At 46.0% G+C, this 72,089-nt stretch overlaps 1 long non-coding RNA gene across 1 annotated transcript; it reads left to right on the top strand.

Annotated features, from left to right (window-relative positions):
• The first annotated feature begins 20,085 nt into the window (after window positions 1-20,085).
• Window positions 20,086-61,350, top strand: LOC141213585 (uncharacterized). The gene is made up of 3 exons (XR_012283059.1): window positions 20,086-20,225; window positions 21,582-21,662; window positions 61,281-61,350. It is a non-coding gene; the product is annotated as an uncharacterized lncRNA (long non-coding RNA).
• The last annotated feature ends 10,739 nt before the right edge of the window (window positions 61,351-72,089 follow it).

Genomic DNA, 72,089 nt, shown 5'->3' with positions numbered 1-72,089 from the left:
AGTCACCTGGGCTCGGGTGTTAGAAGGAGGTATATAAGGTGGGCACCATCTTAGAAGTTCAGACAGTAAGAGTGAGAGGAGAAGACAGGAAGCAGAGCTTCTGCATGGGCTCTGCTCCGCAGGCAGGCCTTGTCAGGAGGCTGCAGCCTGAGAGAGAGAAGAAAGAACAGAAAGGAAAGTAAGAAAGGAACTGGAACAGAGGAGAAAGGAAGCAAGGAACACAGAGAAAGGCCCAGAGACACGAGGACAGAAGGAACCCCATATGCCCAGGAGATACAGGGTGAAGGGTTGGCAAAACAGGGTACCGGAACCCAAATTGGTGGAGGCAACAGATTCCTCAGCCAAAGACCGGAGGTTGTTACCACATCTTGGTGCACCCCTCACTACATCCACCAGGAAAGCATACCGTATAGGGTCAGGGAAACCGAAGACAGGTTCCGCCAAGAGAAGGCCCGAGGGAGCTGGACAAAGGTGGGTCACTGGTGGGGATGGCCAGAGAAAGGAAAGGAAGGGAGCCCTGTGCCACACTCTGGAATTGCCTGGGAGTTGGTCGAGTCCCTTGCCTGGTGAACGCAGCACGGCTCAGGCGGTCCCTCATGTGCACAAGTGACCAGAATAACAACTGTGAGTAAAGCATTGGAAACTGCAATTACAAATCTCTGTGTTTCATCGCCGCACCAGCACCATCAGTACTGGGACGCTCACACCATCACTCCCAACATTCACTCTAGCTGCCTTGAGGCAATACTTCTCCCGTGGGGAGTCATTCAATTCCTGGCTGCGCATATAACATCAGCCTCAGCGGTCTGCAGCGCAGCGGCGGTCCCCACTGACTGCAATCCACGGGTGGCGTAGTCGGACAATTACAATACCAATAGACTGCCACTGGTTTGACCACCCTGGGCACAGACCGGGTCGCCGCCACACGGAGACTACAACCCCCAGCATCTTACAGAAGGCCCGGCTCCGGGTAACCCCCTGCACAGCACAGGCCCAGGGGGCGCGTCAGACGCAGCTCCTGATTCATTAAGAGACATATTCATCAGAGGCGTCTGATGGCTGGGCAGCGCCTCCATGCTATGCCACTTACTGGAGTAGGATTTGTAGCGACCACCGCTGCTCATGATGAAGTTGCCAAACAGCAGTCATCACAACCCTGCCCACTTACCGATAAAAATGCCATTAGAAAGCAAAAAGTTGCAACGTTTTTCCATAGCCTTCAGTTGCATCCAAATTATACGATTGAGCATTTTATAACAGAATTCTGGAGTAAACACTATGATGAATAGGGTCCTATGGGTTTGTTCTGTTTAAGCTGAGTTGATGCAGGTCTGTGCTATGACGTCAATTCAAGTTAAGAAACCCTTTTATCTACAGATGCATCTCACTAAATTAGAATATCATCAAAAAGTTAATTTGTCAGTTCTTCAATACAAAAAGTGAACCTCATATATAGAGTCATTACACACAGAGTGATCTATTATATAGGGTCATTACACACAGAGTGATCTATTTCAAGTGTTTATTCTTGTTAATGTTGATTATGGCTTACAGCCAATGAAAACACAACAGTCATTATCTCAGTAAATTAGAATACTTTTATAACAGCTTGAAAAATTATTTTAAAATCCGAAATGTTATCCTACTGAAATGTATGGTCAGTAAATGCACTCAGTACTTGGTCGGGGCTCCTTTTGCATCAATTACTGCATCAATGCGGCAATGTGGCATGGAGGCGATCAGCCTGTGGCACTGCTGAGGTGTTATAGAAGCCCAGGTGGCTTTGATAGCAGCCTTCAGCTCGTCTGCATTGTTGGGTCTGGTGTCTCTCATCTTCCTCTTGACAATACCCCATAGATTCTCTATAATAGATTCTCTATGGGGTTAAGGTCAGGCGAGTTTGCTGCCAATCAAGCACAGTGATACTGTTGTGTAAACCAGGTATTGGTACTTTTGGCCGTGTGGACAGGGGCCAAGTCCTGCTGGAGAATGACATTTCCATCTCCAAAAAGCTTGTCAGCAGAGGGAAGCATGAAGTGCTGTAAAATGTCCTGGTAGACGGCTGCGCTGACTTTGGTCTTGATAAAACACAGTGGACCTACACCAGCAGATGACATGGCTCCCCAAACCATCACCGATTGTGGAAACTAAACACTAGACCTCAAGCAGCTTGGATTGTGGCCTCTCCACTCTTCCTCCAGACTCTGAGACCTTGTGGAGTGTGTCAATGACTGCCTTCTGGACATCTGTCATGTCGCAGTCTTCCCCATGATTGTGGAGCCTACTGAAACAGACTAAGGGACCTTGTTAAATGCTTAGGAAGCCTTTGCAGGTGTTTTTTGTTAATTATTCTAATTTACTGAGATAATGACTTTTGTGTTTTCATTGGCTGTAAGCCATAATCATCAACAGTAGCAGAAATAAACACTTGAAATAGATCACTCTGTCTGTAATGACTCTATATAATATATGAGTTTCACTTTTTGTATTGAAGAACTGAAATAAATTAACTTTTTGATGATATTCTAATTTAGTGAGATGCACCTGTATTATTAGAATTATCACACCAGTACACCTGTTTTCTCATTTGCAAGATTTAAGTAAACTTTGTATTATATCTTTTTCATTTGTGAATGTCCTTATACTTTCAAGCAGAACCTAGACACCCCACAATGCAATAACCCATCGATCACTACAAGCCCTCCGTTTTCCATGGATATCCATATTATGGACTGAGTATACCTTTCTTATGCCTGAACTGCGCACCCCTCGGTGAAGACAGTGAGTTTTTTGGGGGCAGCTTATGGTCGTCTCAGGATATGAACACCCCCTGATCTGCTTGAAAATAGAACTGAAATAAAATGTTGAGAAAAAATGTCAAATATCACGTTGACCCTTCAAGTCACTGTCTTGTAAATCTTTATCACTTCTCCACAGAATAGGTGATTGGTCTGAAATCACTCAGGGGGTAAAGAGACTCTGTCATCACAGAATAACTAATCAAACCAATCGCAGCCCCTCAGTGTATCATGGCACCCTGTATTTTGATTGGCAGCTGTAGCTTTATAGACTCGAGCGGGGGTCTCAAACATTTGGCCACAGGGGCTGCTTCATGCAGGCCGCAGGCACCATACACCTGGAGGATTGTGGCACGTCAGCACTTTTTCAGTGGAACATATTACAGGCGCCGTGCACAGACAAGCTCTTTGCTCAGCTCTACCAATGCCAACTGTGGGTCAATCACAGGCCAGCAGCGAATGTCCGCAGGGGACCAGGATGGGAACAGGACTAGAAGATGAGGATCAGGATCCTGACATTACTGCAAAGAGACATTACTACAAAAAGGGGACCAGGAAGGGACACGTTACTATGAGATAGGGAGCCGAATGGTGAGATTGCTACAAGAAGGGGACCAGGTTGGAGGATATTTCTACAAGATGGCCATGATGGGGGACAATAAAACAAGATGAGGACCATGATGGGGGACATAAGCGCAAGATAGGGACCATGATGGGGACATTACTACAAGATAATGGCCAAAATTACTATATGGCGCTAATAGTAAGATCGTATTACAAAAAGGGGCTAAAATGTAAAAGAAAACAAAAAAAATTCCAAATATTGGCTTCAATGTTTTAGTGCCAATAAAAATGTTTATTTTTTTTATAAATAAACTAAAATAAAGCCAAAAAAGTGCACACTTGTTATCGGTCATCTGTAATAACCCAACCTATAAAATTATTATACCCCATAACAGAAAATAAATAAATCTGCAAAAAATATTATAAACAAGTGATCAAAAGGTGTATACAACCCCTGGCAAAAATTATGGAATCACCGGGCTCGGAGGATGTTCATTCAGTTGTTTAATGTTGAAAAAAAGCAGATCACAGACATGGCACAAAACTAAAGTCATTTCAAATGGCAACTTTAGGGCTTTAAGAAACACTAAAAGAAATCAAGATTAAAAATGTGGTACTCAGTAAGAGTAATTATTTTCAGACCAATCAGAGGGAAAAAATTATGGAATCACTCAATTCTGAGGAAAAAAATATGGAATCATGAAAAACAAACACACAAAAGAACACTCCAATACATCACTAGTATTTTGTTGCACCACCTCTGGCTTTAATAACAGCTTGCAGTCTCTGAGGCATGGACTTAATGAGTGATAAACAGTACTCTTCATCAATCTGGCTCCAACTTTCTCTGATTGCTGTTGCCAGATCAGCTTTGCAGGTTGGAGCCTTGACATAGACCATTTTCTTCAACTTCCACCAAAGATTTTCAATTGGATTGAGATCCGGACTATTTGCAGGCCATGACATTGACCTTATGTGTCTTCTTTCAAGGAATGTTTTCACAGTTTTTGCTCTATGGAAGGATGCATTATCATCTTGAAAAATGATGTCATCATCCCCAAACAACCTTTCAATTGATGGGATAAGAAAACTGACCACAATATCAATGTAAACTTGGGCATTTATTGAAGATGTAATGACAGCCATCTCCCCAGTGCCTTTACCTGACATGCAGCCCCATATCATCAATGACTGTGGAAATTTGCATGTTCTCTTCATGCAGTCATCTTTATAAATCTCATTGGAACGGCACCAAACAAAAGTTCCAGCATCATCACCTTGCCCAATGCAGATTCTCGATTTGTCACTGAATATGACTTTCATCCAGTCATTCACAGTCCACGATTGCTTTTCCTTAGCTCATTGTAACCTTGTTTTTTTCTGTTTAGGTGTTAATGATGGCTAATGTTTAGCTTTTCTGTATGTAAATCCCATTTCCTATAGGCGGTTTCTTACAGTTCGGTCACAGACATTGACTCCAGTTTTCTCCCATTCGTTCCTCATTTGTTTTGTTGTGCATTTCCTGTTTTGGAGACATATTGCTTTAAGTTTCCGGTCTTGATTCTTTGATATCTTCCTTGGTCTACCAGTATGTTTGCCATTAACAACCTTCCCATGTTGTTTGTATTTGGTCCAGATTTTAGATACAGCTGACTGTGAACAACCAACAGCTTTTGCAACATTGCGTGACGATTTACCTTCTTTTAAGAGTTTTATAATCCTCTCCTTTGTTTCAATTGACATCTGTTGTGTTGGAGCCATGATTCATGTCAGTCCACTTGGTGCAACAGCTCTCCAAGGTGTGATCACTCCTTTTTAGATGCAGACTAACGAACACATCTAATTTGATGCAGGTGTTAGTTTTGGAAATGAAAATTTACAGGGTGATTCCATAATTTTTTCCTCAGAATTGAGTGATTCCATAATTTTTTCCCTCTGCTTGGTCTGAAAAAAATTACCCTTACTGAGTACCACATTTTTAATCTTGATTTCTTTTAGTGTTTCTTAAAGCCCTAAAGTTGCTATTTGAAATGACTTTAGTTTTGTGCCATGTCTGTGATCTGCTTTTTTTCAACAACATTAAACAACTGAATGAACATCCTCCGAGCCCGGTGATTCCATAATTTTTGCCAGGGGTTGTAGAATGGAGTTTCTGTACAGTGGACGTCCTTATACACAGTACATTGTGCCCACAAATCATGGACCTCAGTGCAGCTGCTCAATCTTGCCATCTCTGTACTGAGACATATAGATTGGAGTTGCTGCAGGTTGTTTTATTATTTCTTGGCAGACATTATACAACATTACTGCCACAATTCTTGAAGAAACAAATTTCGCATGTCAGTATTAATAAAAGGTGAGAGGTAGAAAGCTGGGCCACTTTTTTTTTTTTGTTAAATTAAAAAATTAGTTTTTTTTATATTATCAGTTTTCATAGTTTAAAAACTTACACAAAGCTCTGATTGTTCATGTTTGACAAAATGTTCCTTTTCTTGTCTGTCCACCAGTCCTGGCCAGCACCAGCATTTTGAAGAGCGGGTGAACATATGCAGGGAGGTCGTGAGCGTGACGGAGCGCAGCCGACAACATTATCATAATTTACATCACAAAAGTGGCAAAAATGATTACATAAATGTTCTCTAGCTCCGCCCACTCTTCAGAAATGTCGGTGCTGTGGCTGTGATTGGTGGAAATACAGTAAGAGTCAAATTCGGGCAAAACTGAACAATCAGTGCTGTGTGTAATTATGTATGTCACAAAAAGTAACAATACATCCATCCATTTATAATTCCTATGCCACTAGATTGGAATCTATGAGGAGCTCCTGGAATTAACTCAATTCTCGATGTTTCAGTCATGAGCCGTCTAGATTGGATTTGATCCTATGAGGACATCGCTCCAGCAACTCCATTCTAGTCAGGTCAGCAATGAACTGTACAGAATGGAGACTACAGGGAGATCATCTAAAAATCCACTCCAATCTAGACAGCTCACTGAATCAGCTAGAATGGAGTTGCTAAATGAGGTCCTCTAAAAAGCCACTCCGATCCAGTGTGGTAAATTATGAGGACTCTCTCGGCTGCGCTCTGTTACGTTTCTCCCCGCGAGGCTCCGCCCACTCTCCGAAAAACTCATTTCCAGTCACTTCAGCACGAAACTGTACAGAATGGAGTTGCTAAAAGAGGTCCACAAAAAATCCACTCCGATCTAGATGGCTCAATGGTGAATCAGCTAGAATGGAGTTACTAAAATGAGGTCCTCAAAAAATCCACTCCGATCTAGATGGCTCACTAGAGAATCAGCTAGAATGGAGTTACTAAAATGAGGTCCTCAAAAAATCCACTCCGATCCAATGTGGTAAATTATGAGGACTGTCGGCTGCGCTCTGTTATGTTTATCCCTGCGAGGCTCCGCCACTTTTTGAAAAACTGAATTCCAGTCAGCTCAACACCAAACTGTACAGAATGGAGGCTGCAGAGTGATCCTCTTCGGTGGGTCTCCTCTTCGGTGGGCCTCCTCTTGGGTCTCCTCTTCGGTGGGTCTCCTCTTGGGTCTCCTCTTGGGTGGGTCTCCTCTTGGGTCTCCTCTTCGGTGGGTCTCCTCTTGGGTCTCCTCTTCGGTCTCCTCTTCGCTGGGTCCCCTCTTCGTTCTCCTCTTCGCTGGGTCCCCTCTTTGGTCTACTCTTCGCTGGGTCCCCTCTTCGGTCTCCTCTTCGGTCTCCTCTTCGGTGGGTCTCCTCTTCGTTGGGTCTCCTCTTCAGTGGGTCTCCTCTTTGGTCTCCTCTTGGGTCTCCTCTTGGGTGGGTCTCCTCTTGGGTCTCCTCATCGCTGGGTCCCCTCTTCGTTCTCCTCTTCGCTGGGTCCCCTCTTCGGTCTCCTCTTCACTGGGTCCCCTCTTCGGTCTCCTCTTCGCTGGGTCCCCTCTTCGGTCTCCTCTTCGGTGGGTCTCCTCTTCGGTGGGTCTCCTCTTCGGTCTCCTCTTCGGTGGGTCTCCTCTTTGGTGGGTCTCCTCTTGGGTGGGTCTCCTCTTGGGTCTCCTCTTTGGTGGGTCTCCTCTTGGGTCTCCTCTTCGGTGGGTCTCCTCTTGGGTCTCCTCTTCGGTGGGTCTCCTATTGGGTCTCCTCTTCGGTGGGTCTCCTCTTCGGTGGGTCTTCTCTATGGTGGGTCTCCTCTATGGTGGGTCTCCTCTTCGGTGGGTCTCTTCTTCGGTGGGTCTACTCTATGGTGGGTCTCCTCTTCGGTGGGTCTCGTCTTCGGTGGGTCTCCTCTTCGGTCTCCTCTTCGGTGCGTCTCCTCTTGGGTCTCCTCTTTGGTGGGTCTCCTCTTGGGTCTCCTCTTCGGTGGGTCTCCTCCTGGGTCTCCTCTTCGGTGGGTCTCCTCTTGCGTCTCCTCTTCAGTGGGTCCCCTCTTCGGTCTCCTCTTCGCTGGGTCCCCTCTTCGGTCTCCTCTTCGGTCTCCTCTTCGGTGGGTCTCCTCTTCGGTGGGTCTTCTCTTCGGTCTCCTCTTCGGTGGGTCTCCTCTTTGGTGGGTCTCCTCTTTGGTGTGTCTCCTCTTTGGTCTCCTCTTGGGTCTCCTCTTGGGTGGGTCTCCTCTTGGGTCTCCTCTTTGGTGGGTCTCCTCTTGGGTCTCCTCTTTGGTGGGTCTCCTCTTGGGTCTCCTCTTCGGTGGGTCTCCTATTGGGTCTCCTCTTCGGTGGGTCTACTCTTGGGTCTCCTCTTCGGTGGGTCTTCTCTACGGTGGGTCTCCTCTACGGTGGGTCTCCTCTTCGGTGGGTCTCCTCTTCGGTGGGTCTACTCTACGGTGGGTCTCCTCTTCGGTGGGTCTCCTCTTCGGTGCGTCTCCTCTTGGGTCTCCTCTTTTATGGGTCTCCTCTTGGGTCTCCTCTTCGGTGGGTCTCCTCCTGGGTCTCCTCTTCGGTGGGTCTCCTCTTGCGTCTCCTCTTCGGTGGGTCCCCTCTTCGGTCTCCTCTTCTCTGGGTCCCCTCTTCGGTCTCCTCTTCGGTGGGTCTCCTCTTCAGTGGGTCTCCTCTTCTCAGGATACACAACCAGATAATAGGAGCAATCCTCAACTGACAGAGTGTCACTACTGACCACCGCGCTGCCCTCATCCCGCTAAGTAAAAGTGTTTTTCCTGTTTTACACAGAATGCAGACTACTGTGCAGCAACCTATACTCCCGAGGGGCCGCAGGAAACTGGAGTGAATAATGTCCTCCTCTTCCTTTAATTTACGCTTATGCCATGTTCTCACTGGTGCTATCGGCTTCCATTGGAGATTTAAGCTTTTTGGTAGTTTTGATGCTGTATTAGTCACAAAATTACCTGAGACGTAATAAATAGCATTAAAGCTGCAGTAATTTTTTTATATACACTGCTCAAAAAAATAAAGGGAACACTTAAACAACAGAATATAACTCCAAGTAAATCAAACTTCTGTGAAATCAAACTGTCCACTTAGGAAACAACACTGATTGACAATCAATTTCACATGCTGTTGTCCAAATGGAATAGACAATAGATGGAAATTATTGGCAATTATCAAGACACCCTCAATAAAGGAGTGGTTCTGCAGGTGGGGATCACAGACCACATCTCAGTACCAGTGCTTTCTGGCTGATGTTTTGGTCACTTTTCAATGTTGGTTGTGCTTTCACACTTGTGGTAGCATGAGACGGACTCTACAACCCACAGAAGATGCTCAGGTAGTGCAGGTCATCCAGGATGGCACATCAGTGAGAGCTGTGGCAAGGAGGTTTGCTGTGTCTGTCAGCGTAGTCTCCAGAGGCTGGAGGCACTACCAGGAGACAGGCCAGTACACCAGGAGACGTGGAGGGGGCCGTAGGAGGGCAACAACCCAGCAGCAGGACTGCTACCTCCGCCTTTGTGCAAGGAGCAACAGGAGGAGCACTGCCAGAGCCCTGCAAAATGACCTCCAGCAGGCCACAAATGTGCATGTGTCTGCACAAACGGTTAGAACTGACTCCATGAGGGTGGTATGAGGGCCCGACGTCCACAGATGGGGGTTGTACTCACAGCCCAACACTGTGCATTTGCCACAGAAAACCAGAATTGGCAAACTCGCCACTGGCTCCCTGTGCTCTTCACAGATGAAAGCAGGTTCACACTGAGCACATGTGACAGACGTGACAGAGTCTGGAGACACCCTGGAGAGCGATCTGCTGCCTGCAACATCCTTCAGCACGACCGGTTTGGCAGTGGGTCAGTAATGGTGTGGGGTGGCATTTCTTTGGAGGGCCGCACAGCCCTCCATGTGCTCGCCAGAGGTAGCCTGACTGCCATTAGGTACCGAGATGAGATCCTCAGGCCCCTTGTGAGACAATATGCTGGTGTGGTTGGCCCTGGGTTCCTCCTAATGCAGGACAATGCCAGACCTCATGTGGCTGGAGTGTGTCAGCAGTTCCTCCAAGATGAAGGCATTGAAGCTATGGACTGGCCCGCCCATTCCCCAGACCTGAATCCGATTGAGCACATCTGGGACATCATGTCTCGCTCCATCCATCAACGTCACGGATTGTCCAGGAGTTGGCGGATGCTTTAGTCCAGGTCTGGGAGGAGATCCCACAGGAGACCATCCGCAACCTCATCAGGAGCATGCCCAGGCGGTGTAGGGAGGTCATACAGGCACGTGGAGGCCACACACAACACTGAGCCTCGTTTTGACTTGTTTTAAGGACATTACATCAAAGTTGGATCAGCCTGTAGTGTGTTTTTCCACTTTAATTTTGGGGGTGACTCCAAATCCAGGCCTCCATTGGTTAATAAATTTGATTTCCATTGATGATTTTTGTGTGATTTTGTTGTCAGCACATTCAACTTTGTACAGAACAAAGTATTCAATGAGAATATTTCATTCATTCAGATCTAGGATGTGTTATTTGAGTGTTCCCTTTATTTTTTTGAGCAGTGTATTTTAACCCAGCTAAAAAGTGAACTGGCCCCCTCCTGAGGGGAAACTTGAAAAAATGTCTGAAGTCAGATCAAGTCCATTCTCTTCCTTCAGCTTGGCTCCGCTGGGCGCAGTTCTTCTTTAGCAAATGTTCATACAAAATCATCAATGGAATCAAATTTATTAACCAATGGAGGCCTGGATTTTGAGTCACCCCCAAAATTTAAGTGGAAAAACACACTACAGGCTTATCCAACTTTGATGTAATGTCCTTAAAACAAGTCAAAATGAGGCTGACACACTCCATATCTCACCCTGCCATCACTGTGTCATGGATTTCGCCCGGAATCGTGAGCACACGATCCAGATTACTCGACAGTTCAGCCGTTTTTGGGGATTGCGAATCTCAAGAATGCCACCTCCCGGAAGCTAAAATACAATAAATGAGGGGCCAGGTGAAGAAAGCCATAGCAAATTCGGTCATGTCCCTTGGAGGTGCAATGTACCTGTTGGGTACCCTGACATCGTGCTTCCCAGGGGTTCTGTGAGCACAATACCATTCCAGGGTTTTACAGTGTGATCTGCTACATAATGAAGTTTCTCTTAAGGGGCACTTGGAAGGGAAGATGTCCTTATCACCCCGGTCAGTAAAATCTTTATAGAGGTTAGGCTCATCCTGCCACCAATCTCGAGGGGTTCCCTGGGTACTTGGGGTCACTAGCACAATTACCACAGATGCGAGTCCCAGAGGGTGGGGAGCCCAGGGGACCTGGTCAGATATCGAAAAGGGTCTCTCCTCCAATGCAAAAGAACTTCTGGCGGTAGACAAGGCGGTGAATAATTTCTTACCTTTCCTTCAGGGCCAGAATGTAAAGATTCACTTGGATAATCTAGTTGAGGTAGCATATGTGAACCACCAGGGGACACATGGTCAAGATTGCTGATGAGTGACAGATCATCTCTTCCAGATTACAGAAAGTCACCTCCTTTCCCTGATGGCCCTCCATATAAGGGAAAAAGAAAACACCAGAGCAGATTTCCTAAGCTGCTATCTTCTGATGCAAGGGGAATGGGAACTAAATCAAGGAATTTTTACCCAAATAGCCGAAGATGGGGGGGTGGGGGGCCCTCCGGTCAGGTAGATCTGTTTGCCACAAAACTAAATCGGAAGACAAAGATCTTGTGTTCCCTAAATCCCCTAGCTGTGGATGTGTGTCACCCCAGGCCTGGATGCCACAAGTATTAAAGGCTGTGTCTGAGAGCAGGAGGGAGGTTCCCTAGTCAGGGACAATTAGCATGCCGCACCTCCTGTCCCAGGCCAGTAGGGAGAGCTGGCTGCCCCTATAAAAGCTGGAACTGAGGACAGGGTTAGAGAGACCAGGACCCACTTCTGAAGCATCCAGAAGGGTTCCCAGAGGAGAGGGACAGGTCAGCAGCAGCTGAGGAGTCAAGGAAGCTGAGGAGGAACAGCAACCCAGGGACAGAGGCGACGAGAGCCGGTCCTGGCTGAGAGAGAACTACACAACCGGACACTGGGGTCCGAGGCTGTCAGGGTTGCAAGCCCGGCAGCAGATAACCTACCTGTGAGGGATTTTAGGTCCCTTGGCCTGAGAAGCCTGGAGGCACCGCCACACAGAGGGACCGGTACAGCACGGAGAAGCAACAGGTACCTAAGGCCCGAGTCGCAAGCCATACAGGCGTAGTACACGGCCAGCTCAGGGACGTGGGCTATCACACCACTAAAAGGGGGATAGTCAGCAAGGGCAGAGAGAGAACGGTAGGCCTACCCACTCACCCTGACCAGTGGGGCTCGCCCGAATGTTCTCAGACACCCAGGCCCATTCCTACCCTGTACTCCTGTTGGGTCATAAGTACTACCTACAATAAAGACCCTGGACTGTTTGAAGTAGACTCTGGACCTTTATTATTGCGGCCTGCACCATCACCCCCAGCATCCTATTATCTGCCCTGAGGCTACACTCTTCCCGTGGGGAGCTATTCTATCCCAGTGCTGCATACCAACATCAGCCTCAGCGGTCTGCCTTGCAGCGGCGGTCATCCCCGACCGCAATCCACGGGTGGCGTAGTCGGACATTCAAAACCCTACAAATAGGCTGCCACAGCATATGGTCTGACCACCCTTAGCCACGGGATCGGGTTGCCACTACTACCCCCATCATCACACTGAAGCCCGGTTCCCGAGTGCCCCACGGCCCAGGGGGCGAGTCAGCTTTTGGCGTAGTCGGCAGGATTGTGACCAACCCGCCACAAACGGGTATTGCGTGCCTGAAAGGGCTGTTTGCGTACCTTGTTTCCCGCTATCCAGAGCCGTTTCCCGCCATCTTCAGTCGTTTCCCGCCATCTTCAGCCAGTTTCCCGCCATCTTCAGCCATTTTCCCGCCATCTTCAGACGTTTTCCCGCCATCGGACGCCATCTTCAGGACGCCGCGCGGGAAGAAGAGGGGCGTGGACGTCCAAACCGCGCGAGACCTGAAGCCCCGCCCTACTCACCGACGCTGCGTAAGGTCCTGGAAGGAGAGAGAGCGACGCTGACGTCACCAGGACGCGACGCAAGGTCCTCGTCCGGAGCAGCACCAGCGGAGCCGCGGCCTACGGAAGAGGATCAACAGAAGGTAGGCCACGGTTAACTATGGGGGAGGAAGATGACGGACGCGGAGGGACCCTCTACCACCAGCATGGCTGCAGCAGCGGTGATGCCATTCTCCATGCCCTACATCCCTGGAGCAGCCTGGCTGCCCCAATACTCAGGGGAATCCCATACATTGACTGACTTTAAGGAAAGACTGCACAGTTTATTTAAAGTTTACCCCCTGACAGAAGAACAGAAAGTGAGCATTCTGACGGGGCAGCTCACCGGTGCAGCCCAGCGGGAAGTGAAATCATGGTCAGGTGAGGAGAAAAGGACTGTAAAGGACATTCTGACCCGGTTGCGGAGTACCTTTGATACCCGTACCTCAGCAGAAATCAAAATGCGGTTCTATGGCTGTAAGCAGCGAGCCCAGGATAGTATCAGAGATTATGCCTTGAACCTGCAAGAAGCCCTGAGAGCTATCAAACAAGCTGACCCTGGTAGCGTGCAGGACACCGATAAGCTGTAAACTGACCAGTTCATAGAAGGTCTGCTGTCCAGCGCCCACAGAACCCAGCTGTGCCTCATGGCCCTTCAGAACCCCGATTTGACTTTTGCGCAGTTCAAGGATAGGGACATCCGGGTGCTCCGAGAACCCGCACCAAGTAGCGCTGTAGCTTCCCGGCGCCCTGCCATTACTTACCACCAGGGGGCGGCGCCCTACCCTGCAGACCTTGTGGGGGCTGATGCGCAGGCCTCAAACCCATCCCCGCCTGCAGACCTGCACCATCAGGTCCAGGAACTAACCAGGAGTGTTGCTGCATTGACCAGGACCTTACAGTCGTTACAGGTGGACCCGTCAGGACCCATCAAGCTGGCTTCCAGTCCGGAGGATGTCCCGTGGCGTCGACAGAGGAGGATCCCGTCGTTCAGAGGGAGGCCCGCCGACCGTTACACTGAGGATGGACAGCCGATTTGCCACCGTTGCAGTCAGCCAGGACACATAGCAAGGTACTGTACTTTAAATGGGTCCGACCTGGGGCAGAGGGCCAACCCCCAGGCATAATGTCATCAGGCCCGTCTAATTGGCGTGATAAGTACGTGGGGGGACGCCCGGTCTTACCCGTAGTGCTGGACGGTATCCCCATGAGTGCACTGCTGGACACCGGGTCTCAAGTGACTACCATCCCCTACGTACTTTTCAAGCGGTACTGGAGTGACGCGGATATAACCCGTTATCCAGACGATGACTTAAGCATCATCGCCAGCAATGGCCAACCTGTGCCGCAAGTGGGGTTCAGAGAGATGACCATCAAGATTGGTAAGGTTGAACTGCCGGCACAGGGAGTGATCATTGTGGACATTGATCGCCGTGAAAGTCACCCTAAAATAACTGTGGGTACTAACGTGATTGAAAATTGTCTTGCAGAAGTAATTGTGATTTTGCAGAAGGTGGTGATGAATGCTAGTTCCAGCCAGCAGAGAGTCCTCCAGAAGGAGATAAGGGCCCTGGTGAGACGGCAACAGGTAAAACTGTCTGGTGGTGAGATCGGTAGCGTGAGGATGAGCGACCCGTTCCCCATTGCCATGCCTCCCAAAAGTGAAATGATGATCTGGTGTCGGACTGCAATCGGGTTAAGGGGGAGAGACTACCAAGCCATGGTAGAACCCATGTACTCAGACAGCAGGCCCACCATTTTGACAGCCAGGGGGGTGGTTGATGTCCGCCATGGAAGGGTGCCCGTCTGGATCTTAAACATCGGGGAAAGGAAAGTCTACTTGCCCCGGTATGCTACACTAGCCAAATTGTTTGCCGTCCAACACAATGCTATCAGGGTCGTGGAACCCTTGCCTCCATCTTAACCGGTGGAGGGTAATGGCTCCCAGAAACACAAGGAGGACTGGTGCCAGAAACTCCATGTGGGTGCTGACTCCATTCCCCTGCACAAAAAACAAGGAGTCTACCGGGTGGTACAGGAGTACGAGAGAATCTTTAGTAAGCACCCGCTAGACTTCAGCAGAGTAAAAGGGATAGAACACCACATCCCCACGGGGAGCCACCCACCAATAAAAGAGAGACACAGACCTGTACCTCCTGCACATTATCAGAACGCAAAGGGCATGCTGAGAGAAATGAAAGAAGCTGGGGTCATTAGAGATAGCTGTAGCCCCTGGGCAGCTCCCTTAGTTTTGGTAAAAAAGAAAGACGGTACCATGAGAATGTGCGTGGACTATAGAAAGGTCAATCGTATCACCCATAAAGACGCGTACCTGTTACCTAGGATAGAGGAGTCTTTAGCAGCCCTAAAATCAGCTAACTTCTTTCCTACTTTGGACCTCACTAGCGGGTACTGGCAGGTTCCTGTGGCAGAGGCTGACAAGGAGAAGACCGCCTTCACCACCCTGATGGGATTGAGAGAATTCAACTGTATGCCATTCGGGCTCTTCAACGCACCAGGGACCTTCCAGAGGCTGATGGAATGCTGTCTAGGGCACCGAAACTTCGAGACGGTCCTACTGTACCTGGACGATGTGATTGTCTATTCGAAGACTTACGAGGACCATCTAAAGCACCTGGCCGAGGTGTTCGAAGCCCTGGCAGGCTATGGCCTGAAGGTCAAACCCTCAAAGTGTCACCTGTTGAAACCGAAGGTACAGTACCTAGGGCACGTGGTGAGTGCTGAGGGAGTAGCCCCCGGCCCCGACAAAGTGACAGCCATCAAGAGCTGGCCAAGCCCCTCTAACATCAAAGAAGTGAGGCAATTCCTCGGGTTTGTAGGCTACTACCGAAGGTTCATCCCCGGGTTCACTAAGATGGCAGCCCCTATGCAGGACCTCCTGATAGGACAGTCTAGGTCCAGAAGCCAGAAGCCACCCTTCAAGTGGGACAAGCCGGAAGAGGAGTCCTTCCGCCAGTTGAAGATGGCCCTCACTGGGGATGAGATCCTGGCCTACCCTGATTATGGCCAGCCTTTTATCCTCCACACAGACGACAGTAATGTGGGGCTGGGAGCCGTACTGTCACAAAACCAACAGGGCAGAGAAAGGGTGATCGCGTACGCCAGCCGGAAGCTGAGGCTCACCGAGAGAAACCTGGAGAATTACAGCTCCTTCAAGCTAGAATTCTTGGCAGTGGTGTGGGCCGTAACGGAACGCTTCAAGCATTACCTGGCCTCCGCAAAGTTCACTGTGTACACGGACAACAACCCGTTGACACACCTAGACAATGCAAGACTTGGTGCCCTGGAACAGCGGTGGATGGCCCGGCTATCAAATTATGATTTCACAATCAAATACCGGGCAGGCAGAAGCAACGCCAAAGCAGATGCCCTATCAAGGATGCCCCACTTGCCTGAAGGAGAAGAAGACTCAGAAGAGTTGGATGAAGTAATGCTCCCTGCATTCCACCGGTATGGGGCCACTCAGTATTCTCACCGGGTAAGAGACAAAGACCTAACCACCATCATGTTCAATCCCTTACCCCACCATGGCTGGGCTGAAACGCAAGATAGTGACCCTGCAATTCGCCTGGTGCAAGACATGTTAACCCAGGAGGACTCTAGCCCTGGCCCGGACGCTCCAGAGGAAGCCAAGCAGTTATGGAAGGAGAAAAGCAGGCTATTCCTCTACGAAGGTAAGCTGTGCAGAAGGCTTGTCAACCACCGGACGCACGAGCTGACCTGGCAGGTGGTGGTCCCAAGACGAGATGCAGCAATGGTCCTGGAGGCCTACCATGACAGAGCGGGGCACTTCGGGTGGAAGAAACTGGAGTTCCTACTGAGAGAGCGGTTCTACTGGGTCGGTATGAGAAGGGCCATAGAGAAGTGGAGCAGGGACTGCGGCCCATGTCACCTCAGAAGGAAGGACCATACCAGCCAGCAGACACCCTTGAGGCCCAGGAGGCCCTGGTTATCATGCCTGAGGAGCATGTCCATCTCCGATCCTTGGGTTCTTCCAGAGATTCCGTATCTCCTCAAGCAACTGGCCTCCACTTGACGGTGTGGAACTTGAAAAGACACTGCTAAATCGGAAAGGTTTTTCCCAAGGTCTAGTAACCATCCTGATGCACAGCAGAAAACCTGGGGTTGATGGGGGAGGGGAAGGCGCCAATAGGAAAAATCTTGGCGTTTTTACAAAAAGGTCTTGAACTAGGGTTATCCACCAGCACCCTTAAAGTTCAGGTTTCTGCCTTGGGTTCCCTATATAGCTGTGATCTAGCGGGTAACTACTGGGTTTCTCGGTTCATTAAGGCAGCTTTTAGATCTAGACCTATTATTAAAAGCAGCTTGGTTCCCTGGGATTTAAATTTGGTTCTAAAGGCCTTGACTAGCTCGCCGTTTGAGCTAATAGTCAGCAACCCTTAAATCCCTCTCCCTTAAGACCGCTTTGTTAATAGCTTTAACCTCGGCCAGGAGCATTAGTGACATCCAGGCCCTGTCTATGGCCTCGCCGTTTACTCAAATTCTGGATGATAGGCAGGATCTAGTCTAAAAATCACTCTCTCTCTCCCTAAGGTAGCCACTCGTTTCCACAGACTTCAGGAAGTCCTCCTACCCTCCTTTTGTCCAAATCCTAGTGACCAGAAAGAGGCGGAGTTACATACGTTAGACGTGAGGAGATGTGTGGTTAGGTACCTTTCAGTTACCAGAAGCTTTAGGAAAGATAACTCGTTGTTTATATCCTACCAAGGGGCTACAAAACGGTCTAATGTCACAAAGTCCACCATAGCTAGATGGAATAGGGAGGCCATTTCTCTAGCATATACATCTAGCGGCAAGGAAGTGCCAGGAGGGTTGAAGGCTCAGTCCACCCGGGCTGTGGTGACCTCCTGGGCTGAGAAGACAGGTGTCTTGATTAGAAGACATATGTAAGGCTGCTACCTGGTCCTGTCCCTCTACATTCCATAGACACACCCATATCTAACCTATATAGTATCGGCTGACCTCACCTTTGGGAGAAGCGTGTTCCAGGCTGTGGTCCTTCAATAGATTACTTCATCTCGGTAATTCTCTCGTGGTGCTGTCATGGTTGACCGATAAAATCATAAGTTACTTACCGGTAATGGGATTTTTCGGAGACCATGACAGCACCCTTACATTCCCTCCCTTCACCTTTGTGGGAGCACTCCCCTTTTATAAATTATAATCTCACACTCAATAGGTGTCGTGTGGTATGGCAACTTTGTGATTGTTTGCTGTGTTCATTAACCTGGCGGTCCTCTCAGTGCTCTGTAATCCAAACTGAGGCGGCAGAGAGGTGGCGCCCTTTTAAGCCTGTAGGTTTCCTCTCCTTGGTGGGCGGATCCCCTCTCTCGTTGTGCTGTCATCGTCTCTGAAAAATCCCGTTACCGGTAAGTAACTTATGACTATTCATTTGATGGAGCAATCAAAAAGTTGTACCCCAAAATGGTAAGTATTAAAAACGGTCTTAGAAAATTGAAACACGAGCCAAACAATTTGTTTGCAAAGTTTAGAATTTTTTAAAACCAGTAAAATGTTTTTGTTTTTTTTTCTTCTGCACCATTTCACTTTATTTGGAGTTCATTACCCTTTTTTCTATATCTTGCACAGTAAAGTGAATGGTGTCATTCAAAAATACTGCAATTTTGTACCACAAAATACACCTCAACCCTGCTGTATTGAATAGTGTCTGTGTTATTCACTATATAATATGTTGTTTTTTATGGTATACTCATGTATAGTGACTAGTGAAGAACGAGCGTGTTCTATGAACCCCTTCGGCGAGCACGCTGTCTAACAGCCGTGACACTTGCAGGCACGGCGACATTAAAAGAAATGCCGAGCATGCCAAAATACTCAGCGAGCACCCGAGCGTGCTCGCCGAAGGGGTTGATAGAACACACTCGATCATCACTAATAGTGACCAGATACCTCTAAGGAATCTTTTTTACTGGTGCTTGAAGTGCAAATTTTTGTAGCGCTAAAGATTAAGTAGTATGCAACTATGTGAACTGCAATTGCCATTTAATAATTTAAGGGAATCCATCAGATATACCCCTCCCTCCAATTCTCATTCATGACCATGCAGGATTTGGAAAGCTAAATCCATAGACACCTCTATATCTTTTATCTGTTGCTGCATTTCTGAGTGCTCTGGGAGTAACGGAGCACTTACCGAGCCTCAGCCTTCCAAGGTTGCTTCCCTGCCCAGCAACAGCCTCTTTATCTTGATTGATAGCTTACTTTCTGATTTTCCTTGCTTGGTGCCTGACGTCCCAAAAAACTGTGAGTTATCATTGACACTGAGGCTAAGTTGCCACCACGAGCTTTCAGTGAGTTTTTGATGTTACAGATTTAAAGAAAAAAAAAACAAGTAACCTATTTTACTTAATAGGTGCAGGAATGCTGTAGAAAATCTGCAACATCGAAAACTCATCAAAAGCGATGGGAACGTAGCCTAAAGAGAACGGATGCTTACTGTGGGAGATAATCTCAGGAGACAGAGACTTAACTCCTCATTTGCATGTGAACCAAAACTCTAATTACTTAGGAGTGCAGCAACAGGTAGAAGATATAAAAGTGTCCATTGGTTTAGATTTACATGTCAAAGGCCTGCATGCCCACATCTGAGGTCAAACAGATTTCCTTTTAAAATTAGTGTATTGCTTTGAACTGGAGCTATTGCTCAATCAGTAGCGCCACACACAGTCACTAGGTAGCCCTAGCCTAATGGAGCACCATAGACACTAGCACTGGGAACTTTCCTTCCGTACACGCAAAACATACACAAAAAAAAGCAATTTGGCACGTTACTTAATTATTTATGTAGATTTATAGAATGAAATGTTGGATCTCGTACGAGCTCGATCCTTGTTTTTCACAGAACTCATATCTATTATAGTCTAGGGCTGTTCACATATTTCTGCGGATCGTGCATTTTTCACCGAAACACGTTGACCTGTCGGATTTTGATCCAAATCAAAGTTTAGAACTTCTCGGATGCAAAACAAAGCTGATGAAAATCGGTCTTTTTTTTTTTTTACCTACAAGAGAAATCACTGTGGTCTGAATGAGGCCTTACTCTATTATTTATTTTTTAAGCAGTGTTCATTCCAGGCTGCTGTACACATGAAGAGGGTTTACACACATAAAATACATATATAAAACACAGAAACAAGCTAACCTTGACAGACTAGTATGGAGGGGGACACTGCCACCACAAGCTAACAGTGTGGATTCTGGGGTCTCGCTCCTTCCCTCAGGGTGTATTCCAAAAGCCGCCTCCAATAAGCAAGTTCTGGACAAGCTGCAGGTGGAGAGGGAGCCCGGATTACGGTGAAGGCCCAGACTGCGTCTCTGGTTTACACTTACGAGGGAAAGAAGTATCTCCTGAACCTGATCGACACTCCGGTGAGTGTGACGTTTCTTCTTGATTTGTTTCTCTGTGCTCTTGTTGCAGATGTTCAGATACTGAATGAGTTATACAAAATGCAGCAGCTGCAATAATAATAATAATAATAATTTATTATTTTACAGGGTGGGCCATTTATATGGATACACCTAAATTAAATGGGAATGGCTGGTGATATCATCTTCCTGTTTGTGGCACATTAGTATATGGGAGGGGGAAAACTTTTCCAGATGGGTGGTGACCATGGCGGCCATTTTGGATCCAACTTTATTTTTTCAATGGGAAGAGGGTCATGTGACACATCAAACTTATTGAGAATTTCATAAGGAAAACAATGGTGTGCTTGGTTTTAATGTAACTTTATTCTTTCATGAGTTTTGTACAAGTTTATAACCACTTATAAAATGTGTTCAAAGTGCTGCCCATTGTGTTGGATTGTCAATGCAACCCTCTTCTCCCACTCTTGACACACTGATAGCAACACCGCAGAAGAAATGCTAGCACAGGCTTCCAGTATCCGTTGTTTCAGGTTGATATCACCAACCATTCCCATTTAATTTAGGTGTATCCATATAAATGGCCGACCCTGTAGATCTAACACTGTTTTGGTTTTTTTATAGACGCCCATAAGAGCTATCCAATATTTTAAAATTGAAAGAGTTTGCTCTCAGATTACAAGTTATCACTTTTCTACAGAACAGATTGCTTGCTAATAGCTGGGGACCCATCTCTGGGACCCCAATCACAGGAAATCAGGTGCACGAGCCATATTACGCCAATGGATTGGCCGATGAGCGTGTGCACTGCTGCTCCACTCAAAGTGTAATGGGCTGCCGGAGATGGCTGAATTCAGAGCTCAGCCATCTCCATCAGTCCCGTAGACAATGGCACCACTCCATGAAAAAAGGGGATGTGAGACATCTGTTCTTCTGATCATTGGAGGTCCCGCTTGTCAACCCCCCCACAGAATAGCCAAAAAGTTGCGATCTTGGCACAGCCTATTTAAGAATGCTATAGAAAAAAAACCACCAGCTCACCCACAGCGGCTCTCGGCGTGCTGAAGCCCGGAGATCGTGTGGCCACATGTGTGTAAATCACAGGAAAAAGAAAAGGAACTCCAGCTCCATAAAATCCATCTTTATTATTTCATCTTTAACAGTCCATTAATCCACAAGGTTCAAGTGAAAAATTTATGCAACATAGCAACATGTTTCCAACGCTCAGCATTCTTTGTCCATCTACATACGAAATGACTCCCCTCACATTTATACATGGTTATTTAAGAATGCGCCTTGTATCCATCAATCCATATTTGTCCAACATGTTTCCCTTTTAACGTTTTTGTACTTTTGTAGGGTCATGTTGATTTTAGCTACGAAGTTTCAAGGTCCCTTTCTGCTTGCCAAGGTGTATTATTGGTGGTCGACGCAAATGAGGTACTTTTCCTTAGTGACGTTGTATGTAATTATAATGCATATGCTACCTGTAGGGTAGATATAATTTATGATATACTGATTACTTCTTTATTCTTCCAGATTTATTGTACACTTGCATCTATACTCTTATTAGATTCTGATTATATAAAGACACAGACTCTGATTCCAGCCATGTGTCAATAACTGGCTGCTTGTTTTAGTTTTATCACTCAAGGACTAGTAAACCTGCTTCCATGTAGTCCTCCACATTCATGAGCTCTATATATAGCCCCACCCGCACCACTGATTGACAGCTTTCTGTGTACCCTGTGCATAGGCAGAACATCTGCAGCTAATAAAGGGATTTTATCAACACTGCATCAAGCAGCTCAGTAAGTGACACATCGCTGGAATCCAGGTACCACGGGTTTACCGTAACTAGAGGGGCCAGAAGACTGCGACGTCTGAGCTCCTGCACTGATTAGAAGCACTTCACTATCATATTAAACCGTGAAGGTTTCTGCTAGCAGTGCAAAGGTTAATCTGTTCAGTTGAGAGCTGCTAGAGCTTTCCAGCGTTGATGGTCTCAGCTGTTCAGTGTTGGCCTCTCCCCTCTCCTATATATACTCGCCTCTGGCAATCTTGGATTGCCAGTGTTAGATTTATGCTGCCTAGTTCTGGAGTCGGAGGTGTTGGTTGTTTTGAAGAGGCGTTTGTGTGTTAACCGCTGTCTTTTCCAGAGACATAAGGAGACACTCCAATTTGCAGGGGGCCTGGGGTCAAGGGAACCGAGGTTTGAGTTAACTGAGGAACCCATGCTGTTGGGTGTGGCGACTTGTTCTGTTGGTCCAACTGTAGTTTGGCGGAAAGGGGGAGTGTGTGTGTGTGTGTGTGTGTGTGTCTTTCCTAAATTCCTAAACACCCACCGGAAAACTAAGGCGCCCGAGTTGCGGGGTGAATTGGCAACTCGGGGGTGTACTTATTTCCTCTGTGGGTAGGTCACAATTTTTTTTTTTACCGTCCAAGTCTTGGCAAAAGTATGGTGGTAATTTCTGCCTTTCTGGACAGTGGGGCGGGGTTTATTTTGATCGACGCTAGGTCCGATTAGGACCTCAAACCTCATAAATTTTCTGGCTCAACACCCATAATCGCCATTGACTCTGCACCCTTGAGCTGGGGGTATTTTACTCTTGTCGCTCGTGTGCTACATCTGCAGGTAGGGGCCTTGCACTCAAAATTTATTGACTGTTATGTGCTAGAGGGCTTGCCCTCTCCTGTGGTCCTTGGACTACCTTGGTTTACGCTGCACAATCCTGTGGTAGGTTGTGTGCCCACTATGCGTCTTTTAAGTGTTTCCGCAGCGGCAATTCCATTGCAGAAACGCTTAAACACTTGGTAGAAGGTCTGCAATGTTCCCCAATGATAATCCCCATGTGCTGTGCACATGCTGCGGAAATTTCCGCTGCGCATTATCAGTGCGGAAAATCCGCAGCACTACCAATTATTTTGCGTAATCGCGACGTTTTCGCCTCCATTGAATGGCTTAATATCCGCATGACTACATGTGCACATGCGGATATTAAGCGATTCAACGTGCGGATGGTACCCGGGTCTGGAGAAGAGGAGACTCTCCTCCAGACCCGGGTACCATGGTACCTGTAGTAAAAAAAAAAAAAAAAGAAAAGATAAAAAGACATTATACTTACCTTCTGATGGCCCCCGGTCTTTTCTCCGCTGCGTCCAGTCTCTTGTACGGCTCGTCGGCGGTCGCGTGACCTGTCACATGACTAAATGATGTCATGGAAGGTCCTTTCACACCACCGTGAGCCGTACAGGAGACCAGGGGCCATCAGAAGGTAAGTAAAATGTTTTTGTTTTTTGTTTTTTTTACCATTTTTAATCTTTTTTCTTCAACTATTAACTTGGTCACACTATATAAAGCCATGCCGGTTGCTTGGATTTATATAGTGTGACCAAGTTGTCAAGCACTTTCCAAGTGATGCTAAAATCGCTTAGAAAGCTCTTGACAACCCGCATGCGGAAATGCATGTGAAAAAACGCTTCACTTACGCTTGTCCCTGGCAGGAAAAACACATGTAAAATCCGCATGTAAAATCCGCATGCATTTTTTTCTGCCAGGGAGATGCAGAAACGCTCAGGAAAAATCCGGAGCATTTCTGCATCGTGGGCACTCAGCCGTAGACTGGCAGACTCGGGAGGTGGTAAAATGGAGCGAGTATTGCCAAGAACACTGCTTGGTCACTCGGATAGCCACGGTGGCTCTGATTTCAGGAATGTGTTTTCTGAACAGGGGTGTCAAGAACTTCCACCCCATCATCCTTATGATTGCGTCGGTAATATTATTCCTGGGGCCAAGCTACCAAAAAAGCAGGTTATATAATATCTCTGGTAGTGTTGAGCCACCCCCGTAGTGTTCGAGTTCGGTTCGGTTCGTCGAACACCCGTGTGTTCGCCGAACTGTTCGTCGAACTGTTCGTCGAACACCTTCGAACACCGTTAAAACCAATGGCAGGCAAACAAAAACACATAGAAACACATAGAAAACACCTTCAAAGGTGTCCAAAAGCTGACAAACTGCTCAGAAGACATAACTAACACATGGAAAAGTGACAAGTACATATAGTCATGCGAAAATAAAAGAGGTGGAGGAGTAAAAGGAGGGGGAGACACAGATATAGGCATGTCATGCCCTTCTAAAATCCAAAAAGTGAGAAGCCGACACGGCCAGTCCGCTCCTGCCCGTGCCACCTCCGTGTCGCCGGGTTTGTGCCAGAGCCGCGGTGAACCCTGACGGCCAGCCCCCCTCTCCCAATACTGGTGCCTGTCCGCTGGTGGGTCGAGCGAGCCCCCCTGTGGTGGAGGCAGCTCTAAGCTTTTTAATTTAAATTGTCTCTCTAATTTGAATGAATACACTTTAAATCCATTTACAAGGATCTATTGGAGGGCAAGTCTCATGCCAGCAGCCGCGGTAATTCCAGCTCCAGTAGCGTCCAGTAAAGCTGCTGCAGTTAAAAAGCTTTTATAAGGATCGAGCTCGGCTGTCCACCGCAAGGCATCCTACTGCCAGTCCCAGCCCCTATGCCTTAGGGTGCCTCCTGATGCTCTTCACTAAGTATCCCATGGTCCCGAAGCATTTCCTTTGAAAAAATTAAGTGTCTAAACTACAGGTGGTGTAGCTTGCTTAACAGCCGGGATAATCCGCTGACTAGCAGACACTGCTACTAGGCACAAAGTATTTCCTGGGCTAGATGCAGTTAAAAATTTGTAATTAGATACTCTCGTTGGATGCTGAGAAAGCATTCCATAGAGTCTCCTGGCACGCCATATATGATTCTCTTAAAAAGCTTGGGGTAGGGGTCTAGGGGACCCTTTTATAGCCAAAATCACGGCCCTGTATCGCAATACGTCACCTAGGCTGAAGATAAATGGAACTGTAGCACCCTGAGGGCTCGGTTGCTACAGACGTATTGCACCTCACCCAGAGGTGTGATGTCTCACTCTCAGGTAAGGATGGAGTGTGGATCAGGACCCGACACCTGCATGCATTACACCACATTGCCGTGGGGCAGGGCGACCAATATGCCCCTGAGATGGGCACGACAGTCCCTGTCCCTGGCTGGAGTGGGGGGAGGGAACACTGAGGAAGGGGAACCCTGTAGTGCAGGAGCAGGGAGGAAGCAGTTCCTGGGTGCATTGAGAAGGGAGTATAAAAGGTGGGCACCATCTTAGTTCAGTGCAGAGAAGTCTGAGCAGAAGTGGCAGGGAGCAGGGGCTCTGCATGAGCTCTGCTCCGGAGGCGGGCCTAGTAACAGAGGCCCAGGCCTGGAAGAGGGAGAAGGAAGGAAGAGGAGCGGAGAAGGCTCCAGGAACGAGGAATGAAGGGATCCCAGGGGTGCGGACGGGCGAGTCGCCACCGCACGCCCGAATCCACCTGCGTGGAGGGGTCAGGCCAAAGGGGGAGACCGGTCCCCGAACTAGTGGAGGCAGGAAACGACCCTCAGCTATAAACCGGAGGCTCTGACATTTTATGTGGCGCAGCCCCTCGCTACACCCGCTAGGAAGGCACCACATAGGGTTAGGGAAACTGGCGCCAAGTTTACCAAGAGGAGGCCCGAGGCAGCCGGACAGAAGTGTTGGTAAGAAAGGCCAGACAAAGGACACACAAAGGGGGTCCTGTGAAGTGCTCCAAAGTTATCTGGGAGTTGTCTGAGCCCCTCACCTGGTGAGCACAGTACGACGTGGGCAGCCGTTACCTGCAGACGTGGTCTGGATAATAAGAACTGTGAGTAAAGGCCCTGGACTGCATCACTGACTCCGTGTCGTTACTGCTGCTGCCCTGCACCATCACCCCCATCCTCCGCATACACTGCCCTGAGGCTATACTCCTCCCGTGGGGAGTTATGCTACGCTCTGCTGCACCCACAACACCAGCCTCAGCGGTCTGCCCTGTAGCGGCGGTTCACTCTGACCGCAATCCACGGGTGGCGTAGTCGGACATTTAAACATCAAAACCACATAAATAGTTCCGCCACTGGTTTGACCGCCCTGAGCCACGGAACTGGGTCACCGCCACGAAGACTACAACCACCAGCATCCACCAAAAAGGGTCCGGCTCCGGGTGTCCCAAGGCCCAGGGGGTGCGTCAGAACATTTTCATCACCTTTCACAATCACCAATGGGACAAGGCAGGGATGTCCTCTGTCCCCTCTCTTATACATCCTAGTGACGGAGCACCTGCTCTCATCAATTCGCCATAACCCCAATATTAGGTGGATTGAGGTGGGAGGCACCGAGTACAAGTGCTCTCTATTTGCTGATGATGTCCTAGTATATATCACTCAATCACATATATCCATCCCTGCTGTTATGGCTGAAATAGATCACTTTGTTACATGGTAAAATTTTAAAATCAATGCAGCGAAGTCTGAGGCCCTCGATGTCTCCCTCCCCAAATCCATATAGGATTCCATCCAGTCCAACTTTCCCTTTGCCTGGCCCTCACAGGGTATCAAATACTTAGGAATTCCTATTCATAGAGACCTCTCCCATCTATGTTATCTTAATTTTGGGCCCTTTATTGAACAATTCCATACAGACCACGGTTGGCAAGTTAGAACTGTAAGATTCACTACGTGAACCACTGGTGTTTTGTGGAAAAGCACATGTACACTGCGTTCCAAATTATTATGCAAAAAGTGTTTAGGAGTGATAAGGGAAGAATTTGTTTGTTTGTCAGTTAAACTCATTGATGGTGATGTGTGTCAGGGCTCTTTATATCACTGTAAGCAATTGCAGACACCTGTGCTAATTAGTTTGGCAGGTGTGTCCAATGAAAGGCAAGACTACTTAAGAAGGCTCTCTCACATTATTAAGCAGCCTACATTTTCTGCCAAAATGGGAAAGAAAAAGGATGTGTCGGCTGCTGAGAAGCAACAAATTGTGGAGTGTTTAGGTCAAGGCATGACTACAATCAACATTGTGCGATGATCAGGATGAAGTGTCTTGGCAATCAAGAAGTATGTAGCTGATTCACAGTACACACGTGTGCGTGCTGATAAGGGCAAATTGAGGACTCTTTCCTACAGGCAATTACGTCAGGTTGAAAGAGCAGCGGCAAAAAAGCCTTGTCATAGCAGCAGACAAGTTTTTGAAGCTGCTTGTGCCTCCAACGTCCCCCGAACAACAAGATGCAGGGTCCTTCAGAGGTTTGCAGCTGTGCATACGCCATCCTGTCGACCTCCTCTATCCACTTCACACAAGCAGAAACGGCTCCAGTGGGCCAAACATTACATGAAGACTGATTTCAAAACTGTTTTGTTCACGGATGAGTGTCGTGCAGCGCTCGATGGTCCAGATGGATGGAGTGGAGGATGGCTGGTTGATGGACACCCCACGCAAACACGGCTACAGCGCCAACAAGGAGGAGGTGGAGTAATGTTTTGGGCTGGAATCATGGGGAGAGAGATTGTCGGCCCCTTTAGGATCCCTGAAGGCGCTAAAGATGAACTCCATAATGTATGTGGATTTTCTCAAACAGCACTTCCTGCCATGGTTCAAGAAGAAGAACCGTGTATTTCACAGCAAGATCATTTTTCTGCATGATAATGCACCATCTCATGCTGCACATAAAACATCTGCATCTCTGGCTGATATGGGCATAAAAGGGGACAAACTTATGGTGTGACCCCCATGCTCCCCTGACCTCTACCCCATTCAGAACCTTTGGAGCATCATTAAAAGGAGTGTCTATGATGGCGGGAGGCAGTTCACATCTAAGCAACAGCTCTGGGAGGGTATTCTGTCCTCATGCAAAACAATTGAAGCAGAAACCATCCAAAACCTGACAAATTCAATGGACGAGAGAGTTCAGAAGCTCCTTTCGAACAAGGGGTCCTATGTGAAAATGTAACATCACCTAGAATAAAGTTTTGAGTTGAAAACTGTTTGATTTCAGTTTCTAACAACCCGCTAATGCTTATAATTTCAAAAATGACCATTTTTTTGGTCTTTATTAAAATGAAAAGGTTGATCGAAAAGTTTGGGGGATCTAAGAGTGTGGCAACCCAGTAGTCATGATTACTTCGAATTCTGACAATATGAGGGTCATGCTGCAGGTAGTGCAGCAAGAAGGCACTTATGTGTCTTGCGCATCTCGGAGCCCCAAAATTATTTTCCGGGCTAGATGCAGCTAAAAATTATTTTTAATTTTAAATCTGGTGGAGCTTATTATAGATGGCCTAATAGGATCAGTGCTGCACACTGCTACAAAGCCCAAATTATTTTCCAGTCAAGATACAGATAAACATGATTAGTAATTTGAAAGCTTAAAACGGTTGGTAGGGTGATTTTAACCAATCATCAAGCTTTTACTCTCCCCAGGATGACACAGGGGTAGAAAAGTCGTTTCGGATCCATGATTTGTTCATCTTTATGAACGTGAGTCTGTCTACATTATCAGTGGAGAGCCGCGTGCGCTTATCTGTCAGCACACCACCAGCAGCGCTGAACACACGTTCAGACAGAACGCTGGCTGCGGGGCATGACAAGATCTCCAAGGCGTAAGTGGCTAGCTCCGGCCATCTATCCAGATTGGAAGCCCAAAAAGAGCAAGGGTCCAGTGACACAGTCGTGGCTTCAATGTTTACTTGGAGATACTCCTGTACCATCGTCTCTAGGCGTTGACTATGTGTCAGACTTCTTGTCTCCTGTGGCCTTGCAAAGGATGGGCTAAAAAAGTGGTGAAATTATTCCGCAAAATTGATGTTACCAGCAGATACTGTGGTTCTGTTACGGTTTGAGTGCTGAACACCTGACGGTCCCACGGTTGGCAAGTTGGAACTGTGAGATTCACTACGTGCACCACTGGTGTTTTGTGGAAAAGCACATGTAAGATTCTGCAACAGTCTCTGCTGATACTCCTGCATGCGTGCATCCCTTTCTATGGCAGGAATAATTTCGGCAAATTTACTTTTGTACCGGGGATCTAACAGTGTGGCAACCCAGTAGTCAGGATTATTTCTAATTCTCACAATTCGAGGGTCATGTTGCAGGTAGTGCAGCAAGAAGGCACTCATGTGTGTTGCGCATCCAGGAGCACCAAGTCCCTGTTGTGTTGGTGGCGAGGTAACAATCATGCTTCCTTCCTCTGTCCTCTCCCCCCAACCTCACACAACAGAAATGTGATCAAGGTCTCCCTCATCTGATGAGTCTTCCATCAGTTCGTCCTCCACTTCTTCCTGGGCTCCTGCACCTTCCTCACTAGTTTGGCTGCTACCATGCGCCCTGGTAAAACCATCTCCCCCACCCTCACATGCCTGCCGCCTTGGTGCTGCCGACCGTCTGGACCTTGCAGATGTTAGCCCTTCCGCATACAACTCCTCCTCCTCTACTTCCTCCACCTCCTCTTGTGCCACCACCTGACTCCGAATTCTGTTTAACATGTGCTCCAGCATGTAAATCACCGGAATAGTCATGCTGATAATGGCATCATCAGCACTAAACATCTTCGTCGCCATTTCAAAACTGTGCAGAAGGGTGCCTAGGTCCCTGATCTGAGACCACTCCTCCAGCGTGATTTGCCCCACCTCTGGATCTCGTTGGCCCAGGCTATACGTCAGAACGTATTGCACCAGGGCTTGTCGGTGCTGCCACAGTCGCTGCAACATGTGCAGAGTTGAATTCCACCGGGTAGGCACATCGCATTTTAGCCGGTGAAGTGGCAGGCCCAACGACTTCTGTAGAGATGTAAGTCGCTGAGCTGCGGGATGCGAACGGCGGAAGTGAGCACACAGCGACCGTGCCCTCTGCAGAAGGCCATCTAGTCTGGGATAGTGGGCTAAAAATTGCTGGACAACCAGGTTCAACACGTGAGCCATACAAGGCACGTGTGTGACATTGCCCCGGCGAAGAGCCGCACCCAGGTTTGCAGCATTGTCGCACACGGCCTTCCCTGGTTTCAGGTCCAGTGGAGACAGCCATTCATGAAATTGGTTCTCCAGAGCTGACCACAACTCCTCAGCTGTGTGATTCACATTTCCCAGACATTTCAAAGTAAAAACCGCCTGATGACGTTGAGCCCTACTGCCAGCATAGTAAGGAGGTGTGCAGGATCCCTTCTGCGCAGTTAGAAAGCTTGTGGCATGACCAGACAGGCTTTGGGTGCAGGTGGAAGACCGAGAGGAGGTTGAGGAGGCAGAAGCAGTGGAGGAACTTTGACATAAAGAGGATTGACGCACAACTCGTGGGGATGGCAAGACTTGGACAGCAGCCCCTTGTCCTGCTGTCACCATAGTTACCCAGTGCCCAGTCAGCGACATGTAACGCCCCTGTCCATGCCTACTCGTCCAAGTGTCTGTGGTGAAATGCACCTTGTCACACACAGAGTTTCTCAAAGAAGCGGTGATGTTGTGTGCGACATGCTGGTGGAGCGCAGGCACACCTTTCTTTGAGAAGTAGTGCCGACTGGGCATCTGGTACTGGGGCACTGCGACGGACATAAGGTCTCGAAAATCCTCTGTGTCCACCAGGCGGAAAGGCAGCATTTCTGTAGCCAAGAGCTTGCAGATGGTGAAATTCAACCTCTTAGCTTTCTCATGGCTAGGAGGAAATGGTCTTTTACTTGTCCACATCTGAGGGACCGAGGGTTGGCTATTGTGCTTAGACGGGGTTGACAAGGGTGTCTCCGGCAAACTGCCGGTCTGTGAGGAAGATGCAGGCGGACATGTTAGGTTGCCTTGATCCAAAGGTGGTGCTATCGATGTCGGACAGCGCTCAACACCAGCTGGTGTTACCACCTCCAAAGAAAATGATGACCTGCCAATCACGCTGGCTGTTGCGGGTAAAGAGGTGGCAGGTCTGCGCCCCAAAACAGGTGTGACTGCTGTCCCCCCAGTCACAGAGGATGAAGAGGCCGCGGATGCACAAGATATGGCAGACGGTGGTTGGCCCGGCCGGCTAGGCCGCATTGTAGCACACTGAGCTTCCCACTGCAACTTATGCTTCATGTCCATGTGCCGGTTCATGCATGAAGTACTCAAACTATGTATTTTTTGGCCTCTACTTAGCTTTTGCTGACAAATGTTACAGATAACACGAGTTGGGTCATCTTTATCGATCTGAAAAAATGCCCAGGCTATGCAAGGCTTAGCACCCATGCGACCTGAAGAGCCACCACGACTTGTGGTGAGAGGCAGAGTTGTGTTTGAGGATGCAGTTGTTGACGTGCTTCCAGTACTACGTCTCTGTCCAGGAAGGCGCAACCTGACCTCGTCGTCACTAGCATCTTCCTCCACCTCCTCTGCTGACCTCATCTCTTGGCTGACTGTGGGTTGACAGTAAGTGGGATCTCCAACCTCATCATCATCACCCTGTGTGTTATCACACCCGTCGTCCTCAGAGCCAACCTGTTCCTGCCCTGACAAAAAACTAAAGTTGTCGCTCCAATCAGGTATTTGAGTCTTATCATCGTCTTCCTCATTGTCTCCACCAACAGGAGTTACAGTTTGGGAATGAGGGTCTACATTATGGTCAGAACCTTCTGCGTCTGGTCCTGGATCCGACTCATAAAGATTCTGGGCATCAGTGCAGATCATTTCCTCGTCTGGATTCACAGAAGCGCTGGAGTCGACCTCTGATTCCCAGGCTATAGTATGAGTAAACAGCTCTGCAGACTCAACCATCTGTTCTACCTCATACTCAGATGGGCAGCTGGAGATTTGGGAGCTGTGAGGAAGCAAGTGCGATTTGGGTGACACCTTTGAGGACTGGAGTATTTGTGATGTTGAAGTTGATGTGGAGGAGAGCCCACTTAAAGGAGCACTTGATATCCGTTGAAGCACCTGCTGTTTTTGTGCCTCATCTGGAATTTGTAGCGATTGGCGTGGCCGTAAGAAAGGGATCTTATCACATTGTCCGCTAAAAGAAGTAGACATTTTAGTTTGGCTGGAAGATGGTCTTTCTTCTGCAGATGTTACTGTTGCTTTAACACCTACCCCACGGACACAACCTTTTTTCCCCTTCCCAACACGCCTATTCCCCTTTCCACCAGCAGCAGGCCTTTTTCCACTCATTTTGGTGGTTAACTAATTCACAACTCTGGAGTTGTTTGCACAAAAAAACAATGGATGGTAACCGAGCAGAGCTGAGTGGCCAAACTGTGGTATTAGGCCAAAACTATTAGCTGGGTTAGATGCAGAAAAAAATTATATTCAATTTGCAACCTGATGGAGGTCAGTATAGATGGACTAATACAACAAGTCCCACACACAGCTAGAAGCCCAATATTTTTTCAGAGGTAGATGCAGAAAAAAATATATTCAGTTTGCAACCTGATGGAGGTCAGTATAGATGGACTAATACAACAAGTCCCACACACAGCTAGAAGCCCAATATTTTTTCAGAGGTAGATGCAGAAAAAAATATATTCAGTTTGCAACCTGATGGAGGTCTGTATAGATGGATTAATAGAACAAGTCCCACACACAGCTAGAAGCCCAATATTTTTTCAGAGGTAGATGCAGAAAAAAATATATTCAGTTTGCAACCTGATGGAGGTCAGTATAGATGGACTAATACAACAAGTCCCACACACAGCTAGAAGCCCAATATTTTTTCAGAGGTAGATGCAGAAAAAAATTATATTCAGTTTGCAACCTGATGGAGGTCTGTATAGATGGATTAATAGAACAAGTCCCACACACAGCTAGAAGCCCAATATTTTTTCAGAGGTAGATGCAGAAAAAAATATATTCAGTTTGCAACCTGATGGAGGTCAGTATAGATGGACTAATACAACAAGTCCCACACACAGCTAGAAGCCCAATATTTTTTCAGAGGTAGATGCAGAAAAAAATTATATTCAGTTTGCAACCTGATGGAGGTCTGTATAGATGGATTAATAGAACAAGACCCACACACAGCTAGAAGCCCAATATTTTTTCAGAGGTAGATGCAGAAAAAAATATATTCAGTTTGCAACCTGATGGAGGTCAGTATAGATGGACTAATACAACAAGTCCCACACACAGCTAGAAGCCCAAATATTTTTTCAGAGGTACTGTAGATGCAGATAAAAATTATTTTTAATTTGCAACCTGATGGAGGTCAGTATAGATGGACTAATAGAGAAAGTCCGACACACTGCTAGAAGGCCAAATATTTTTTCAGAGCTAGATGCAGAAAAAAATTAGATTCAGTTTGCAACCTGATGGAGGTCAGTATAGATGGACTAACAGAGAAAGTCCCACACACTGCTAGAAGGCCAAATATTTTTTCAGAGCTAGATGCATACAAAAAATTATTTTGAATTTGCAACCTGATGGAGGTCAGTATAGGTGGACTAATAGAACAAGTCCCACACACTGCTAGAAGGCCAAATATGTTTTCAGAGCTAGATGCAGAAAAAAATTATATTCAGTTTGCAACCTGATGGAGGTCTGTATAGATGGATTAATAGAACAAGACCCACACACAGCTAGAAGCCCAATATTTTTTCAGAGGTAGATGCAGAAAAAAATATATTCAGTTTGCAACCTGATGGAGGTCAGTATAGATGGACTAATACAACAAGTCCCACACACAGCTAGAAGCCCAATATTTTTTCAGAGGTAGATGCAGAAAAAAATATATTCAGTTTGCAACCTGATGGAGGTCAGTATAGATGGACTAATACAACAAGTCCCACACACAGCTAGAAGCCCAAATATTTTTTCAGAGGTACTGTAGATGCAGATAAAAATTATTTTTAATTTGCAACCTGATGGAGGTCAGTATAGATGGACTAATAGAGAAAGTCCGACACACTACTAGAAGGCCAAATATTTTTTCAGAGCTAGATGCAGAAAAAAATTATATTCAGTTTGCAACCTGATGGAGGTCAGTATAGATGGATTAATAGAACAAGACCCACACACAGCTAGAAGCCCAATATTTTTTCAGAGGTAGATGCAGAAAAAAATATATTCAGTTTGCAACCTGATGGAGGTCAGTATAGATGGACTAACAGAGAAAGTCCCACACACTACTAGAAGGCCAAATATTTTTTCAGAGCTAGATGCAGAAAAAAATTATATTCAGTTTGCAACCTGATGGAGGTCTGTATAGATGGATTAATAGAACAAGACCCACACACAGCTAGAAGCCCAATATTTTTTCAGAGGTAGATGCAGAAAAAAATATATTCAGTTTGCAACCTGATGGAGGTCAGTATAGATGGACTAATACAACAAGTCCCACACACAGCTAGAAGCCCAATATTTTTTCAGAGGTAGATGCAGAAAAAAATATATTCAGTTTGCAACCTGATGGAGGTCTGTATAGATGGACTAATACAACAAGTCCCACACACAGCTAGAAGCCCAATATTTTTTCAGAGGTAGATGCAGAAAAAAATATATTCAGTTTGCAACCTGATGGAGGTCTGTATAGATGGATTAATAGAACAAGTCCCACACACAGCTAGAAGCCCAATATTTTTTCAGAGGTAGATGCAGAAAAAAATATATTCAGTTTGCAACCAGATGGAGGTCAGTATAGATGGACTAATACAACAAGTCCCACACACAGCTAGAAGCCCAATATTTTTTCAGAGGTAGATGCAGAAAAAAATTATATTCAGTTTGCAACCTGATGGAGGTCTGTATAGATGGATTAATAGAACAAGACCCACACACAGCTAGAAGCCCAATATTTTTTCAGAGGTAGATGCAGAAAAAATGATATTCAGTTTGCAACCTGATGGAGGTCAGTATAGATGGACTAATACAACAAGTCCCACACACAGCTAGAAGCCCAAATATTTTTTCAGAGGTACTGTAGATGCAGATAAAAATTATTTTTAATTTTCAACCTGATGGAGGTCAGTATAGATGGACTAATAGAGAAAGTCCGACACACTGCTAGAAGGCCAAATATTTTTTCAGAGCTAGATGCAGAAAAAAATTAGATTCAGTTTGCAACCTGATGGAGGTCAGTATAGATGGACTAACAGAGAAAGTCCCACACACTGCTAGAAGGCCAAATATTTTTTCAGAGCTAGATGCAGAAAAAAATTATATTCAGTTTGCAACCTGATGGAGGTCAGTATAGGTGGACTAATAGAACAAGTCCCACACACTGCTAGAAGGTCAAATATTTTTTCAGAGCTAGATGCAGAAAAAAATTATATTCAGTTTGCAACCTGATGGAGGTCTGTATAGATGGATTAATAGAACAAGACCCACACACAGCTAGAAGCCCAATATTTTTTCAGAGGTAGATGCAGAAAAAAATATATTCAGTTTGCAACCTGATGGAGGTCAGTATAGATGGACTAATACAACAAGTCCCACACACAGCTAGAAGCCCAATATTTTTTCAGAGGTAGATGCAGAAAAAAATATATTCAGTTTGCAACCTGATGGAGGTCAGTATAGATGGACTAATACAACAAGTCCCACACACAGCTAGAAGCCCAAATATTTTTTCAGAGGTACTGTAGATGCAGATAAAAATTATTTTTAATTTGCAACCTGATGGAGGTCAGTATAGATGGACTAATAGAGAAAGTCCGACACACTACTAGAAGGCCAAATATTTTTTCAGAGCTAGATGCAGAAAAAAATTATATTCAGTTTGCAACCTGATGGAGGTCAGTATAGATGGATTAATAGAACAAGACCCACACACAGCTAGAAGCCCAATATTTTTTCAGAGGTAGATGCAGAAAAAAATATATTCAGTTTGCAACCTGATGGAGGTCAGTATAGATGGACTAACAGAGAAAGTCCCACACACTACTAGAAGGCCAAATATTTTTTCAGAGCTAGATGCAGAAAAAAATTATATTCAGTTTGCAACCTGATGGAGGTCTGTATAGATGGATTAATAGAACAAGACCCACACACAGCTAGAAGCCCAATATTTTTTCAGAGGTAGATGCAGAAAAAAATATATTCAGTTTGCAACCTGATGGAGGTCAGTATAGATGGACTAATACAACAAGTCCCACACACAGCTAGAAGCCCAATATTTTTTCAGAGGTAGATGCAGAAAAAAATATATTCAGTTTGCAACCTGATGGAGGTCTGTATAGATGGACTAATACAACAAGTCCCACACACAGCTAGAAGCCCAATATTTTTTCAGAGGTAGATGCAGAAAAAAATATATTCAGTTTGCAACCTGATGGAGGTCTGTATAGATGGATTAATAGAACAAGTCCCACACACAGCTAGAAGCCCAATATTTTTTCAGAGGTAGATGCAGAAAAAAATATATTCAGTTTGCAACCAGATGGAGGTCAGTATAGATGGACTAATACAACAAGTCCCACACACAGCTAGAAGCCCAATATTTTTTCAGAGGTAGATGCAGAAAAAAATTATATTCAGTTTGCAACCTGATGGAGGTCTGTATAGATGGATTAATAGAACAAGACCCACACACAGCTAGAAGCCCAATATTTTTTCAGAGGTAGATGCAGAAAAAATGATATTCAGTTTGCAACCTGATGGAGGTCAGTATAGATGGACTAATACAACAAGTCCCACACACAGCTAGAAGCCCAAATATTTTTTCAGAGGTACTGTAGATGCAGATAAAAATTATTTTTAATTTTCAACCTGATGGAGGTAAGTATAGATGGACTAATAGAGAAAGTCCGACACACTGCTAGAAGGCCAAATATTTTTTCAGAGCTAGATGCAGAAAAAAATTAGATTCAGTTTGCAACCTGATGGAGGTCAGTATAGATGGACTAACAGAGAAAGTCCCACACACTGCTAGAAGGCCAAATATTTTTTCAGAGCTAGATGCAGAAAAAAATTATATTCAGTTTGCAACCTGATGGAGGTCAGTATAGGTGGACTAATAGAACAAGTCCCACACACTGCTAGAAGGTCAAATATTTTTTCAGAGCTAGATGCAGAAAAAAATTATATTCAGTTTGCAACCTGATGGAGGTCTGTATAGATGGATTAATAGAACAAGACCCACACACAGCTAGAAGCCCAATATTTTTTCAGAGGTAGATGCAGAAAAAAATATATTCAGTTTGCAACCTGATGGAGGTCAGTATAGATGGACTAATACAACAAGTCCCACACACAGCTAGAAGCCCAATATTTTTTCAGAGGTAGATGCAGAAAAAAATATATTCAGTTTGCAACCTGATGGAGGTCAGTATAGATGGACTAATACAACAAGTCCCACACACAGCTAGAAGCCCAAATATTTTTTCAGAGGTACTGTAGATGCAGATAAAAATTATTTTTAATTTGCAACCTGATGGAGGTCAGTATAGATGGACTAATAGAGAAAGTCCGACACACTACTAGAAGGCCAAATATTTTTTCAGAGCTAGATGCAGAAAAAAATTATATTCAGTTTGCAACCTGATGGAGGTCAGTATAGATGGATTAATAGAACAAGACCCACACACAGCTAGAAGCCCAATATTTTTTCAGAGGTAGATGCAGAAAAAAATATATTCAGTTTGCAACCTGATGGAGGTCAGTATAGATGGACTAACAGAGAAAGTCCCACACACTACTAGAAGGCCAAATATTTTTTCAGAGCTAGATGCAGAAAAAAATTATATTCAGTTTGCAACCTGATGGAGGTCTGTATAGATGGATTAATAGAACAAGACCCACACACAGCTAGAAGCCCAATATTTTTTCAGAGGTAGATGCAGAAAAAAATATATTCAGTTTGCAACCTGATGGAGGTCAGTATAGATGGACTAATACAACAAGTCCCACACACAGCTAGAAGCCCAATATTTTTTCAGAGGTAGATGCAGAAAAAAATATATTCAGTTTGCAACCTGATGGAGGTCTGTATAGATGGACTAATACAACAAGTCCCACACACAGCTAGAAGCCCAATATTTTTTCAGAGGTAGATGCAGAAAAAAATATATTCAGTTTGCAACCTGATGGAGGTCTGTATAGATGAATTAATAGAACAAGTCCCACACACAGCTAGAAGCCCAATATTTTTTCAGAGGTAGATGCAGAAAAAAATATATTCAGTTTGCAACCAGATGGAGGTCAGTATAGATGGACTAATACAACAAGTCCCACACACAGCTAGAAGCCCAATATTTTTTCAGAGGTAGATGCAGAAAAAAATTATATTCAGTTTGCAACCTGATGGAGGTCTGTATAGATGGATTAATAGAACAAGACCCACACACAGCTAGAAGCCCAATATTTTTTCAGAGGTAGATGCAGAAAAAATGATATTCAGTTTGCAACCTGATGGAGGTCAGTATAGATGGACTAATACAACAAGTCCCACACACAGCTAGAAGCCCAAATATTTTTTCAGAGGTACTGTAGATGCAGATAAAAATTATTTTTAATTTTCAACCTGATGGAGGTAAGTATAGATGGACTAATAGAGAAAGTCCGACACACTGCTAGAAGGCCAAATATTTTTTCAGAGCTAGATGCAGAAAAAAATTAGATTCAGTTTGCAACCTGATGGAGGTCAGTATAGATGGACTAACAGAGAAAGTCCCACACACTGCTAGAAGGCCAAATATTTTTTCAGAGCTAGATGCAGAAAAAAATTATATTCAGTTTGCAACCTGATGGAGGTCAGTATAGGTGGACTAATAGAACAAGTCCCACACACTGCTAGAAGGTCAAATATTTTTTCAGAGCTAGATGCAGAAAAAAATTATATTCAGTTTGCAACCTGATGGAGGTCTGTATAGATGGATTAATAGAACAAGACCCACACACAGCTAGAAGCCCAATATTTTTTCAGAGGTAGATGCAGAAAAAAATATATTCAGTTTGCAACCTGATGGAGGTCAGTATAGATGGACTAATACAACAAGTCCCACACACAGCTAGAAGCCCAATATTTTTTCAGAGGTAGATGCAGAAAAAAATATATTCAGTTTGCAACCTGATGGAGGTCAGTATAGATGGACTAATACAACAAGTCCCACACACAGCTAGAAGCCCAAATATTTTTTCAGAGGTACTGTAGATGCAGATAAAAATTATTTTTAATTTGCAACCTGATGGAGGTCAGTATAGATGGACTAATAGAGAAAGTCCGACACACTACTAGAAGGCCAAATATTTTTTCAGAGCTAGATGCAGAAAAAAATTATATTCAGTTTGCAACCTGATGGAGGTCAGTATAGATGGATTAATAGAACAAGACCCACACACAGCTAGAAGCCCAATATTTTTTCAGAGGTAGATGCAGAAAAAAATATATTCAGTTTGCAACCTGATGGAGGTCAGTATAGATGGACTAACAGAGAAAGTCCCACACACTACTAGAAGGCCAAATATTTTTTCAGAGCTAGATGCAGAAAAAAATTATATTCAGTTTGCAACCTGATGGAGGTCTGTATAGATGGATTAATAGAACAAGACCCACACACAGCTAGAAGCCCAATATTTTTTCAGAGGTAGATGCAGAAAAAAATATATTCAGTTTGCAACCTGATGGAGGTCAGTATAGATGGACTAATACAACAAGTCCCACACACAGCTAGAAGCCCAAATATTTTTTCAGAGGTACTGTAGATGCAGATAAAAATTATTTTTAATTTGCAACCTGATGGAGGTCAGTATAGATGGACTAATAGAGAAAGTCTGACACACTGCTAGAAGGCCAAATATTTTTTCAGAGCTAGATGCAGAAAAAAAATATATTCAGTTTGCAACCTGATGGAGGTCAGTATAGATGGACTAATAGAATGATGCTATGCCCAAAAGATTTTACTTCACTAGGTGCAGTAAAAAAATTGGTATTCTATACACAGGTGGTATATCTTGCAACACAGATAGGCTACTCCACTGACTAACACACTCTGCAATAGGCCAAAAAGGATTAGCTTTGCTAGATTCAGCCAAATGCTGTGAAAAAAACTTGCACAGCACTGGCACAGACCTGCCTGGCAAAAACTGATAGGAACTGATGTAACCTAGTCCTGAAAAGGACTCCAATTACAATTAGTCTTTACTCCCACAACCTATCTATTTAAGAGCACAGACCTGCCTGATAAAAGTCGTAGGAAATGCTGTAACCTAGTCCTTAAAAGGACTGCAATCACAACTATTCCCTACTCCCAAGCTATCTGTATATTTGTGCGAAAATTGGCTTGAAATTAACAAGGTATAGCGCGCACAGCAACAGCGGTGCCGTCTAACACGCAGCTGCAGCAGTGAGAAAATGGTGGTGACGGGGAAAATGGCTTGGTCTTATAGGGCAAGGACATGTGACATACACTGCCAATGACACATGCCCTTGCTTGTGTGAAAAAAAGCACTTCGCTCCGTGTGTGCGCTGCTGATAGGCTGACAGATTGCACCTCCCCACTGTAAATGCGGGAAAGAGAAAAAAAAATGGAGATCTTCATTGTTCCTGCAGAGATCCATCCCCTGCCCCTCCCCCCACCCCGCTGTACACTCAAACTGCGTATTAACATTAATTTTCATCATTACTGAGAAAAAATCCAGTTATGATTTTGGTGCACGAACAGTTATCGAACATAACCTCGAACAGCCGAATTTTTCTCAAATTGTTCGTGTTCGCCGAACGGCTCGAACACCGCCCAAAACAGCTCGAATTTGAGATTGGCGAACAGTTCGAGTAGAACAACGCTCATCTCTAATCTCTGGTTCAGAGAGGCAGGCCATGAAAAACTAGATCACTGAAAGTCTACCAATGGGCCATATAAGACTTTCTTCATCTCCCGTTGCAGTGGGGTTTTTCTTTGTCAAAAAGAAAAAAAGACTAGGGGATGCACCCCTGCCTTGATTTTTGCGAGTTTAATCAGATCACGGTCTGGGATGCATATCCTCTCCCTGTCATCCCAGACTTCTTTAGAAAACCATTTGGCTCCTACAATTTGATTAAACTAGACCTCAGGGGGGCTTATAATCTCATTCACATTGAGGAGATGAGTGGAAGACGGCCTTCAATACTCCTGAGGGGCACTATGAAAACCTTGTGATGGCATTTGGGTTGACTAATGCTCCCATTTTTACTCATCTGGCAGGTAGATCACAACAAACCCATCTTGATGACATAATGGTAGACTCCATACTAAATAAGGAGGGAGTCACTGACTGTGGTGGCCCCTCCCTGGGCCATGGCGATTGGTGACCCCCCCTTCTCTGCCCCTTACTGACCAGTGATCCTGAAGCCCCCGGAAGGATCCAATGAAGTGAAAGGGACGGCTGCTACAAGCCGTCCCATGGATACATAAACACCGGGACATCCCACGTTACTTCCTTTCTTTGCTGGTCCCGGAGTCGAATGTCATGGAGATTTCAGGATCAGGTCAGATTGCTGAGGCCCTCCAGGCTGGGTTTGCACAGGGGGGCGAGCGCTGGTTACAGGCTCTCATGTCGGGGCTCAGCGCTCATCCCCCTGGCCCCAAGCTCTAAATCCCCAGATCAGCCTGCCCCTGGCCCTCAACCCCTTATGGGAACATCATATTCCCCAGTCCCAGTCCCCTCACCACTTGGGCCTACTCACTCCAATTGCCCACGATACAACGGTCCCCTCCACGGCGGTCGGGTCATCTGGAACGGGGGGCTGCATTACTTCCACGGCCTGGTCCCGATCCCCGTCCTCACCTGACCGCCGCATCCGCACAACTTTACAGTGTTCATCGGGCCACTCAACCCGGCACGGGACGGCAGGTGGCTGCGGTAGTGCTGCGGGCGCGCGCTGACTCGGGGAAGCGGGCAGCCGTGGTGGTCCGGAAGCGGGCGCGCGACTCCACTAGGCCGAAGAGGCATGTTGGGGGAGGCGGAGCTGGAGGGCAGGAAGCGCTCGATGCGCATGTGCGGGGCGCATGTCCGCCCCACGTGACCCCGCAGGTCACGCCCCCCAGTCCAGAAAGCTGCGGGGCGGAACAGGAAGCTGAAGCTAGTGCGGCAGTGGACCCTGCGCCTCACTCACAGCGGGCGCAGGGCTCCGCTGCACTAATAAATGAGTGCGGGCAGTCTTCCATGTCGGCGGCGGGCACAGAGGGGATTCAGGTCTCCTGCCTGCCGCCGGCGCTGGAGACAGCATAGAGCCTGTTGTTCCCCACCCCTGTTAACACTCCCGTCCCGCATCCTGCCGAGGAGCGCCCTGGAGGGCGGAGGTCCAGCAGGCACTCCCGTCCTCCAGAGTGCTTTAGGCACAGCACCCCGCAGCCTCACAGAAGAAGCTGCGGGCCACTTAGTAACCATTCCCCGCCCCCTCAACACACAGCAGGGGCTGTGGCAGAGCAGAGCTCCAGACAGGAATCCTCTGCCGGGGGCTGTGCTCTGCCTCCCCCCCAAACAATCCCCCACAGAAAAACTCCTATTAAAAATAAAAGAAAAAGTTTCCAAAACAGAACACGTGACACTACACATTCAGGGGACATTGCGGCCCCTGTAATCACCGCAGCCCATCCAGCGCCCAGTCACAGTATCAATACCCCGCTGATGGACACGATACGGAGCCTAAACACTTCAGCGACCATCCTCGCCTCCCCCATATACCCCTATAATAGCGCAGCGACGCACGCGCTTGACACCGCTATAGCATTGCCCTGGCCACAAATAGCACCGACATGTCCCGGCGGGACACATGTAAACTGCGCAGAACCCCCCATACACCCTCAGGGACACAGAGACTCCAGGCGTACTCACTCTAGGCGAACTCGCTGTAGTTCCTCCGACGACAGATCTACGCCATCGCACACAAGTCACTGGTGAAGGAAGCGGACATCTCAAGCAAAGCGGAAATCGGCATCCCACAGGAGGGGTCACAGGTCGCAGTCCTCAAGGTGGCGCTCACCATCCTCTGCATCAGAGATGTCGAGCGCATCGTCGAGCCCCAACAGCCGCTTGCACCGATCCCGTCCTCCGGGGGACAGAAACTATACAATGGCACCCTCCAGAGCTTACAGTCTGCACGATACAACGATTTCACGCAGGTCTACGAGCAGAGGAACGCCGCTCACCCCGAGCGAGACAGGTGTCAGAGTCCCTCCACACATCGGAGTCCCTCCTCCAGCCGCAGGAATGGGTGCGTGCAATATAAGTATAACTGAATTGGGAAATAGTAACACCAACTTAATAGCGGCCCTTAAGGCCATAGTCGAACAACTATCCGCGCCACCAGGCGCTATACATAATTCTACTAAAAGAACTCCACCATTAGCCAGCATACACAAGGACACATTCTTTTGCGGGAAAAGCCCATTGGGCTCACACATAGACGAGGAAACCAGAATTAAAATATGGAATAATGACTACATCGACATTTGGTCACTTGTAACCGCTGACCAACATACTATAGACAAAGAGAAAAGGATAGCCGACAGACCATTCGACAGAAACAGACAAAAGGTTGCAATGACGATGAGTAACTGGTTACAGGCGTTTTCTGTGCTGGGTTGCATCATGGGCCAAAAGCATCCGGAACGCTGCTCGGAACTATTCATATACCAGGATACGGTGTATAACTCGTACAAAGCCCACGGCGGTTCAGCATGGTGGCGCTACGATGAAGAGTTCCGGAGGTGGTTGGCCTTGCAACCACAGTTAGGCTGGGGGGTAAAAGCTACAGACGTATAGTTGCGATGAATGCTGTCACAGAAACACCATCCCTTTCCAACAACGGCTACTGGACAACAGACAACAGCAGGCCAAAATTCAGTGGTAGTACGTAGACCAGGGGCCAGCTGGCAGTACAATGAGGGACACTGTCGTTTCTACGCCTTATGCACATACAAACATGAATGCTCAGCATGCGGTGCAGCCCACCCCGCGGCAAGATGTTCTCGTCCCGCAAGCAAATTATCAATTAAACTCCCACAGTCAGAATCCAAGGACCCCGGTGAGCGTAAAAGCGATGGGCCCCTGGCTAGACCAATATCCTAAGAAAGACGCAGCGGGACAGTTACGTTTTGGTTTCACATACGTTTTTTTTCATCCCTTTCAAACTTAATAAATCGCCCACCTTTGCAAATAACCTTAAATCTGCAAAAGAGCACCCTGAAATACTTAGGCAAAAAATACAAAAAGAAGTAGCTCTAGGCAAAGTGGCGGGCCCTTTCCCAACACCACCATTCAGTAACCTAAGAGTTTCCCCTCTGGGAATAATCCCCAAAAAAGAGCCAGGTTCATTCCGGCTTATCCATCATTTATCTTACCCAAAAGGAGAGTCTGTAAATGACGGTATTTCGTCTGAAGACGCCTCGGTCTCCTACGCGTCGTTCGACAGAGCAGTAATGTTAGTACGCGATGCGGGGCCCGGAGCGCTGCTCGCTAAATCCGACATAGAATCCGCCTTTCGCCTACTACCGGTGCACCCAGATTGCTACCACCTGCTGGTATGCCAAGTGGACGATGAATACTTCTACGACACTTGCCTCCCAATGGGTTGTTCAATATCTTGTTATTACTTCGAACTATTCAGTTCCTTCCTAGAATGGGTGTTGAGGTACGAAACCGGCAATAGGTCCGTCACACATTACCTAGATGACTTCCTATTCGTCGCACCCAAAGACTCAAATCAATGCCAATCATTGCTTAACGAATTCACAAACATCTCTCGACGGTTCGGAGTCCCATTATGCCCTTCAAAAACCATAGGCCCCACAACAAAGCTATCGTTCTTAGGCATCGAAATCGACACCACAGCTAGGTTATTCCACCTCCCAACAGAAAAAATACAAAAAACACTACACCTCGAGTGATTTTGCACAGTACGGAAAGTAACACTACAACAGATGCAAGTGTTACTAGGCCTCCTCGTGTTCGCGAGCCAGGTGATGCTAGTCGGAAGGGTTTTTTCTCGTCGTTTATCCCTTGCAACAAAACGTGCATTAAAACCGAGTCATAGAATCAGAATCAGCAGGCAGCTTCGGGCGGACTTAGAGGTGTGGAAAACATACTTACAATCATTCAATGGTCACACGTTATTTATGTCAGCAGAACAGTCCAACATTGAACTAACATTATTCACCGGGGCAGCAGAAGTGGGCGGATATGCAGCGATACTAGATAACCAGTGGTGCACAGGCTTATGGCCTCCGTATTGTTCTGAACAAGGGTTAACAAAAAAACAGACACTCCTGGAACTCTTCCCAATAGTGGTAGCCATAGAAATATGGGGCACATACCTAGCGAACAAAAATATACGCTTCATAACAAATAACACCAGCCTAGCGCACTGCATTAATAAGATGGCATCATCGTTTCTCCCAGTGCTAGGCCTACTACGCCGGCTAGCATTCCTGTGCCTAAAACACAATGTATGGGTCCGCGCTAGCCACAATGTGGAGGGGGGATCTAACGCTTTATCACAATTCAATTGGCAGGTTTTCAGAGAGCGCCTCCCCAAAGCCCACCCGTCGGGCACCAGTTGCCCACCCTCCCTATGGGATCTAGTGGCGAACAGCTGATGCCATTAATCAGAGCGTCAGTCGCCCCGTCAATGTGGAAAGCATACGGTAAGGCATGGGAAGACTGGACACGACAAGTAGCAGGCAGACTGGTTGACCAATGTGAACAAGCCAGACTAGATGTAACCATAGAATTTCTCCACCAGCTAATAATGAGGGGAATATCAGGGGCGTCAGAGCAGCAGTGGCGGACCGGAGTAGCATTTCATTTCCAACTACTGAATTGGGGAGATGTGACAAAAAGATTCATCATCAGTCAAGCCTTAAAAGGGTGGAAAAGAGGTCAGACAAGTCAGGAGTGCAGACATCCCGTGTCACTAAATCTGCTCTCAAAAATCATATCCCTAACACCATTAACATGCCACTCACAATTTGAAGCAACACTACTGTCTACTGCATTTGTGATCGCCTTTTTCGGGGCGCTACGCATAAGCGAATTAGTCCCTCGATCCAAAATCACCACCAGTGGAGGCTTATTACACCAGGACGTAGTCATAGCCAATAATGCAATACGCCTACGCATACGCAAATGCAAAACAGACCCAGCGGGCAAGGGCACTTGGGTGCTTCTAAAACCCACAAAAAGTACACTGTGTCCGGTAACAATAGTAAAAACATATACAGCCATCAGGCCACAAAGTAATTTCTTCCTATCACACATTGATGGAACGCCATTATCAAGATACCAGTTCCAATTTAAATTTAATAAATGCCTAACATCAGCAGGGAACCACCCCAAAGATTACGAGACACACTCATTCCGCATAGGCGCGGCCACGGAAGCAGCTAGAGCAGGACTGTCTGGAAGTGCAGAGGATAGGCAGATGACGATCCGCGTGTTTTGTGAGATACATAAGACCGGACTTGTTATCCTAACGTGGTTTGTTTCTTTTACAGGTGACGATAAGTCAACAGTGTGGGTGATAGGCCACTCGTACATATACTGGGCAGAAAAAAGGGCGACAGTCCGCCCAGGCGGGAGGAATATGGGGTTTCATGACACATATTTCAACTGTAGAGGTATTAGAGGCCTGCGATGGCCACAGGTACTAATGGAGGTAATCAACATAGGGAGAGAAGCAACAGGTCCGGTTATCTTAGTTATACACGCCGGGGGGAACGACTTCAGTCATTACAAGAGCGCAGAACTAATGGCAATAATGAAGCTAGACACTGAGCGCTTCAGAGCATTTTTTAGTAAACTAACTATAATATGGTTAGAGATTGTGCCGAGAACGGTATGGCGAGGTGCGCGAGACAGTGCAGCCATCGAACGGACAAGGCGGCTAATAAATATTCGGATGGCAAAATTTGTAAAGGAAAGAGGTGGTGTAGTGATAAGACACCGAGAACTGGAAGGAGATAAAGCAGGCCTCATACGGCCCGACGGTGTTCATTTAACGGATATTGGACTGGACATATTCCTGTCAGGACTCCAGGACGGAGTGGAGCAAGCGTTAATGATGATGGGTGGGGGTCGGAGTCCTGCATACGAGTACGCAGGATCCTCCTTGGCCTGAAATAGAAAGGACATGTTGGAAAGTTACTCTTGTTGGCCAACTTGCCGGTGTGGAGACACAGGGCATGCTGCAACAAGAGGAATTATTTTTGGAAATAAAATGCCTTTCTAATGGAATGAGTTAAAGAGTTAATAAAGCTGTGACCGATCCTCACCCATCCAGTTGTAAGAGTTACATTACTGTATTGTTAAGGAAGGGGTGGCGGTAGGGGGGCTGAGCGTCGGGGTTTGGTTGGGGGTCCCCACAGTCTAATTTATTCACCTCGTATCACATCAGGTACATGTCAGGCAGGTCTTACAGATACTCAAAGATAATACATTTCTCTGGTTTGACAAATAATTTATGTTCTCCATTCAGGAGGTCCCTTTTTTGGGTTATTTCTTATCATTCACTGTTTTTTGCATGGATCTGGCAAAAGTCCGGACGGTACTGGATTGGTATTATATTCAGGACTTAAAGGCGTTACAAAGTTTTATGGATTTCGCCAGCTGCTACTGTAAGTTCATCAAAAACTTTTTGGTAGTGGCCAAACCTCTGATGGACGATTTTGCCAAATAATAAAATCTTAATTTTTTTTTCTATTTTTCTTTCCATTCTTGTAGCTAAACACAATCCAGCTAAGTTTTAAAATTGAAATGAAGCCCCTGTACCCCCCTCTCTAGGTGCTTCTGTACCAACTCCTCCCTGGTCCAGGACGGTCTCTGTATCACGGCCTCCATCAATAACCTATTGACACATGATTGTGGCAGCCCTCACGTGCTGGTATATCACGCTGCCAATAGAAATGGGAAGCGGCACAGAAATCACAAAATAAAGGCAGTGTTTGTGGTAATGGAAGAATCCAACAAGCAGAGTAGTCCACACGTCGTACAACAGCCCAACATGGATGATGAAAAGCAGTGACCAGCCCAGGGGATGGGGATGACTCGGTACCCGGGCCTTTGCCTGGCCTTGGTGATGTCGCGGTGGTCGGCTCCCGGGCCCGTACCCTGCGGTAACTCTTTAAAAGGGTGGTTGTTTGTTAATTTTATGAAAGTTCGTGACGCCACCTGTGGTTTCTGATGATAATCACCAGCGCTGCGGCAGTCCACTGAGACCGGTGATAAGGCAGCTCGATGGTATAGCTCCCCACAGGTGGAGCTAGGCCTCAGGGCAGCGTATGCAAGGGGAATGCAAGACAGGCAAGACCCAGCCGGGTCAGAGCAAGAACGGGGACGGACACGGTAGTCACTTCAGTACCTTTTACTGATGGAAAGTCAGGCACATCCCGGAGCACTCTAGGGTGAAGGGTGCATATCAGGATCCTCCCCAATGAGCGAGTGTAGGGCCTCCTGTCTCTTGCCTCTGCGTAGTAAGTTTCTGACCTGCCTGGAGTTAGGCCTAACTTTGTCTCTGTCCTGCGCTGGCTGACCTTGTGGTAGGGCCTTTTCTTGGAGTACATGCTCCTCAGCTTGCGGGGCCTATGTGTCTCCCGGCTCTGTTACGTATCAGCACTCTAGCGATCCTGGGACCTGTAGTTCTCCAGGGATTCCGGTTATGCCTTACTGGGTCGTAGAGATCCCGGTTAGCTTCGGACCCGGTGTCCGGTAAATGATTCAGGGTGAGCTAATTAAGCTCCTCTGCCCCCTATGTACTCACTCTCCACTCGCCTTCGGCCCCTCTCGGGGCCCTCACTAGGCAACACACACTGCAGCCGGGACACTGCTCTTCTTCGCCGCTCTCAGAACGTCGGCACACTCCTAGCTCTCTATCCGGAGCTGAGTTCTAGTCTGGAATCACTCTACAGACTGTACTGAACTCTTTCTGCAGGAACTGCTAGGCTCTGGCTCGACTGCACTGAGTCCTTCTGTGTCTGAGCAGGAAACTGCTGAATCACTTTCTGGGCTGCCTGGCTCCACCTTCCCTTTATATATCCCTAAGGCTAAGTGCCCACGTTGCGGAACTGAAGCATATTTTTAACTCTTCTCCCTGGCGGGAAAATCGCATGCGGATTTTACATGCGGTTTTCCCGCCAGGTAGAAGCGTTTGTGAGGCGTCTTTGCAGCGTCTTTGCATGCATTTCCGCATGCGGGTTATCAAGCACTTCTCCAAGTGATTTAAGCATCACTTGGAAAAGTGCTTGACAACTTGTTCACACTATATAAATCCATGCAACCGGCATGGATTTATATAGTGTGACCAAGTAATAGTTAAAAAAAAAGAATCAGAATGGTAAAAAATAAAGTTTATACTCACCTTCCGATGCATTCTCTGCCCCGTCCGGAGTCTTGAGCGGCTCACGCTGTTGTGTGCAGGACCTGCAGTGAAGTCATTGAGTCATGTGATGGGTCACATGACTCAATGACGTGGCAGGTCCTTCACACAACAGCACGATGGAGGGAAAACATCAGAAGATAAGTATAAACTTTATTTTTTTCTTTTTTTTACAGGTTCTTTGGTACCCAGGTCTGGATGAGAGTCTCCTCTCATCCAGACTTGGGTACCATCCGCACATTGATTCCGCTGCGCTTCCGCAAAATTAATGAACATGCTGCGGATTTTTGACCGCAGCATATACGCTGCGGAAAAATCCGCAGCATGGGCATTGACATTGCGGAATGCCATTGGGGACCATGGGGTGCGGATATACATGCGTTTTACCCGCAGCATATACGCTTGTAATACGCAACGTGGGCACGCAGCCTAACGGTCTCCCTCTGGTGGTCTGAGGTGGAAGGTGGAGGTGTGTGAATGCTTATGAGGGCCTCTTGTGGAGGAATCCATCAATGCACACTTCTAGGATCTGTGATACCAAGCGCAGCTGGGCGTCACAGCAGCGAACGTCACGTCTTCAGGCGTCTGTGTAAGAACATCACATTTTTGTTTTCCTCCCTGAATAAGCTCCAAATGGAATAGCTGAATGCCAGGATACAGAGACCGGCGGGGGGCAGGGAGGCGCTGTCCACTGGATTTTGTGCTGGTTTCACAAGCGGACACCCTGCAGTTTTCTCTGAATTTGCTGTGGAGACTTTTCACAACACATCTAATAATTGTGAACCTTCCACCTCACATGTTTATTATCTTGTCAGCTGGGCGGAATGAAAGCCGGACAAGAATGATCCTTATTACATATAATGGCTGCACTGAGCGATGGTGAAAAGCCGCAGAGGACTGAGAGCAGAAGGGCAGAGGGGTTTCCTCTTCCTCATAGGAGAAAGTCTACAGGGACCAGTACAGAAGCCGGTGCAGAAGGGGAGACAAGGGCTGAGCCACTTACACAGACAGAAAGCTGAGGAGAGGAGGACATGTTATTACTCCAGGATCTGCTCCATTCCTTCCCTATGTGGCATTCAATCCCTGAGCTCGGTTTTTCTGGAGCCCCATAGAGAATGAATGGATCTGCAGTTGAATCCTGACTTTCCACTCCTTCCCGATCAGACGATGGTTCGCAGCGGTCAGACCCCCACGATCAGTAAGTGATCACCGAGCCTGTGGATAAGTGATAACTTGTTTTCTTCAGACATCCCCTTTAAGTAATGGAGCATGCCAGCAGAGAAGGTGGGAGAAGGCGCTGGTTACAGGGGAGACTTTACCTCTGGAGGCCGCATATAGGACATGTGAGGGGCGGACACTTCCCGTATTCATCATTACTGAGCCCCCGCTCTGTACGGCTCTTATCTGAGCTGCAGGAGACGCAGCAGTTACTAATCAGCTGCTCTCCATTCACTTACAGCCGTCCGAGCTCTGCTGTGCCTGTTAGGGGTGAAGTTCGGGTCCTAGGAGGCATCGACTATGCAGCCTGCACAGCAGATCACAGCCCGGGCACCGCGTCTCCGGGTAAATCTCCACCTTGTGAGTTGCTTCTTATGCAGCAGCCCCATGCAAGCTGCTCCGTTCTCCTCGGCCAGCTCCTGCTGAAGACTGAGCTCCTCTGCCCAATCTAGGAGCTCAATAGCCCTGATCACATCAGTGGTAGCCCAGCACTGCTGGATCAGATTTACAAATGGCAAACTAATCAGCCCTAGGCATTTCTAATATGTGCAGAGCAGGCGACATAAGTCTCACGGCATCCTCATAGACCTTTGCTCAGCCGGGGTCTAATAGAAGCAGTAAGATGGCCGTCATGGGGTCCATTGTTAGATCTCGGCTGCCATAGAAACTCATCGGCACCATGATCGCGCCTCCCTCTCCTGTCTAAAGTGCCTAAATGCTGTGGAAGCCCCCTACTGTGTCATACAGTGGATTAAACTGCCAGGGTCAGGGTTGGCTCCACTGTCGGTGGCTGAGGCAGGAGCAGGAATGTGTTATACAGCCACACTTCTGCCGCAGATCTTGTAAGAGCCCTGACAGGACCTGCCTGATGATAATGTGTCCTATAGAGCGGGTCCTGGTACCGGACTGCCCTGTACATATTCACCACTAGCTGGGAACCAGTTACTTACAAGGTCTAGTTTCGGATGTGTTTCCAGGATCTGTAGTTGTCAGCATTTTATCCTTAAGGCCGAGTTATAATATCACTGTTACACTCTCGCCCTGTACCTGTATACCTGCCCTGTGTGCTGCACAAAAGTATATAACAAAGTTTGTGTGTACACAGATATCTATCTCCTGAATGGAATTACTGCTAGATCTCCTGTACATAGAAATATGAGGTTCTTAGCGCACATTTTGAGCAAATTGTGCGAGCCCATCTGCCAACGTCAAGGCGACCTCTTCAGATGGGTCCCTACACTAACACTACACTAACTTAGTAACTGGGACTATTTTTTTTTATTATTATTACCACCATTTTTACTATTTATTATTATTGCATTAATCCAATTAATTGTAACTGTTATAAAACTAATTAAAAAAAATAAATTCTAATTTTTTTATTATTCTTGTGATTCTAATAATGGTATTACTAAAATCCCTACGCCTAAAGCTGTTGATCCAGAAGAAGGCAAAAACCGCAGGACACCTAACGCCAATTTGTGTCACGGGAAAAATTCCTTCTTGACCCCGGGAAAAGGCGATCAGTCCTAGGACCCTGGATCAAACCTAATAATGTTATTACAAGTTATATATTACACTAATTATTGTACTACTGGAGTTATTTTAATTTGTTTTTATAAATCTAACTATTTGATATGGTTATACTTAACATTGTGCTATCTTATTACAGTATTATTCTTCTTTCCTATCACTACTAATACTGCCCTATACCTACAGTGTTGATCCAGAAGAAGGCAAAAACCCCAGGACACCTTCAGCCAATTTGTGTCACAGGGAAAAAATTCCTTCTTGACCCCGAGAAAAGGCGATCAGTCCTAGAACCCTGGATCAAACCTAATTATGTTACTAGTTATGTAATTACTATTACTGTACTAAATGTACTTCTACAGTTGTTTTTAATATAGTTTTTTTCATATATTTTGTCTTATGTCCTGCTTTCTTATTAAAGTGCTACTCTAACTTTTCTATAACTATTTAATATTACAGTATTGATTGAACTACGTCTATAATTATTTTTATTTACTCTTTGTTCTTTCTATAGATATAGCTAGTTTATATTTATTAATAATAATAACCTGATATCTTATTACGGTATTATTCTTCTTTCCTATTGCTACTAATACTACCCTGTACCTAGAGTGTTGATCCAAAAGAAGGCAAAAACCTCAGGACACCTTCAGCCAATTTGTGTCACAGCGGAAAAATTCCTTCTTGACCCCGAGAAAAGGCGATCAGTCCTAGAACCCTGGATCACACTGCTATTCTACCTACTATTACTACTGTTATTTTATTACTTTCTTACTATTATCACTAGTATTATTACTCAAATTACACTAATACTGATATACTACCACTATATTACTACTATCCTGCTATTATTACTTTGGTGGATTTATACTTACCAGCCGGTATTGCCATATGATGTTATCGGCAGAGAGGTCCCAGCAGGATGGTCCACATGATGTTCCTCTTTCCTCTCAAATACCGGTTGATGTAATGGCGGACGTTGTTCTGGCTCTGCTTCTTCCTTTTTGTTGTAGGATCGATTGTTGTCTTTTCTGGCCTTTGGCCATCCCTTTCCCCCTAGGGATCTTAAGGTGCAGTTCTGTCCTCTTCGGTCTCCTCTTCGGTGGGTCTCCCCTTCGGTCTCCTCTTCGGTGGGTCTCCTCTTCGGTGGGTCTACCCTTCGGTGGGTCTACCCTTCGGTGGGACTCCTCTTCGGTGGGTCTCCTCTTCGGTGGGACTCCTCTTCGGTGGGACTCCTCTTCGGTGGGTCTCCTCTACGGTGGGTCTCCTCTTCGGAGGGACTCCTCTTCGGTGGGTCTCCTCTTCGGTGGGACTCCTCTTCGGTGGGTCTCCTCTTCGGTGGGACTCCTCTTAGGTGGGACTCCTCTTCGGTGGGTCTCCTCTTCGGTGGGACTCCTCTTCGGTGGGACTCCTCTTCGGTGGGACTCCTCTTCGGCGGGACTCCTCTTCGGCGGGTCCCCTCTTCGGCGGGTCTCCTCTTCGGTGGGACTCCTCTTCGGCGGGACTCCTCTTCGGCGGGTCTCCTCTTCGGTGAATCTCCTCTTCGGCGGGACTCCTCTTCGGCGGGACTCCTTTTCGGCGGGACTCCTCTTCGGCGGGTCTCCTCTTCGGCGGGACTCCTCTTCGGATGGGACTCCTCTTCGGCGGGACTCCTCTTCGGCGGGATTCCTCTTCGGTGGGTCTCCTCGTCGGTGGGACTTTCCTTCGGTGGGTCTCCTCTTCGGTCTACTCTTTGGTGGGTCTCCTCTTCGGTGGGACTCCTCTTCGGTGGGTCTCCTCTTCGGTGGGACTCCTCTTCGGTGGGACTCCTCTTCGGTGGGACTCCTCTTCGGTGGGTCTCCTCTTCGGTGGGACTACTCTTCGGTGGGACTACTCTTCGGTCTACTCTTCGGTGGGACTCCTCTTCGGTGGGTCTCCTCTTCGGTGGGACTCCTCTTCGGTGGGTCTCCTCTTCGGTGGGTCTCCTCTTCGGTGGGACTCCTCTTCGGTGGGACTCCTCTTCGGTCTCCTCTTCGGTGGGACTCCTCTTCAGTGGGACTCCTCTTCGGTGGGACTCCTCTTCGGTGGGTCTCCTCTTCGGTGGGACTACTCTTCAGTGGGACTCCTCTTCGGTCTACTCTTCGGTGGGACTCCTCTTCGGTGGGTCTCCTCTTCGGTGGGACTCCTCTTCGGTGGGACCCCTCTTCGGTGGGACTCCTCTTCGGTGGGTCTCCTCTTTGGTGGGTCTCCTCTTCGGTGGGACTCCTCTTCGGTGGGTCTCCTCTTCGGTGGGACTCCTCTTCGGTGGGTCTCCTCTTCGGTGGGACTCCTCTTCGGTGGGTCTCCTCTTCGGTGGGACTCCTCTTCGGTGGGACTCCTCTTCGGCGGGACTCCTCTTCGGCGGGTCTCCTCTTCGGCGGAACTCCTCTTCGGCGGGTCTCCTCTTCGGTGGGTCTCCCCTTCGGTCTCCTTTTCGGTGGGACTCCTCTTCGGTGGGACTCCTCTTCGGTCTCCTCTTCGGTGGGACTCCTCTTCGATGGGACTCCTCTTCGGTGGGTCTCCTCTTCAGTGGGTCTCCTCTTCGGTGGGTCTCCTCTTTGGTCTCCTCTTCGGTGGGACTCCTCTTCGGTGGGTCTCCTCTTCGGTGGGTCTCCTCTTCGGTGGGACTCCTCTTCAGTGGGACTCCTCTTCTGTTGGTCTCCTCTTCGGTGGGTCTACTCTTCGGCGGGTCTCCTCTTCGGCGGGTCTCCTCTTCGGCGGGTCTCCTCTTCGGTGAGTCTCCTCTTCGGTCTACTCTTCGGTGGGTCTCCTCTTCGGTGGGTCTCCTCTTTGGTCTCCTCTTCGGTGGGTCTCCTCTTCGGTGGGTCTCCTCTTCGGTGGGACTCCTCTTCGGTGGGACTCCTCTTCGGTGGGTCTCCTCTTCGGTGGGACTCCTCTTCGGTGGGTCTCCTCTTCGGTGGGTCTCCTCTTCGGTGGGTGTCCTCTTCGGTGGGACTCCTCTTCGGTGGGTCTCCTCTTTGGTGGGTCTCCTCTTTGGTGGGTCCCCTCTTCTCAGGAAACACAACCAGATATTAGGAGCAATCCTCAACTGACAGAGTGCCACTACTGACCACCGCGCTCACTTCATCCCGCTAAGTAAAAGTATTTTTTCCTGTTTTACACAGAATGCAGAGTACTGTGCAGCAACCTATACTCCCGAGGGGCCGCAGGAAACTGGAGTGAATAATGTCCTCCTCTTCCTTTAAATTACGCTTATGCCATGTTCTTACTGGTGAGACGTAATAAATAGCATTAAAGCTGCAGTAATTTTTTTTTTATATACACTGCTCAAAAAAATAAAGGGAACACTTAAACAACAGAATATAACTCCAAGTAAATCAAACTTCTGTGAAATCAAACTGTCCACTTAGGAAACAACACTGATTGACAATCAATTTCACATGCTGATGTTCAAATGGAATAGACAATAGATGGAAATTATTGGCAATTATCAAGACATCCTCAATAAAGGACTGGTTCTGCAGGTGGGGATCACAGACCACATCTCAGTACCAGTGCTTTCTGGCTGATGTTTTGGTCACTTTTGAATGTTGGTTGTGCTTTCACACTCGTGGTAGCATGAGACGGACTCTACAACCCACAGAAGATGCTCAGGTAGTGCAGGTCATCCAAGATGGCACATCTGTGAGAGCTGTGGCAAGGAGGTTTGCTGTGTCTGTCAGCGTAGTGTCCAGAGGCTGGAGACGCTACCAGGAGACAGGCCAGTACACCAGGAGACGTGGAGGGGGCCGTAGGAGGGCAACAACCCAGGAGCAGGACCGCTACCTCCGCTTTTGTGCAAGAAGCAACAGGAGGAGCACTGCCAGAGCCCTGCAAAATGACCTCCAGCAGGCCACAAATGTGTATGTGTCTGCACAAACGGTTAGAGCTGACTCCATGAGGGTAGTATGAGGGCCCGACATCCACAGATGGGGGTTGAGCTCACAGCCCAACACTGTGCAGGATGCTTGGCATTTGCCACAGAACACCAGAATTGGCAAACTCACCACTGGCTCCCTGTGCTCTTCACAGATGAAAGCAGGTTCACACTGAGCACATGTGACAGACGTGACGGAGTCTGGAGACACAGTGGAGAGTGATCTACTGCCTGCAACATCCTTCAGCATGACCGGTTTGGCAGTGGGTCAGTAATGGTGTGGAGTGGCATTTCTTTGGAGGGCTGCACAGCCCTCCATGTGCTCGCCAGAGGTAGCCTGACTGCCATTAGGTACCGAGATGAGATCCTCAGGCCCCTTGTGAGACAATATGCTGGTGCAGTGGGCCCTGGGTTCCTCCTAATGCAGGACAATGCCAGACCTCATGTGGCTGGAGTGTGTCAGCAGTTCCTCCAAGATGAAGGCTTTGAAGCTATGGACTGGCCCGCCTGTTCCCCAGAGCTGAATCCGATTGAGCACATCTGGGACATCATGTCTCGCTCCATCCACCAACATCACATTGCACCACAGACTGTCCAGGAGTTGGCGGATGCTTTAGTCCAGGTCTGGGAGGAGATCCCACAGGAGACCATCCGCAACCTCATCAGGAGCATGCCCAGGCATTGTAGGGAGGTCATACAGGCACGTGGAGGCCACACAATACTGAGCCTAATTTTGACTTGTTCTAAGGACATTACATCAAAGTTGGATCAGCCTGTAGTGTGTTTTTCGCTTAAATTTTGGGGGTGACTCCAAATCCAGGCCTCCATTGGTTAATAAATTTGATTTCCATTGATGATTTTTGTGTGATTTTGTTGTCAGCACATTCAACTTTGTACAGAACAAAGTATTCAATGAGAATATTTCATTCATTCAGATCTAGGATGTGTTATTTGAGTGTTCCCTTTATTTTTTTGAGCAGTGTATTTTAACCCAGCTAAAAAGTGAACTGGCCCCCTCCTGAGGGTAAACTTGAAAAAATGTCTGAAGTCAGATCAAGTCCATTCTCTTCCTTCAGCTTGGCTCCGCCGGGCGCAGTTCTTCTTTAGCAAATGTTCATACAAAATCATCAATGGAAATCAAATTTATTAACCAATGGAGGCCTGGATTTGGAGTCACCCCCAAAATTTAAGCGGAAAAACACACTACAGGCTGATCCAACTTTGATGTAATGTCCTTAAAGCAAGTCAAAATGAGGCTGACACACTCCAGCCACATGAGGTCTGGCATTGTTCTGCATTAGGATGAACCCAGTGCCAACCGCACCAGCATATGGTCTCACAAGGGGTCTGAGGATCTCATCTCTTAACCTAATGGCAGTCAGGCTACCTCTGGCGAGCACATGGAGGGCTGTGCGGCCCTCCAAAGAAATGCCACCCCACACTATTACTGACCCACTGCCAAACCGGTCATGCTGAAGGATGTTGCAGGCAGCAGATCGCTCTCCACGGAGTCTCCAGACTCTGTCACGTCTGTCACATGTGCTCAGTGTGACCCTGCTTTCATCTGTGAAGAGCACAGGGAGCCAGTGGCGACTTTGCCAATCCTGGTGTTCTGTGGCAAATGCCAAGCGTCCTGCACGGTGTTGGGTTGTGAGCACAACCCCCATGTGTGGACGTCGAGCCCTCATACCACCCTCATGGAGTCGGTTTCAAACCGTTTGTGCAGACATATGCTCATTTGTGGCCTGCTGGAGGTCATTTTGCAGGGCTCTGGCAGTGCTCCTCCTGTTCCTCCTTGCACAAAGGCGGGGGTAGCGGTCCTGCTGCTGGGTTGTTGCCCTCCTACGGCCCCCTCCACGTCTCCTGGTGTACTGGCCTGACTCCTGGTAGCGCCTCCAGCCTGTGAACACTACGCTGACAGACACAGCAAACCTCCTTGCCACAGCTCGCATTGATGTGCCATCCTGGATGAGCTGCACTACCTGAGCAACTTCTGTGGGTTGTAGAGTCCGTCTCATGCTACCACAAGTGTGAAAGCACAACCAACATTCAAAAGTGACCAAAACATCAGCCAGAAACCATTGGTACTGAGATGTGGTCTGTGGACCCCACCTGCAGAACCACTCCTTTATTGAGGGTGTCTTGATAATTGCCAATAATTTCCATCTATTGTCTATTCCATTTGCACAACAGCATGTGAAATTGATTGTCAATCAGTGTTGTTTCCTAAGTGGACAGTTTGATTTCAGAGAAGTTTGATTTACTTGGAGTTATATTCTGTTGTTTAAGTGTTCCCTTTATTTTTTTGAGCAGTGTGTATTTTCTTATGTCCATGTATTTATTACTAAAAGTAATTTTTTACATTTAGGTTTCATTTTTCACTGGTTACTACAGACTTATTGCTTCCCTGCACATTCAAGTTTCATGTTTTCTTTGGGCATAGATCAGCTAAAAGGCACTCAGGAAAAAAAAACAGATGAAAGATCTACACACTCTCCCTTAAGACTAAGGAGCTCACTGATAGATTCTCAGTTAGCTAATTTTGCAGCCAGGAATAGACAGTGCAGCACAGATGCTACAGAACGCAACATTTTTAATGAAACTCAATGACAGAAATCAATTTTAGCCCCAAATACTTGCATTAAAGTAAAAAAAACAAATGGCCCCAAAGCAGGACAACCGCTTTAACTCCTTACCAACATCTGCCATACATGTCTGGTATAAGTCAGTAGCGGGTGTATGGAGCAGAGTCAGCTCGCCCCGTACATGGCAGATAATGGCTGTGACAAACAACCAGGACCTGCCTCTAAGAGCTGCGAGTGGAGCGAAGATCTGCCCACCACTGTTAACCTGTTCAGTGCTGCTGTCAATCTCTAACAGCAGCATTAACAGCGCGCCGGCATTGGGACGCATCGTTCCATGCGCCCACCGGTGCTCCTGTGACGCGATCACAGGGCGCAGATGGACTGCTATGACATCCGGGGGTCTGCTGAAGCCTCCGTGTCTGTCATCATAAAGCTTCATTTGGGCTGTAAAGAAGACCGTGATTTTGCTATATGGAGCATTACTGTGGTATCGCTGTATATAGCACAAGCAATCAGATAATGTATACAAATGCAGTGAAAATTAAAAAAAAAAAAGTGTAAAATATTAAAACCCCACACGTTCAACTCACCTCCCACTAAAAATAAAGATAATAAAAATATACACATTTGTGGTATGGTCTCTTTCAGAGAAATACAATCTATCCAAATATAAAAAACAAACGATCAGTGAACACAGAAAAAAATTCAAAAAGCCAAAATTGCATTTTTTTTGTTCGCCACAATACTACAGAAAACCCTGTAAGAAGCGATGACCATGTCATATGTGTCCCAAAATGTTATCAATAAAGTCCTCTTGCCCTTCAAAAAATAAGCCCCCACACAGCTCCATCAACCCGAAAAACGAAAATGTTACGGGTCTCAGAAAAAATGGTGACACCATAAAAAAAAGTTTTTTTCTTTTGCCAAAACTCTTGGAGAAGTTTGGTGTTGCTGTAATCACACTGAGGAGTAGGATCCTATTACCAGGTCATTTTCACCACACTATGTGCGCCGTTAAAACCCTTCCCAGAAAAACAGTGTCAGGCTTTTTTTTTCCTCGCACTTTTACTGCACTTGGAATGTTTTTCCCGTTTTCTAGTACTATGTGGTAAATGAATGGTGGGATTTATAAGTACCGCTCGTCCTACAAAATAACAAGACCTCACACTATGTGGACAGACATGAAAAAGTTATAGCCCTTGGAAAAAGCGAAGGAAAAAACAGAAAAAAACATCAATTGGTTCTGTTGGGAAGGGGTAAAGCTGAAGAAACGCATGTAACAGCAGAATATGGAGGAAGGTGAGATATCACCGGCTGGTGGATACTACCTGCTCCATCGCTGGCAGAGTAACCCATCCCCATGGTGGCCGCTGATATCTTCTCTTGCAGAAACGGATCCAAAATCTATAAAACATCAGGAACAGTCAGCAGAGGGTTTGGTGATTGGCTCATATTGGCGATATACCCAGGGGCATTACTGGGCACAGGGAAGATTGGGAATGAATAGGATTGGCTGTTAGATATGTGATCTCTTCAATTAAAGGGGATGTCTAGTTGGAACAAGTTCTCACTGATCTCTGGATAGGTGATGACTCTTAGATCGGTGGGTTTGGCCGCTATGACCCAATCAGCAGAACAGCACTTATAGATAGAAGTGAGCGAAGTGCAAATGTTCAGCCGCCGGTCCGTTCATTCTCTATGGGGGGCGCTGTACTCAGCTTTCTCCTGCATAGAGAATGAATGGAGCGGTGGCCGGGGAGGTACTAGCAGGGATTAGTTGGGTTCCCAGCAGATCTAGAAGTTGTCACTTATCATGTGTTGGGGAATAATAACTTATTGTCTGGTAAATGTGCTGATTCCTGTCAGTTGTGGTCGCTGAGTGCGTGTGATGGGATGCGGCTCCGTCCGTTATATTATATCACGTCTTATACCTATAATCTCGCTGATTGCAGGTGTCTGTCTTCACACTCAGATGAGATGGAACAAACTGACCATATAGAACTTTTTTTTTTCTTCAAATTCAAACCGAGCAATCCTATTGGCTGAGTATGAATGCAGTTACCATGGTGACAGAAGTAGCTGCAGATTTAAAGGGACAAGATACTAATATTGTACTAAAGTGTATTTTATTATATACTTCACATAACTGACTGGGTACACCTTGGTGCTGGTGGGATGGCTTTTTTTTTTTTAATCAAAAACCATGTTTACTAAGTACCCTATATTATATATATTTCCTATTGCTTTTACTTACTTATAGCAGGGTATATGTTCATATTGTTTCTATCCTAAGTGTGTCTATTTTCTAATAGAGACATGACCAGTCCTCTTTAGAATTTTATAGTGACCCCATTGAGGTCATGGACTGATATTGGGGATTGCAGTTGGGGCAAGGTGTTGGTGCTAAGTAAGTGACATCAAATGAAGGCTATGGTGCATACATAGTAAATCAGTCTTGTTATTCCACAGAAATCCTGTTCTATAACACAAAATATCTTCATATGGTGAGGAGTTGTGTTGTGTTTTTCTCCATTTACATTCTAGCGTGGTGATCACATAAAATGTAAAATTCCTATTCAATAATTACTGAATGACAGTAGCCTGTATCCCTGGAGGACAAGTCATTTACCGGTTCACCGGGTTTGATGTTCTAATGCATTTAGATGTTTCAGTATTTGTATATATGTATATATATATTTTTTCCCCCTTAAGGGTATTCAAGCGCAGATGGTGGCAAACTTCTTCCTCGCCTTTGAAGCACAGCTTTCAATTATTCCTGTCGTAAACAAGGTAAAAAGCTTCGAGCCGAGCGCGATCAGACTCCTTCAGTCCCGCAGCAGGTAAATCTGTGACCATCGCCGGCACTCCTGCTGTTCCTAGTACCGAACCCTCTGAGCGGCTGTGCAGTAATGAAGGCTGGATTCACCCCAAACTTGCTCGTCTTTTTTTTCGATTTCCAGTTCGGGTAATTAGTGATACACATGTGTATATCCAGTGGTCAACTCAAAACCTATGTATGGAAAATCAATTGTTTGCTGTATGCATCTCATTTGTAGGATGCACACTATTCATTTCAATATGGAGCGGAGTAGGAGGAGACTTTCATTACTGTTCCCTTTACTTCCTCCCTGCTGATAGGAAATGCCATGCTGTTTGCTTGTGTCCTGTGATTACAGCAGCCTGCAACAGTTTTCAGTGTGCACTCCCCGGCTCAGGCATCAAGCAGTAAATGATAACATTAAAACGCTGCTACCCCTTTGTTAGTCACTTTTTTATCTTCTTCCCCTTCTACGAATGCTATAGTCCGTTATTCTAGAACTGCTCTGAAAATGGTTCTCTCTGGAGTGTTGGGATTTGGGTTTAGGGTGGGTTATGGGAATTGAAGTTCAGATACTTTGTTCATATTTTTACTATGGAATTACTATGTCATGTATGTTATTTGAAAGATGGAATATTTGTAGTTGGAGTTTTTCAATAAAAATGATTTGATTAAAAAAAATATGAAATTAAAATTCCTCTGTTCTTGAGAAAGCATAGGATTTTACTAAGAGGTAAATTGCACGTTCCTTGTTTTCCGGGCACTTTACATTTTTGCTAGTTTTGTGCGATTACACAATCCCTTTTATAGGCCAGTGCCAGTTGTACATCTCTCCCTAAACTCTTGTTCACACTATATTTTATGCCAGTTTTCTTATATGGTTTCTAGATGTTGTCCAGCTTTGATAAATAATTAGTATTTATACTTTTGCTTTTAGATAGACTTGAAGAATGCAGATCCGGAAAGGGTGGAGAAACAAATTGAGAAGATGTTTGACGTTCCCGCTAGTGACTGTATCCGGGTACGATGCGCTCCAGATCAAAATCATTCCTGTAGGCAAATTTAACTCCGCTGTCTGTACCTTGTCTTTTTATTTTTTCTACAAAATGTGGCTGGAAAAGGGGCAATGTAGCGAGGAATTTACATCAATTTTTGGTGTTAAAAAAAAACAAAAAACTTTTGTGACGCATCATTTTTGCGCAAAAATGTGCAGCTTCCTATTTTACAGCACTCTTGCAACTTTTAGAAATTGGGCTTGGTAAGCCACACAGGTCTAAGAACGACGGGTGACGTTAAAAGTGGATAAAGATACACGGTGGCTCAGTGGTTAGCATTGTTCTTTTGCAGCACTGGGATCCTGGGTTCAAATCCCACCAAGGACGACATCTGCAAGAAGTTTGTATGTTCTCCTTGTGTTTGCGTGGGTTTCCTCCGGGTTCTCCGGTTTTCTCCCACACTCCAAAGACATACTGATAGGGAATGTAGATTGTGAGCCCCGATGGGGGCAGTGATGATAATGTCTGTAAAGTGCTGTGAAATTAATGACGCCATATAAGTGAGTAAAATAAATGAAGATAGATGGAAGTGCTACATAAACATGTATCAGACATCGTGCAACACTTTGATACATTTGGCACAAATAATGGTAACACAACCACAAGCAAAACTGACCTGAGAAAGTCCCTTTATGATACATTTTTCAGTAAGAATTTGAAAGATTTAAAGCGTTAGAAATGAAGAAGATTATCCAATATCACCGAAAAAGGAAAAGTCTCCAGATGTCTTTATGCCGGATGCCGGTCTGTGTCCATACCTAAAGAAGAGCTGCCAAAAGAATGGGAAAGGAATCCTTTAGTAAACATAAATATCCATTGGGGTTTTAGGTGTTAAAAAAATGATCATATGAAAGATTTTGTGATCTGTGGTTACATGATTATAATAACAACATTAAAGCCCCATTCAGATGTACAGGTTTTATCCATGAGAAACTGAGCAGAACGATATATAGATTTGTGGGAGAAGATTCCGTATAAATTGTAATTTATTCATTAGATTTGAGAGTCTTCAGTGGTTGATACCTTTAATGGCTAACTGAAAAGATGGTAACAAATTGCAAGCTTTCCAGACTACTCAGGCTTCTTCATCAGGCAGACCTGAGACCTGAGTAGTCTGGAAAGCCTGCAATTTGTTACCTTTTAATGGCTAACGGAAAAGATGGTATCAACCACTGAGGACTCTCAAATCTAAATACTCTTCTATCTACTGGCTAATACGGTACAAAGATAGATGTTTTTCCTGTATCAATTTATTCAGTGGAATCCTGCTGTTTGTACAGATGAGTCCAGTGGGCGGTCCTACTAGTGATTGACAGCTATCTTTGCCTGCATGGTCATACAGGGAACTGTCAATCACTTAGTAAGACCGCCCACTGGACTAGTGTACATACGGCAGGACTTTTCACTGCATAAAATGCCAGTTTTGCTGACTCTCTTCCCACAGATATGTCTATCAGTCTGATCAACTTCTCTGCTCTACAACACCCCCCTACAGATCTTATACCATTTCAGCATGACAGGTTCCTTTAATCACCTGCAGATGACATAAGTAGCCATGTTCTGTGTGGCTTACGGAGGGGCTTGATTGCTTGTCAGCTTCAAACAGGTTTCATTTCTTGTGATTCATTGGAGCCGAGTTCTAAACTGTATTAAGAAATTCATTTCTCTGTTTATTTCTATTAGATGTCGGGGAAGCTTGGAACAAATGTGGAAAGTGTTCTTCAAGAAGTTGTCAGGAGGCTTCCACCGTGAGTACGGACTAATGCGGCTCTATCCATCTTCTCTTTATTATAGGGAACCTGTCACCTTGGAAAATGCTATGTACCTGCAGGTATAGGGTTAATCTGCAGATAAATAATGTTACAATGCTGCCCGGCCGCCTTATTGATAGTGTAGGTACCGGGAGAAAATTAACTTCTTTCCTCCCTGCAGCCGCCGGCCTTCACTCATCGTTGTGCACGGAGCGGCTACAGTCTTGGATCACAGCACCGCTCGCTATATCAGGGGCGACGGCTGTAAACCCGGCCCGGATTTTGATTGACAGCTTGCTCTGCACAGATGCGCTGCAGAACCACTTAGAATCTGAGTGAAGGAGTAGTATGTTCACACATAGAGAATATGGCTCATCCACGTGCAGATCTGCTCCACGTCCGATTACATATTTGTGGGAGAAACCCTAGTGGCAGCCTCATATTTCTGACATGGATCCTCTAGCACTATTTGTGCACCTGCGGCTTCCAGCATAACTTGATGAGAGACCGTCAGTCTGCTGGGACCTGTAGTTTCACTACAGCAGGAGTGTCACAAGCTGCGGACCTCTGCTCACTCCAGCACTGGTCGGCATTTTCAGCACGTGAACGTACGCTATGCTTTCTGGAGACACAAGGGTGTAGATAATTTTATCAAACCCTTGACTGTATGTTTGCTGAACCCTAAGTGGATTATATTGTTCCTACAGTTTCAGTTTTGGACCATTTAAGGGGAATTTAAAGGGTTCTGGCCACTGATTTTCCTTAAAGGGGATCAGTATCCCTGTATGTCTTTGTATATACTTGATAAAGACCTATAACAGGTCGAAACGTTATGTGATGGCGGAATAAACTTTGTCTTTTGGAATTCATCACTCTGGACTGAACGCTGTTTACTTACCTTTATCCCCCTTAACAGGATGTCTTATTTTTGTGTTTTAGTCCCAAGATTGAAAAGGGCAGCCCTCTTAAAGCCCTGCTGTTTGACTCAACGTTTGATCACTACAGAGGCGTCGTAGCAGCATCGCCCTGTGTGGAGGTGACGTGTGTAAAGGCAATAAAATCGTGTCTGCCCACTCTGGCAAGTGCTATGAAGTCAATGAGGTTGGCATACTGACCCCAGAGGAAGCGCCAGCCGAAAAACTAAGTTTTTTTTTAATAATTTTATTAGCCTTTCCCTCTGTCTTCACCAATCAGCCCTCTGTATTGATGATCAGATCAAAGATGTAGACAGGGATTGTCTCACGCTGCATCTCCTTCCTGATTGTATCACTGAGAAGACAGAAGCTGCCCCATCCCATTCTCCAAGAAATGCAGAACCCAATGCATCTGCTGTCCGTGATCCGCTTATTGTCAGAGGACATCATTAGGGACTGCATTTTCTCATTGCTTAAGAAATTGTTGGGGGATCCTGCTAATTGCTGAATAATAAAACTGCAGCACCGCTCCATTTAAAGCAGTGTTTCCCAAACTCCAGTCCTCATGGCCCCCAACAGGTCAGGTTTTCAGGATTTCCTCAGTATTACACATGTGATGAAAGTATCATCAAGGAATCAGGAATTCTCTCACCTGTGCAATACTATGGAAATCCTGAAGACATGACCTGTGGGGGGCCGTGAGGACTGGAGTTTGGGAAACACTGATTTTAAAGGGACTGTCAGCACAGAATGACTGTTGAAACCAAGTACAATAGCTCCGTGGATCACGGCGTGGGCCAATCCTTTATATACACCTTCCCACCTGCTTGTTTTACCTGTCTCCTTCCTTCTCTGGTTCTATGAAGCCAGAGCTGTCAATCAAAGAAGAGGAGGGTGTGGATAGAGGGCAAACAAGCAGGTGGGAAGGTGTATATAAATGATTGGCCCCGTCATGAAGCACCGAGAGTTGGGGCTTAGTTTGAACAGTCATTCTGTGCTGACAGTCCCTTTAGGTGGACGAGATCCAGATGCAGCTCATTTCACCGCGTAAGGCTGTGTGCCCACTATGCGTTTTTTAAGCATTTCCGCAGCGGCAATTGCGCCGCAGGAACGCTTAAATGCTTGGTAGAAGGTTTGCAGTGTTCCCAAATGATAATCCGCATGTGCTATGCACATGCTGCGGAAATTTCCGCTGCGGATTATTATTGCGGAAAAATCCGCAGCACTACCAATTATTTTGCGTAAGCGCTGCGTTTTTGCCGCCATTGACTTGCATTGAATCGCTTAATATACGCATGACTACATGTACACATGCGGATATTAAGCGATTCAATGTGCGGATGGTACCCGGGTCTGGAGAAGAGGAGACTCTCCTCCAGACCCGGGTACCATAGTTCCTGTTAAAAAACAAAGAATTTAAAATAAAAAATAAACCTTATACTCATCTTCTGATGGCCTCCGGTCTCCTTAGTGATGCGTTCTGGCTCCCCGGCGGCTCGCGATGGTCTAAAAGGACCTTTCATGACGTCATTTAGTCATGTGACAGGTCGCTTCGGATAAGGAGACCGGGGGGCATTGGAAGGTGAGTATAATGTTTTTTTTTTATTTTTTACCATTTTTATTCTTTTTTTTAACTAACTTGGTCACACTATATAAAATCCATGCCGGTTGCATGGATTTATATTGTGTGACCAAGTTGTCAAGCACTTTTCAAGTGATGCTAAAATCGCTTGGAAAGCGTTTGACAACCCGCATGCGAAATCGTATGTGCAAAACGCGTGACAAACGCTTGTCCCTGGCTGAAAAAAACGCATGTAAAATCCGCATGCCAGGGAGATACAGAAACGTTCAGGAAAAAACCGGAGCATTTCTGCATCGTGGGCACATAGCCTTAGAGTGCCGCTGTGCAGGCAAAGACTGCATCCCCCTCTTTCTGAGAATCAGTGGGCTTGAAGGGGTACGGCTCCCCATCAGTTATAAAGCCATGTCATGTCATCAATCATATGAGTGTTATGTGGCAATGGCATTGTCTTGACAGCCAAGGATCCTACTGAAGGCCTCCATGTCTTCCATGATTGTACAACTATGAAGCCCGTCCCATAACTGGGATTAATATCAGATTGGTCATTTTACTCTACACTGTAGCGGTAAAGCCATTGGATGTTTTCGGTGACCTGAGCCTGCAAAGTTAAATTCTCCCGTTACATCATTTTTGGCTTCACCACATCTGTTCGTGTTAAAACTAAAAAAAATACCTTATAGAAATCCTATCGAGTGGATGATGGAATGAAAAAGAAAAAAAAGATGAAGCGGCAGAATCTCTGGAGTTTATTTTGTTCACTTTGCCTCACCAAGAAAAGTAATAAAAAGAGATCAGAAAACATTTATAAAAACTACAGCTCTAACTGCAAAAAAAGCCCAGATACAACGAATCTACTGGAAAAAAAGCCCAGATACAACGAATCTACTGGAAAAAAAGCCCAGATACAACGAATCTACTGGGAAAAAAGCCCAGATACAACGAATCTACTGGAAAAAAAGCCCAGATACAACGAATCTACTGGGAAAAAAGCCCAGATACAACGAATCTACTGGGAAAAAAGCCCAGATACAACGAATCTACTGGAAAAAAGCCCAGATACAACGAATCTACTGGAAAAAAGCCCAGATACAACGAATCTACTGGGAAAAAGCCCAGATACAACGAATCTACTGGGAAAAAAGCCCAGATACAACGAATCTACTGGAAAAAAAGCCCAGATACAACGAATCTACTGGAAAAAAAGCCCAGATACAACGAATCTACTGGGAAAAAAAGCCCAGATACAACGAATCTACTGGGAAAAAAAGCCCAGATACAACGAATCTACTGGGAAAAAAGCCCAGATACAACGAATCTACTGGAAAAAAAGCCCAGATACAACGAATCTACTGGGAAAAAAAGCCCAGATACAACGAATCTACTGGAAAAAAAGCCCAGATACAACGAATCTACTGGAAAAAAAGCCCAGATACAACGAATCTACTGGGAAAAAAAGCCCAGATACAACGAATCTACTGGGAAAAAAAGCCCAGATACAACGAATCTACTGGAAAAAAAGCCCAGATACAACGAATCTACTGGGAAAAAAAGCCCAGATACAACGAATCTACTGGGAAAAAAAGCCCAGATACAACGAATCTACTGGGAAAAAAGCCCAGATACAACGAATCTACTGGAAAAAAAGCCCAGATACAACGAATCTACTGGAAAAAAAGCCCAGATACAACGAATCTACTGGAAAAAAAGCCCAGATACAACGAATCTACTGGAAAAAAAGCCCAGATACAACGAATCTACTGAAAAAAAGCCCAGATACAACGAATCTACTGGGAAAAAAGCCCAGATACAACGAATCTACTGGGAAAAAAGCCCAGATACAACGAATCTACTGGGAAAAAAAGCCCAGATACAACGAATCTACTGGAAAAAAAGCCCAGATACAACGAATCTACTGGAAAAAAAGCCCAGATACAACGAATCTACTGGAAAAAAAGCCCAGATACAACGAATCTACTGGGAAAAAAGCCCAGATACAACGAATCTACTGCAAAAAAAAGCCCAGATACAACGAATCTACTGGAAAAAAAGCCCAGATACAACGAATCTACTGAAAAAAAGCCCAGATACAACGAATCTACTGGAAAAAAAGCCCAGATACAACGAATCTACTGAAAAAAAGCCCAGATACAACGAATCTACTGGAAAAAAAGCCCAGATACAACGAATCTACTGGGAAAAAAGCCCAGATACAACGAATCTACTGAAAAAAAGCCCAGATACAACGAATCTACTGGAAAAAAAGCCCAGATACAACGAATCTACTGGGAAAAAAGCCCAGATACAACGAATCTACTGGGAAAAAAGCCCAGATACAACGAATCTACTGGGAAAAAAAGCCCAGATACAACGAATCTACTGGGAAAAAAGCCCAGATACAACGAATCTACTGGGAAAAAAGCCCAGATACAACGAATCTACTGGGAAAAAAAGCCCAGATACAACGAATCTACTGGGAAAAAAGCCCAGATACAACGAATCTACTGGGAAAAAAAGCCCAGATACAACGAATCTACTGGGAAAAAAGCCCAGATACAACGAATCTACTGGAAAAAAAGCCCAGATACAACGAATCTACTGGAAAAAAAGCCCAGATACAACGAATCTACTGGAAAAAAAGCCCAGATACAACGAATCTACTGGAAAAAAAGCCCAGATACAACGAATCTACTGAAAAAAAGCCCAGATACAACGAATCTACTGGGAAAAAAGCCCAGATACAACGAATCTACTGGGAAAAAAGCCCAGATACAACGAATCTACTGGGAAAAAAAGCCCAGATACAACGAATCTACGGGAAAAAAAGCCCAGATACAACGAATCTACTGGAAAAAAAGCCCAGATACAACGAATCTACTGGAAAAAAAGCCCAGATACAACGAATCTACTGGGAAAAAAGCCCAGATACAACGAATCTACTGCAAAAAAAAGCCCAGATACAACGAATCTACTGGAAAAAAAGCCCAGATACAACGAATCTACTGAAAAAAAGCCCAGATACAACGAATCTACTGAAAAAAAGCCCAGATACAACGAATCTACTGGAAAAAAAGCCCAGATACAACGAATCTACTGGGAAAAAAGCCCAGATACAACGAATCTACTGGGAAAAAAGCCCAGATACAACGAATCTACTGGGAAAAAAAGCCCAGATACAATGAATCTACTGGGAAAAAAAGCCCAGATACAACGAATCTACTGGGAAAAAAAGCCCAGATACAACGAATCTACTGGGAAAAAAAGCCCAGATACAACGAATCTACTGGGAAAAAAGCCCAGATACAACGAATCTACTGGGAAAAAAGCCCAGATACAACGAATCTACTGGGAAAAAAAGCCCAGATACAACGAATCTACTGGGAAAAAAGCCCAGATACAACGAATCTACTGGGAAAAAAGCCCAGATACAACGAATCTACTGGGAAAAAAAGCCCAGATACAACGAATCTACTGGGAAAAAAGCCCAGATACAACGAATCTACTGCAAAAAAAAGCCCAGATACAACGAATCTACTGGAAAAAAGCCCAGATACAACGAATCTACTGGAAAAAAGCCCAGATACAACGAATCTACTGGGAAAAAAAGCCCAGATACAACGAATCTACTGGGAAAAAAAGCCCAGATACAACGAATCTACTGGGAAAAAAAGCCCAGATACAACGAATCTACTGGAAAAAAAGCCCAGATACAACGAATCTACTGGGAAAAAAAGCCCAGATACAACGAATCTACTGGGAAAAAAGCCCAGATACAACGAATCTACTGGGAAAAAAAGCCCAGATACAACGAATCTACTGGGAAAAAAGCCCAGATACAATGAATCTACTGGAAAAAAGCCCAGATACAACGAATCTACTGGAAAAAAGCCCAGATACAACGAATCTACTGGGAAAAAAGCCCAGATACAACGAATCTACTGGGAAAAAAGCCCAGATACAACGAATCTACTGGGAAAAAAGCCCAGATACAACGAATCTACTGGGAAAAAAGCCCAGATACAACGAATCTACTGGGAAAAAGCCCAGATACAACGAATCTACTGGAAAAAAGCCCAGATACAACGAATCTACTGGGAAAAAAGCCCAGATACAATGAATCTACTGGGAAAAAAGCCCAGATACAACGAATCTACTGCAAAAAAAAGCCCAGATACAACGAATCTACTGGAAAAAAAGTTTTATAGCTTTTAGAAGGCAAGGATAAAAACAAATTGTAAAAGTGAAGATTATCCCAGATGCACTTTGTCACCCAAGGATCTGCATAAACTGCAGCCGGCCCATCTCAGCACCACTTCTTATGTTTGTGCTTTTTCCTTATTGCTTTCTGTGTCTTTTTAAAAGGGTTTTTCCATCATTTTTTAAAGTAATTTTTTCCGATATCCAAAGCATTTAAAATTGTGTACGACCCTGTGCAGGATATAATAGAGCGACATTTTAGCACACTAGGAATATTCTTATAGTGCCACTAGATGGCGCTCTTATCCTGCATGCAGTAGTGATGCTCCTGTCGGTGCTGCTTTCTATGAATATACATGGATGTTTGATGCCCAGGAGAGTGCAGAGCTGAAAGGGGATTCTGTTATTAAAGCAAATAAAATGCCAATATTGTGTTATGGAAAGTTCTGCAAATTAAAATACAATTTTGTGTTTTTATTGCCATTCAATACAAATCTGTTGTGGCCGTATGATGGTTCTCAGCTTGTTACAGTGCGATTAGCAGAGCTCTCTGATGTGGTATTTAGGCTCTGGGAAGTTATAACATATATGTTGATAGATCCAAAATAGTTTTACATCCAAAATTCAGTGCTGACTAATCTCACAGCATTTCTGACTTAAATGAATGTAACTAGATGAAATACTATTTTTGCTGCATGCAGCCACCACCAGGGGGAGCTGTTGACATGTGATTATGTACAGCTAGTATTGGACCCAACCGCAGCAGTAGAAGTCTGTCTCCAGTGAGCGCCCTCTAGTGCCAGCTGTATATAGCTGTAGTGAACTCATGCAGTGATGGGTCTCAGAGCCGTTGCTACCTTCTTTTATGGCTGATTTGTACCCGATATTCAATGTAGAATTTGATGAATCTGCACTAATTGTGAATATATATTACTCTCATTGCTTCTAAGATATGCTGGGCAAGTAGGTTATCTAATCGCTGGGATGAAGGACGCACAGGAAGCACAAATAGGAGACACTCTGCATTTACTGAAGCAGCCAGTGGCTCTGCCCGGCTTTAAGCCTGCGAAACCCATGGTGTTTGCAGGTGAGTTGAACCCTAATACAAATTAAATGGTCCCTGTACTTGATCTCATTCGATAGATAATGTGCAAAATCCCTTTATAAAGTTCAATTAAGTTGGAGTTACTTTTCAGGGGTTAGATAA

This window comes from Phyllobates terribilis, unplaced genomic scaffold (genome assembly GCF_046119375.1).
Source record: "Phyllobates terribilis strain yellow unplaced genomic scaffold, ASM4611937v1 Scaffold_197__1_contigs__length_3575590, whole genome shotgun sequence".
NCBI lineage: Eukaryota > Metazoa > Chordata > Amphibia > Anura > Dendrobatidae > Phyllobates > Phyllobates terribilis.
This window is presented reverse-complemented; position numbering and strand designations above follow the sequence as displayed.